The following is a 72,089-nucleotide window of genomic DNA, read 5'->3' as shown; positions in this document are numbered from 1 at the left end:
AATTGACTGCTTAGTGGTTATGCTCTGTTATCTGGTTTCTTGCTGGGCCTTGGCTCAAGGGTGCTACGTGGTGTAGGTAAAGGCAAGAGTAGGGTGGACCAGTCCTGAGTTGGAGAGCTTTGGGGTTGAATGTACATAGTGAGCTGATTGGCCGCCACGGTCGAGGAGTGACACAGGACGGGAAAAAACCTAAATGTTTGTTTTGCCCTTAGAGTGGCTAGTAGCTGTACTTTTGTTTTGAATTTTGTAAACTGTCTTTTAAATGTCATTACTTTTGGGATCCCGTGTACTAAAATGTTCAAATATATGAAAAGCAACTTTTGTGGCCAAACTCTTTTAACCCTAGCTCAATTATAGTTTCAGTAACATGTTTTTAACTAAATGACTTGATTAGCAAGTCTTGCACCATTATAAACACACAATGTAACGGTCTTGGCTATCCATAGTGTTACACTTAAAGTGAAAAAAGTGAAAAAAATGAATATAAAGTTGATTTAAAATGAAGTTATGGTCGGAGATGGTCTTAAATCTCTCAAAACCACTCTATCTATTTTCTAATTATTTCACTAAAAATAAAAAACCAATAACTTATCAAATTTAAAATTATAAAATTTAAAATATGACATGAAATTAAACATAATTAACCAACAATAACAACAATTTGATTTTATAAAAAAAAACAACAATAACAACAAAATAATTCTACTACCAACATAAACTTGAAACATCACTTCATAATCTAGAAGATCATTATTAGATCCTCTAATATCATTTTTTTACTTGTTATAAAATTTTTATTACTTGATTATATATGTTAATGTATAAAATTAATATTTATTAATTAGTTAAATTATTTATTAATGGCTAAAAAGAATTAAAAAAAGAATTTTTTTGAAGTAGTGATTAGAGATGAAATAAATAGTAACTTAAAGTGAAAAAAGTGAAAAAAATGAACAGAAAGTTGATTTAAAATGAATTTATGGTTGGAGATGGTCTTAAATCTCTCTAAACCACTCTATTTATTTTCTAATTTTTTCACATTTTTTTATTATAAATTTATCTATTTTATAATTTTCGCTACTGCAAAATACCATTTATGGGTCACCTTTTTAGGACACGTACCTAAATGTAAGTCCTAAAAAATGTCTCTGGATTTTAGGACTCACAATGAGTTTCCTAAAAACATATGTGAGTCCTCAAAAACCTGAATTAAAAATTTAAGTGTATAATATGAGTGGTGACTAGAGTTGTAAATGTGGGCCGCTCGGCCTGGCCCGCATTTTTCGTGCCTCCGGTAAATTCGGGCCGGGCCGGGCCCGACCCATATTCAATTCGTGCCGTGCTCGTGTAGGCCCATTTTTGAAAGAGTAGGCCCAGCACGGCCCATGGGGGTGGGCCCATGTCATGCCGTGTCGGGCCGACCCACTTTCTATATTCGGGCCCAAATTTGGGCCCACTTTTAGGCCCACTTTTTTTTTTGCTAAAAAATGTGAGGATGGAGAATTGAACCCTCCACCTCCTCTTTAACCATCAATGGACTTACCACCAAACCAAATGCATTTCTTTTTTTAAATTATAATTTTAGATATTTTTATATACTTTTTAACAATATTTTACACAAAATTATATCAAAGATAATTATTAGAATTTTAATACATACTAATAAATGCTAAAAATTTAACTAACAAATCTTAAAATAAATTAATATAATTATAAAAATATAAACATTGAAAAAGATAAGACATATATTATCATTTTAATTTATTAATTATTGACAAATAAAAATTTATTATGATTATTAATGTCAAAATATCGGGTTTTTTATCGTGTCGTGCTTTCGGGCTAGTTTGTTCATGCTTTCGTGTCGTGCCTTCAGGCTTGTCGTGTCGTGCCGTGCTAAGCCCGTGTCGTGCCGTGCCTGGCCCAAGCCCATATTTTTTCGTGCCGTGTCGTGCTCGTGCCTCCCGGGCTGGTGCCGGTTTCGTGCCGTGCTCAAAAGCCCGGCCCGTATTTACAGCTCTAGTGGTGACTTTTAAGGACTCACTTTGAGTGTCCTAAAAGAGTATTAATGGCTTCCAAAGCTTCTCCTAAAAAAATTTAAGTAAAAAATGACAAAAATTTCTTATCGTTTTCGAATTGGGGCTATATTAGGGCATCATTTCTCATTAGCACACAAAGGAAGAAGAAAACAAGGAACAACCACCTCTTTCCCTCTCTCTCCCGCCTGCGTCAATACGAGGCCCGACCGCCGCCCTGCTGCCATCCACCGTTGATACGCGCCGGACTAGCAAACGCAGAAGGTTGCCGACCTTCGACCCCCGCAAGCCCAGCCCCACACGCACTGTCCTCCGCCGCCTAGAGTTGTTTGAAGTCGTGGTGGTGCTAAGTTTCCCAAACACTTTGGAGTGTTTTCCGACTGCCTTGAGCCACCTCGACCCAAACGACCACCACCATTGCATTCCTTGTGCTTTGGGCGTCAAAACCCACTAAAGGATCTAACTCAACCACCATCGGAATTGGAATTCGACGTTTGCCGGAATCAATGGAGGTCCGAGAAATCATAGTGCAAATCTGGCCATTTTAGGCCTATCCAAGAAGAACCACCACCACCACCACGACGCTCCCCGAGACATGGGGTTCGAAGGCCAGTCATCATTTTCCCGAACCACCACCGTGGGGTGGTGGCGTTGCCATCATCGTTGGAGCTCCGGCAAGAGCCTTGGCTACCAATTAATTTTTAAAAAATTAAAAATAAAACTTTTTAGGACACGCAATGCGAGCCCTAAAAACATTTTTTAGGGCTTAGAACACGAGTTCTAAAAAACCTCACTTTTTAAGGCTCTCAAATAGATGAATCGTACCCCGCGAGTCCTAAAAACTATTTTAGGACTCGCTTCTAAAAAGTCTTTTTTGTAGTAGTGTTTTTTTTCTTCAGATTTTTTTTTCAATTTATTAATTAATTAAAGAAACAAAATATCTAAAATATTTAAAACATTCTAATAATCTACATAGTTATATATATCTAGGGTTTCATTTTCTCTTTAAGTTCATTTTCATTTGTCTCTTTTCTCACATTTCATCGATCATAAGGATATAGGGTTCGTTTATGGAGCTTCTCACATTCAAATACAAGATTTTGCTTCACTCATTCAAATGCAAAATTTTTGCTTTTTGTTTAACATAACATATTTCCTTATCATTATTCTCTCAATCATTCTCTTTAGGTTCAAGCTCTCTCCTTTGGTTGGGGTCTTCAACAACGACGACGACGGGGCTAGGTTTATGGCCTCTCTTTTCAGTCTGGGAAGGATATGGAGACGTGGCTTGTGTTAGGAAAATATATATTTGCCTCAATGGAAATGGTAAGAAATTACAACTCTATGCAATATATTACAAATAATAATGATTGATCAAAAGGAGTTACAACTCTATAACTGAAAATTACAAATAAACAAAGAAAATGAAGAAGATGATGAAGAAGAAGAGAATAGAAAAATACAACTCTAAGCAAAAGGTTACAAATAAAGTAAATTGTTTAAAATAAAAGAAAAGAAAAGATTACAACTCTTGAACAAGAAATACAAGTAAAAAGAACAAGAGAATAAGAAGAAAACAATACAATAGAATGGAGAACAAAAATATAAGAAAACTCTCACTTACACAACCTAAGTGAAGAGGGTTGGGGATCACCAACTTGAACAAGGTTTAAAACCTTTGTCCAAAAGCTTATTTCCCCTTAACTCAAGCACTAAGGGATCTCTCTCAGATATTGGAAAAGCTTTCTGGAATTATCAAGCCTCAAGGTGTTTCTAGCCAAGTGCTCTAATGGATAGAAATGTTGTGTCTTACAAGTGAGCTATAGGCTCCTATTTATAGAGTTTAGAAACACCCTTTGAATTTCAAATTCCACCAACCCCCATGGCTATTACCAACGTTTAATTGGATTAATATGGAATTAAAAATGAGATTTGGGAGTTATTTGGGTTTTTTGAGCCGTTCAACAAAGTTTGAAAAAACTGAAAAAATGGTCAGTTTTTGGCCTGTGGCCGCGGCCAGAGACATTAGTGGCCGCGGCCACTAGCCTCTATCCCATAGGCCGCGACCACCAACATTCAATGGCCGCGGCCACCGACCATTTTCAGCACTAAAAAATGTGCTATTTTTCCAAACGGTTCCAAACCCTCCCAAATGATTTTGTAACTCCCAAAACATATTATTGGGGTTAAAATCATATCTCTAACAGCCATATCACATATGGCTTTATGAAATTCATCTCAATATTGTGTAACAACAATTTTACACAATATAGGGTAATATTTGGAAGTTACAAATTTGTAACACCAAATATGTTACATTATTTGGATATATCTCATATATCTAAATATTGTAACTCTCTATTATATGTTACAATATGTGACACACTTTGTCACATTTATTTAATCTAAAACATTATATTATAATATAATATAATATTACATTATATTATAAAATAATATAACATGCCCCCACTAGATTAAATAGTTATCTATTGTAACATTTATTTAATCAATCATTATATTTTGAAATATAACATATCCCCCACTTGATTAAATAAGAACTCTCTCTTATAGGAGTCATTGCATTAGTGCATAAAACAAAGTGTTTTTCAACTTGAACTTTACTATAGTGTAATCATCACAAAATTTGTCAAAAATTAGGTTGCACTAGGCATTGAACCATTTTTTCATGATAAAAAATTGGTGATAACACACACACCTTTGCGATGTTCACTTGAGACCTCTATGTCTCGCTTTGCACCGTTAATGGCCATGTGCACTTTCCATTCATGGACGTTCTTGAGAATACTCCCAATTCTCATGAGAGGCGGCACCACCCCTAGGTCCATATAGGTAGAATTCTTACAGTATTTTGTTACAAAAAATACTTGTCTTTACAAGACTAAATTCTATTAAAAAACCTTTCGGTTTTAATCCTCAACTTGGTAACACACAAGTACTCAATATCTCATAGTGACTTGTTTTGAGTACAACTAATATTCACTTGATTGACTTGTTGTTACCTATTGAACCTAACACTAGTTGAATAACTAGTGTTAAGATAGGTTACCATCAATCGTGAATCTCTTTAGGGAGTTTAGGTCCCATCCCTCGAGAAGATGCAGCCACTAAATCCCTCGTTAGTGGCTTAGTGAAAGGATCCGCCAGATTTTCACTTGTTCTCACATAGGATATTGAGATGACTCCTCTTTGAATCAATTCTCTTACATATCCATGTCTTCTACTAATGTGTCTAGACTTCCCATTATACACTCCGCTGTATGCTCTAGCCAATGTCGCTTGGCTATCACAATGTATCGATATAGTAGATACATTTTCTTTGATTAGAGGAATCTCTATCAACAGATCCCTTAACCATTCGGCCTCTTTGTTGGTAGTAGCTAGAGCTATGAACTTTGCTTCCATAGTGGAATGAGATATACATGTTTGTTTCTTGGAAACCCAAGAAATTGCACCTCCACCAAGTGTAAATACCCAACCAGTTGTGGACAAGTTGTCCCCAAGATTGGATATCCAACTTGCATCTGTATATCCTTCTAATATCGAAGGAAATTTGGAGTAGTGAAGGCTTAGTCCTTTGGTTTTCTTGAGATAACCTAGGACTCTTCCAATTGCCTTCCAGTGATCCACACTTAGATTACTTGTAAACCTACTAAGTTTACTTACACAAATGCTATATCAGGTCTAATACACTGGGTAGTGTACATTAGACTCCCTATAGCACCATCGTACTCCAATTGAGCCACTGCTCTTCCTTCATTCTTCTCTAGTTTTACAGTATGATCGAATGGAGTATTGGCATCTTTAACCTTGAGATGGTTAAATTTGTTCAATACTTTCTCAACATAGTGGGCTTGCCCTAACGCAAAACCCCCACTATGTTTCTTTACTTTGATACCGAGTATGGTATCAACTTCTCCAAGATCTTTCATCTTGAAGGTTGATGATAGAAATCTCTTCGTTTCTTCTATCCCTTTCATGCTATTACTTAGAATAAGCATGTCATCCACATATAAGCAAACAATGATCACATATCCCTTACAAGTTTTGGAATACAAACACTTGTCTCCATTGTTATGTCTAAACCCATTAGACATGATGGCTTGATCAAATTTCTCAAGCCATTGCTTAGGAGCTTGTTTCAATCCATATAAGGATTTTACAAGTCTACAAACTTTATGTTCATATTTTGGTAGGACAAACCCTTCGGGTTGTTCCATATAGACCTCCTCATTGAGGTCACCATTAAGGAATGCCGTTTTGACATCCATTTGATGAACATACAAGTTGTGTATAGAAGCTAAAGTGAACAAAATTCTTATAGAAGTTGTTCTTGCAACAAGCGCATAGGTATCAAAATAATCGATACCCTCTTTTTGCCTAAACCCTTTAGCTACTAATCTAGCTTTAAAGGTTTGGATAGTGCCATCAGTGTGGTATTTTCTCCTAAATACCCACTTACACCCAGTTGGCTTAGACCCCGGTGGGAGGTCTACCAATTCCCAAGTGTTTTTGGAAAGAATGGAATCCATCTCATCATTGATGGCTTCTTTCCAAAATGCACTATCTCTCGATTGCATAGCTTCTCTATAAGTCTTAGGATCATCCTCAACGAGAAGTACAATAGGAATTTTCTTAATGACTTCCTCTCTATTTCCTTCTACCATGTAGAATGAAATTCGTTGAGAATCTATCTCATCCACTACTAGACTTTTATGATTTTTAAGCCTTTGACTTTTTCTAGGTTCAAAGGGTTGCTTTACATCCTTTTGAGAATTCTCCTCTTGAGAATCAACTTTGGATGTAGAAGCTTGAGAATTGTTCTCATATAACAACTTCTCCTTTAGAGATGTTGAAGCTTGAGAATTGTTGTCACATAACATATTCTTAAAGAATTCAACTTCTCTAGATTCAATCATAATATTAGACTCTAAGTCTAATAGCCTATAAGCTTTGCTGTTGTTGGCATAACAAACAAAAGCACACTTTATGGCTCTTGAACCTAACTTTGTTCTATTAGGTTCGTTTTTCTTGCAATATGCAAGACACCCCCACACTTTGAAGTACTCTATGTTGGGTTTTCTTTCTTTCCATAACTCATATGGAGATATCTCATTTTTCTTCATCGGTATACGATTAAGAATGTGACAAGCGGTTAAAAGGGCTTCACCCCATAAGTTGAAGTTCAACTTAGAAAACACCAACATAGAATTTATCATCTCTAGATAAGTCCTATTTTTCCTTTCGGCAACACCATTGTGTTGTGGTGTATAAGGTGCAGTGCACTCATGAACTATACCATTTTCTTCACAAAATGTATTAAATTCATTAGAGAAGTACTCTCCTCCTCTATCACTTCTTAGCACCTTAATCTTTTTATTTAGTTGATTTTCAACTTCTAATTTATACAATTTAAAAGCATCAAAAGTTCCATCTTTATGCTTTAAAAGAAACACATAGGTATATCTACTAAAATCATCTATAAAAGTAAGAAAATACCTTTTACGACCTCTAGTTAAAACACCATTTAATTCACAAAGATCACTATGGATTAAATCTAGTAAATTAGATGATCTTTCTACACTAAGAAATGGTTTCTTAATCATTTTAGCCTTAACACATGTTTCACATTTACCATAGTTTTTAATATTGGATGCAATCATACCACATTTTACTACTCTTTTCATGGTTGAAAAACCTATATGTGATAGTCTAAGATGCCACAAAAATAAAGAATCATACTCAACGATATAGGCGGAATTAGCATTTTTATTGATAACATTGAAAGTTACATCATTGGTGCACAATTTAACGATACCCTCACAAGAGTACCCCTTTCCCAAAAATACATTTGATTTGGTAAGTATAAGTTTACCGAACTCAAAGATGGCTTTAATGCCGGGCTTGCCAAGCAAATCACCACTTACCAAGTTTCTACTCATTTCGGGAACATAAAGTACATTCACTAATGTAACTTTCTTGCCGGAGGTGAAAAAGACTTCAATGGTACCTTTGCCAAGTACATTGGATTTGCCCTCATTGCCCATTTGTATCTCATGGTTGCCCTTTGACTCTTCAAAGGTCTTGAACAATGATTTGTCATAGGTGACATGGACGGTGGCACATGTATCATACCACCACCCTTTCACCTTGCCTTGGACCGCATTCACCTCACTAAGGGTAGCAACTATGTTTTCCTCTTGAGTTGCGTTCACCTTAGGTCCTTGTTGGTCTTTTCTATGCCTACACTCTCTAGCATAGTGACCCTTTTTCCCACACACAAAGCAATGACCTTTCTCGCCCTTAAACTTGTTTAGGTTGGTTTTTGGACCCAAAGGTTTCTCATTACCCTTTTTCCCTTTGTTTTCGGGATGTTTCGGTTATGACACCATATTTTCTTTGGAAGTCTCTCCATTAGACCCCTCCACAAGTTTATCTCTATGTATCGATTCCTCTTCGATTCGAATATGTTTTTGGATTTCCTCCAAAGAATAATCCTCCTTTTTATGAAGGATTCTTTTCCTATAGCTCTTCCAAGTTGGTGGCAATTTAGCCACTATAACACCAACTTGAAAGGCCTCGGGAAGGTCAATCTTTAGTACTTTGAATTTGTTAACAATTATTTGCAATTCATGAATTTGAGGAAGAATAGGTGTATCACCAAAAAATTTGAAATCGAAGTATTGAGATATCAAAAACTTTTTGGTACCTTCCTCTTCCGCCTTAAACTTTTTCTCAAGTGCATCCCATATCTCCTTGGCCGATTTGGTCTCGATGTAGAGGTCATAGAGCCTATCGGATAGGGCATTGAGGATATGGCCCCTACAAAGGAGATTGTCCTCCTCCCTCTTCCTTCTCTTCTCCACCTCCTCGGGAGTGTCTTTGTCGGATGGCTCAGCTAGAGGTGCCAAGGAAGACTCAAGGATGTAGGCCATTTTGAGAGTGGTTAAAAGAAACCTCACCTTGTCTTGCCACCTAGTAAAATTGGATCCATCAAACCTATCCAATCTCACTAGGTCTTGGTTCATGATCTTGATTGTCTCCCCTTCCATTGAAACAAAAAGGGAGTAAGCTTTTGAATGTTAGGAAAATATATATTTGTCTCAATGGAAATGGTAAGAAATTACAACTCTAAAGGAGTTACAACTCTATAACTGAAAATTACAAATAAATAAAGAAAATGAAGAAGAAGAGAATAGAAAAATACAACTCTAAGCAAAATGTTACAAATAAAGTAAAGTGTTTGAAATAAAAGAAAAGAAAAGATTACAACTCTTGAACAAGAAATACAAGTAAAAAGAACAAGAGAATAAGAAGAAAACAATACAATAGAATGGAGAACAGAAATATAAGAAAACTCTCACTTACACAACCTAAGTGAAGAGGGTTGAGGATCACCAACTTGAACAAGGTTTAAAACCTTTGTCCAAAAGCTTATTTCCCCCTAACTCAAACACTAAGGGATCTCTCTCAGATATTGGAAAAGCTTTCTGGAATTATCAAGCCTCAAGGTGTTTCTAGCCAAGTGCTCTAATGGATAGAAATGTTGTGTCTTACAAGTGAGCTATAGGCTCATATTTATAGAGTTTAGAGACACCCTTTGAATTTCAAATTCCACCAACCCCCATGGCTGTTACTAACGTTTAATTGGATTAATATGGAATTAAAAATGAGATTTATGAGTTATTTGGGTTTTTTGAGCCATTCAACAAAGATTGAAAAAACTGAAAAAATGGTCAGTTTTTGGCCTGTGGCCGTGGCCACTAGCCTCTGTCCCACAGGCCACAGCCACTGACAATTTTCAGTACTAAAAAATGTGCTGTTTTTCCAAACGGTTCCAAACCCTCCCAAATGATTTTGTAACTCCCAAAACATATTATTGGGGTTAAAATCATATCTCTAACAGCCATATCACATATGGCTTTATGAAATTCATCTCAATATTGTGTAACAACAATTTTACACAATATAGGGTAATATTTGGAAGTTACAAATTTGTAACACCAAATATGTTACATTATTTGGATATATCTCATATATCTAAATATTGTAACTCTCTATTATATGTTACAATATGTGACACACTTTGTCATATTTATTTAATCTAAAACATTATATTATAATATAATATAATATTACATTATATTATAAAATAATATAACAGCTTGGTTTATGGCCTCTCTCTGGGCCAACAAAGATAGGTTCAAGCTCTTTCACTCTTAATGTGTTATGTCTTGTATTTCTGATCAGGATTTGTAATTAGTTTTTCAATCTTTAATAAATTCCAATCCATGATTATCTTTTTATTGTTTTCATATTTCATATTTCAAAATTTGAAATATCTTGATTTATTTATAAATAATATATTTATTAATAACTAATTTTATTAATAATTATAATATTAAATCAGTCATATATAATTATCATTTATCTTCAATTTTCCATTCTTTATTTATCTTTTTGTTTTTTATATTTTAAATTTAAAATAAAATATCTTTATTTATATTTAAATAAGATATTTAAGAATAACCAATTTTCTAATTATTATAATAATAAATTAATCATATATAGATTAACATTTATCTTCAAGATTTATTAGTTTGATATTTAAAATTCAAAACCAAAACATCTATAACGCCCAGGCTACCCCAAGACAGTTACGGTGAACATTGAACCGTGATTTAACTTGCTAACCGAGTTCTTTGGTTAAAAACATGCTTCTAGGTGTTATTAATAGGTTAAGGTGGAAAATATATCAAAAGGAAAGGTTACATTTTATTTAAAACATAAAACTGTTCATGGGCCTATAAAAAATATTTACAAGTTATTTACAATCCAAAATGGTCATTACAGTTTGAAATATACAACCCGCCGATCTAAGCGGCAAAAATAGGGTAAACCCCTTGTTCCTCTGAGAACTCCTTGGCCGTGGTGGTCAAGCGGCCGCATATTTACACATCGCTACCTAAGCTCTCCACTCAAGGCTGGTGAGCTTTTCTTTCCCTTCACCTACACCACATAGCACCCATGAGCCAAAGCCCAGCAAGAAAACTCAATACTGCATGTATATAATATCAAACGATGATCATGATAATCATCCAAGACTTATAGTTCTAAACTAATGAGTGATAGATGTATAAGCCACTAACATGGGATTCCGTACCCTTTACAAATAAGTGATCAAGTGTAATGCCCCAAATTTCCTAATAAGGTTTAGGACCTTGATTAGGAGGCCAGGAGGGCCATAATTGATTTATTATGATATTTAATGATTATATGCATGCTTATGTGAATTATATTATAATATGATGTTATATGAATGCATGTGGGTCCACATTTGATTATTAGGGTGTTTTGGTAATTTGGCCCATTGAGGGCATATTTGTATATTTGGGTGCATAGTGTAATTTGTGAATGAGATTCCATTAATATGGAGATATATTCGAGCTATTCGGCATGCAACGATCTTATATTATGAGTTAGCGATTTTGTCATAACGGGGTCAATTACTGGGTAATAAGAATGTTTATTTGATGATAAATTGTGAGTATTTAAGGTCAGGAGGAAATTCTGGAAGTTTTGACTATAGTGTCCTAAGGGGTGTTTTCGGGACCCCGAGCACTAGGTTTTATTTGAGGTTACTTAAGCTTGAAGTAGCTTGTCAGATAGAACGTATGTTAGAAAACATTTCCTCTCTCCTTCGTTAGCTCATTTTACCGTTCGAAGCCTTTTTGAAGAAATCTCGAGTTCTAGGAGTCGGAATCAAGCGAGGATCGAGGCATAGCGATCCTAGGAAAGATTAGAAGCTTCTTAACCGAAGGATTTGACAGAAAACAACTCAATCGAAGGTAATCTAAGTTTAAGTTTTGAGTTTTTAGAGTTTCTAAGCTTTGAATTGGATTTTATGAATCGTTGAGTTTTTGGTTCGATTGTGCCTTGTGTTTTGATGGTTTCGGATCATTGGGAAGCTTGGGAACTTTAATTTTATGATTTGGAAGTGTTTAGGTAAGTTTTGGAGGGTTTGGAATGAACAAAAATGAGTTTGGGCATGTTCTGGGTTGGGGGTCGCGGCCCTGTTCTTGGAGTGCCGCGACCCTAGCTCGAAAAAGCAGGTGTCTGAGATTGTGCTTGCCGGGCGCCGCGGCCCTTGCTTCAGGAATGGCTGGGGCTGCGGCACAAGGTGCCAGGGCCGCAGGCCTTGGTCAGGTTTGAGCCCGTTTGAGTGTTTTGGCCCCGGGAACTTGGTTTTAGGCCTCGGGATTGTTCCTATTACCCAGATTAGTGGGGATTGATGTCCCGGAGGCTAGATCTTGGTTTGAGAACCTATGTTGATCATTTTTATTGATGATGTCCCATATTTGGTTATGACTAGGTGACCGCTAAAGGACTAAAAGTTGATCGTTCTCAAGGGTCGTTCTTTTATTCATTCTAGCTCGAATCTGAGGTAAGAAAACTGCACCCTGTGTATATGTGACATGCATGGTTATTCTTGATGCATGTTGGATGATTAAATGTGATATGCATGGTTATGATTGAGGCATGTCAAGTGATTAAATGTGATGCATGTGTTGCACGAGAAACATGTGATTAGGGCATGCTATGAGTATTGAGTATGAGATTGTTCAGATCTTGAGCCTCTGTGTTTATGCATGGTCCTAATTATGCTACCAGTTGTTAAGTAAGCATGCTGAATGCCCTATATTTGGATCTTTGACATATGATATATGTTTGGTAGCATTGCTTGCTTGTGTGTGGCACCAACTGTTCAGGATCGGCACTGGCCGCGTATCACTGACCTGAGAGTTAGAAACGGCATAAGCATCGAGGACGCAGGGCCGAATGAAGATTAGATCTAATAAATATCAGCGTTGAATGACTCATATGGGGTACTAATGCTGGACCGACCCGAAAGTCGATGAAAATTATAAGCGCTTGGCTAGTCTAGGACTAGTTACTCAGACCCAGGGCCTCAGGTCTAGGTGACTACTTGTCACATAGCTAGGGAACAATGTTCCATAGTTATGACTCTAGGGTCATGAGGAAGGTTATGTTGGTGACTAATCATCATGCACCTATCTTGTTTAAGCTAGTGAAAGGATCACTTATTTATAAAGGGAACGGAACCCACCTTAGTGACTTATACCACTGTCACTCTTTTATTCAGGGCTATCAGCCCGGTATGGTTACCGGAACCACCAGTGTTAAATCACTTATCTAATTAAGATTGAATTGATAGTCATCCACTCAGGAGGCAGGATTTCTTATCCTGGATACCCATCATTACATGGATTTGTTTGCCTGCTTGACTAGGGCTATATCTGCTAGGCGTGTGCCTTATGATTTGATGACATGTTATTACTGTTCATGAGCATATTGAGTTTTCTTGCTGGGCTTCGGCTCACGTGTTCTATGTGGTGCAGGTAAAGGCAAAAGAAAGCTAGACCATCCTTGAGTTGGAGAGCTTAGGTGGCGATGTGTACATATGCAGCTGCTCGACCACCACAGCCGAGGTTTGAAGGAGAAAACCTAGGGTTAAACCCTGTTTTGCCGCTTAGATTGGCTGGTTGTAAATATTTTTCTTATAATAGACCTTTAAATTATATTTTTGGGATCCCAATGTATATAATAAAAGTTCTAATGAAATGTTATATCTTAACCAAAATTTTTAATCCCTAAACCACCAATCATACTTAGTACACGATTTTGGCCAAATGACTGGATTAGCGAGTTTAGCACTGTTTACAAGGCACACCGTAACGGTCCCTGGAGTTTAGGGCGTTACATCAAGTCACTAGCGTAAACAGGATATGTGACTGATGAACGAGTCACCAATGTAAACTAAGGAAGTGACCATGGAGTCACTACTGTGGAATCCGTACCCTTAGCCATGTGACGATAGGGTCACCTGGGCCTTCTGACCCTAGCTCTGAGTATCTAGTCATAGAACTAGGCAAGCTTTTAGTTTTCATCAAACTTGGGGTCAGTCCGACATTAATGTTCATGATGAGTCATTCAATGTAGATGTCGATTAGATCTAATCTTTCATCGACTCTGCGTTCATGATGCTTATGCCGCTCCTGACTCTTAGGTCAATAACATACGGCCAGTGCTCAAAACTACTGTCGAAGTTGACTAGTAAGTCACAACTTCACAGCTAGTTCTGACACCATTGTCGATTCTGACTAGTAAGTCAGTGCCATTCACAAGTAGGCAAGATTTGCAAAGCATTTGATATGCAATCCACGTCCACATTTAAACACTCAACATGCCTCAATAATAACCATGCATGTCACATATAGGGTACAGTTTTCTTACCTCGGGTTCGAGTGAGAAACAGTAAAAGAACGACCCTTGAGAATGATCTGCATTTAAGTTCCTTAGCAGTCACCTAGTCATAACCAATTGGAATCCATCAATAAATGAGTAATAAAAGGTTCTAGGACCAAGACCTAGCCTCCGGGACATTGAATCCTACTAAACCGGGCAGTAGGAACGATCCTGAGGCCTAAGATTTGAGTTCCCATGATCAAAACATTATTTTGGCCACAAAAGCCTTCAAGCACCGCGGCTCGCCTCCCCAAGCGTCGCGGCCCTCAGGCCCTCCAGCACCATATTTCCTCTTCAATGAACTTGGGTCATGGCGCTCTAAAACAGAGTCGTGGCCCCACCTGAAACTCAGCCAAAACCCCTATTTTTTTCCCTTCGAACTCATTCTAAAACCTCATTAAAACTCCCCCAACATCACTAAGCAAAGCCACCAATTGTTACTACAACTTACCCACCATACAAGCATCAAAACCCAAGTAAATTTCCTCAAAAACTTCCATTGATTCTCAGCTAAACCCTTCAAATTTCTCAATTGAAAACTAATAGAAAAACAAAGTATAGCTAAAGTTTCATAAATGAATTCTTACCTCAAGCTGGATTTAAGTCCTCTTCAATGGATGAACTACAGTCCTAAGCTCCATACTTTGATTTCCTAGCTTGGTTCAAAAATTGAGGTTCAAAAATTGAAAAGAAGAAGGAGGAGGAATGATGATCGGTTGAAGGAGAAGAGTGCTCTGTTTTGGTAAGCTTCTACAGTCTACATGCTTGATATATATATATATATCTTAGGGGTGAAAAGACTATTTTGCCCCTAGGTCAAATAAAGGTTCCTAAAGACTCCCAAGGGTAAAACCGTCATTTTCCACCTATTTCGTTAATCATAATTAACACCCTCCAATTCGTGTTATTCTCAATATTCTCAAATACCAATAATTCATATCTCATTACCCTTTAATTCCCAACAACGCTCTAATCACCAAATTACCCCGAGACACACCCCGAGCCTCGAACTTAATCCCGTTATGACTAAACCGCCAATCCGCACTCAAAGATCGTCTCATGCCGAATAGCTCGAAAAAATCCACATTATAATGTGGCCTTAACAATATATCACCAACATGCATACAAATATACAATTATGCCCTCAACGGGCCAAATTACCAAAATACCCCTGTGATGAAATGTGGACCCACATGCATGCATTTAACATCATATTATAATATAATTCACTCAAACATGCATATAAAAGTTTAATGGCATAATAAAACAATTATGGCCCACCTGGTCTACTAATCCAACCATTAAACCACATTAGGGATTTTGGGGCATTACAATTATCCCTTCCTTACAGAAATTTCGTTCTCTAAATTTACCTGAACAGCTCAGGATGCTGACTTCGCATATCTGACTCCAGCTCCCAGGTCACTTCCTTGACCTTGTTGCTCCTCCACAATACCTTACCAAAGGTATCGTCATATTTCTGAGGACCTTGTCCTTCCTGTCAAATATTTGGACTGGTTGTTCCTCATAGGAGAGATCTGCCTCAAGCTCCAGATCCTCATAGCTCAAAACATGAGTCACATCAGATACCTACCTCCAAAGAGCTGAAACATGAAATACGTTATGCACGGTTGACAATGCCAAAGGTAAGGCCAACCTATAAGCCACTTGACCAATCCTCTCTAGGATCTCAAATGGACTTACAAATCTAGGGCTCATCTTGCCCTTATTCCCAAACCTTCTCACCCCTTTCCATGGTGAGACTCTAAGGAAGACATAGTCTCCCACTTGGAACTCCACGCTCCTGCGCTTGGGATTTGCATAACTTTTCTATCTACTCTAAGAAGCGAGCATCCGAGTTCTAATCTTCTCAATGGCCTCACTGGTTCTTTGAACTAGTTCAGGACCCAAGTATCTCCTTTCACCTATCTCATCCCAATGAATGGGAGATCTGCACTTTATGCCATACAACATCTCATAAGGTGCAACCCCAATGGTAGACTGATAACTGTTGTTGTAGGAAAACTCTATCAAAGGTAGATACTTACTCCAGGATCCACCAAAGTATAACACACATGCTCGCAGCATGTCTTCCAATATCTGGATCATCCTCTCAGATTGGCCATCTGTTTGAGGATGATAAGCAGTACTGAACTTCAACTGTGTTCCCATGGCCTTCTGTAGACTCCCCCATAACTTGGAAGTAAAAGTAGGGTCCCGATCTGACTCAATTGACCTCGACGCTCCATGGAGGCACACGATCTCTCTCACATAGAGATCTGCATACTGGTCAACTGTATATGTAGTCTTCACTGGTAAGAAGTGAGCTGACTTGGTATAGTGATCCACTATAACCCAAATTGAATCATGCTGACCAACAGTCCTGGGTAACCCCACCACGAAATCCATCATGATGTCCTCCCATTTCCACTCTGGGATATCCAGAGGCTGCAATAACCCTGTCGGTCTCTGATGCTCAACCTTGACCTGTTGACATGATAAGCACTTAGCTACATATTCTACTACATCTCTCTTCATCCCTGACCACCAATACAACAATCTCACATCCTGATACATCTTCGTGGTTCTTGGATGCAAAGAGTAAGGTGTAGTATGAGATTCATCCAGAATCTCTCACCTCATAGCAGTGTCTAACGAAACACATATTCGACATTTGTATCTCAACAAGCCCATCTTAGACACTGTATAATCTCTGGATGCTCTAGCCAAAACATCCTCTCTGATCTTGATCAGTTGTGGATCACCCAACTGTCCCTCTTTAATTCTTTCCAACAGCGTAGACTATAGCATAATATTGGCCAACTGGCCCACCAGCAACTCTATACGAGCTCTGATCGTATCATCAGCTAACTCTCTGGCTGTAACGACCCAAATTTACTAATAAGGCTTAAGGGCCTTGATTAGTGTGCCGGGAGGGCATAATTGGAATATATATGATTTAATGATTAAAATTATGCACTATGACTATGTGAATATCTAAGATGCATGACTATGTGTATTAGTATGCATGTAGGCCTTGATTAAGTTAGAAAGGGCATAATTGTAATTTTGGCCCGTTGAGGGCATAACTGTATATATGTGATAATTGTTGAGACCAAATTATTATGTGGATATATTTGTGATCTGTGATTCGAGACAATCCTAGTGAGCGGGTTAGCGAAAAAGTCACAGCGGGGATTTATACCCGGCTCGGGGCTAGCCTGAGGGAATAAATGGGAATTTAGAGAATATATTGGGGTTAATTTTTACATTGAAGAGTATAATTGGTGATTAGCTAAGTGTCTAGAAGTAAGCGGTAAATATTAGAGACACTCGAGGAATTAGTGAGAATTGGGTGAAATGACCAAAATGCCCCAAGGTGGATTAAAAGATTTAGAATTAAAGGGGAGGGTATTGTGGTCATTTGGCTTATAAAGGACAGGTATAACTGAGACTTTACACTTAGTGGAACTTGTAGAAAGAAATAGAAGTTTGAAGGAAAGAAAAGAAAGAAAAAGAAGGGAAAGAAAGGGGAAGGAAAAGCAGGGCATTTCCAAGGTCGGTTTGGGACATCTTCATCATTTTCATTTGGGGGTTTGAGGCTAAAATCAAAGGAATTTGATAACTCTAAAAAATAGAGTTATTTTACCACTTTTATGTGCTAATTGTTGCTTAATTCTTGAGATTTTAATTGATTTATTAAGTTTTAAAGTAATTTTGAATTTATTGGGTTTATTTTGATTTTATATATTTTGATGTGTTTTTATAGTTATTTTGTTGTAAAATGTTGTAGTTAATTAATTGAATTATTGTTGTTTAATTTGAGGTAAAAAAATGTTGTATTATTGAAATTAAATGTTAAATATAAATTAATATTTTCAAAGAATTAAATTGATTTATTTTATAGTTAAAATATTTTATTATAATTTATTTATATTTATTTTGTAGGGAATTTATGGCACTTTTACTCTTGAAAAGAAGAGAAAAGAAAAGAAAAGTGGTAGTTTTGAAAGAAAATAACAAGAAAAGCAAAGTGACATTTTTTTAAAAGAAAAGGCCCAAAAGTGGCCCAACATCACCAACCAGTCCAGCCAAGTTCCCTTACTCCAGCCGTGCCTCACCGAAGCCTCCCTTCAGCCAAGTGCACCTCCAGCCAGCATCCAATCAACCCAAGGCTCCCATCAACTCAGCACTAAACCACCAGCTGACGCCACAAGGCCCACGCCTCCAGCACCCCCCACGACCCACCACACCTCCCAGACCTAGCTGCTCCACCTTCGGCCCAACACCCTTCCACAGTTGCTAACAGCCACTTTTTCCTATTTTTTGAGCCCAACAAAAGCATATATGTTCCCTTGTCTCCTTTGCTCAAAAATGCCCACTTTTTACCCCACTTTCTACACATTTTACCCCAAAACATCATTATTACACCCTATAATTTACCCTTATTTTCCATACTATAATTAATTAAATTAATTTAATTAATTTAATTATTTTAAATTGATTATTTTAATGCCTATTTTTTGGCTATAAATAAGGGAGTTTAGGGGCATATTTGAGAGGAGGAGGTTACCATACGACAAGTTCTACACTTTCAAAACTTCTCAATTCTCTTCATCTTTTTCTTCTTTTTGGTAAATTTTCTATGTGTTTTTAGAGGAAAAATTTGGGGGTTCATCCTCCCAATTTTCCTATTTATGTTTGTAATTTTTAGTTTGTATTTGCTATTTTAGTTATGAGTTTCTAATCTTTTTAAGATTAGGGATTTTTACACAATTCATTACAATATTTTTTTTATTTACTATATTAATACGTTTCAACATATTTTCATTTTTATATACATATCCTAACTGGTTTTGGATTTTAATTACTATGATTGTATATTGTATTTCTAATACTAATTTTGTATTATTTATTACTTTCCGTGATAATAGTTTATATATTTATTACTTACCTTTTAAATTTTGGTTGTCTTTTTGTTTTTATTCAATTAAATTTTTGAACACTTTCTAAAAAGCTTCTGTCATTTTGTTTCTCCAAAAAAAGCTTTTTTCCCATTTCAAAAACAAAACCCCAAACTTCATTCTCTTTCTATTCCTTACCGTGATCCTTTACCCCCAAACCCATTTTTGTTCTTCTGCCATTTCGTTTACCCAGAAAATGCTTGTTTTCCCATTTTAAAAATAAAACCCCATACTTCCTTCTCTTTCCATTCCTTACCGTGAACCCTTACACCCAAACCCATTTTTTATTTTTCATCATCCATTGCCATGGTCTCAACTCGGAGTGCCACTGAGTCGCCGAAGAAGGATGAACCCTTCAATGATGACTTTGAATCTGACGAGTTCGAAGATGAAAGAGTTTTCCCCCCGAGTGTGAAGATGCATGCACCTGTTAGGAAGATGAAAAGTAGATTGCCCCCCTCTGTTAAACCTAGAACTAACAAGAAGTTGAAAATTGTTGATGAGACAGAGTTTGTTCAAGATTCGGTTTCAGATTCCGACCCAATCCCCGAATCTCCATTGATATAGGTTTGTTTTTTTTATGTAGCTTTTTTTTTTTCGAAAGTAAACATCATAATCTTTTCTTCAGATTTTTCATTATGTATATTTTTTTTAGTTCTTCAACTAGCAATTATTGTTTTTCTTTGTTTTCTTTATTTAAGAATTTGTTTATAATTGAAAGTGATAGTGTTTAAAAAGAAAAATGCTTTAATGACATTGATACATTTTTTGGTCATAATCTAGGTTTTATTTTTGTGTAGTTATAACAGACGGTTTTTATTTATTATTTTTTTGCAATTGCCTATTATTTCATTTGCTTTCCGAAATTTTATAATTTTGTTTATTATTTTATTTTTTTGCATTTGTTTCTTTTTTACATTTTTTTTCAATTGTTTATTGTTTCACATGTTAAAATTTTTTGTCTATTTTTTAATTTTTAATTTTTGATTTATTTTTATTTTTATGATTTTAAATTGTTGTTCATAGCAACCTGTTTTATTTAATAATATTTTTATTTTTATTTCTTTCGTTCCTGAAATGTTTTTTTTTCTTATATGTTCATTTGTATATTTTTTTACAGGATGGTGAACTTGTTTTCAAACCCGAGAATAGACTGGGTGGGAGGTTAGTCTACACATCCCATTATGATGTAATAAAGCTTATTAACGAGACCTTGACTTTACCGTGTCATCATCATCTATTACCATCGGTGGTAATGATGGATTTGGTTGGAACTTAATTTCTACAGCTATGTTTTTACTTTGTACCTTCATTTTTTTAGTGATCATTGTACTCAATTGAAGAAAAGTACAGTCACTAAGAGGTATGAGGCCAGTTACCTCAAAATCTTTATAAGTAAATTGATTTTCCCAAATACCATTGTAGTAAATGTACACAGTTGTCATATTTGTGTATCCTGTTTTCATATAATAAACAGTAAGACATATGTTAGATAATAAACCTTGTATTACTTTACTCATTTCATTTTTTTTCACACGAAATTGAAAAATAAACAAATGTATTTAATTTTCACAGATGTGTTATAATTTTACATATTTTTTTTATACAAAAATTGCTAAAGAAATATATAAAATGTAATACATAACAATAGCAGTTTATAGATGTATATTTTTTTTAAAAAAAATTTGTTCAAAGTTTTCTTTTATATAAATTTTTTTTTTTTAAAGATTTACAAAAGCATTGTTTATTTTTTTTCTTTATAAGATTTATATAAATTGTTGTAATGTTTATGTATAATTTTTTCAAAAAAAAAAAAAAAACAGTTACCTATATGTTATTTAATAACCCTTGAATTATTGACCATTTTTATTTTTTTCCTCGTGACATTGAGAATAAACAAAATTTTTTAATTTAAACAAATCTGTTTTAATTTCACATATTCTGTTTTTAAAAAAAAAAACACATCTAAATAAATAATTAAAAAAAAAACATTACACTATTAGGTTATGTTTAGATTTTCAATAGTATTGTTTATTTCCTTCTACATCATAGTGTATTTTCTTTTTTGTTTTGTTTATTTCGTTATTTAAGTTCATCTAATTATTCCTTACAATGCAACATAACATAATTAGTTGTTCAATTGAACACCTTACAAAATAAACGTATCAGTTTATTTTTTTGAACTAATGAAATTGATAATTATATCTAAATGTGCTGATTGTACCCATTATTATTCAAGCTTTTCATTTTTAAACTTAGTCGATTATAATATAAAACTACTTAAACATATGTTATGCACATCACAATGTTAAATCAAACATATATATATATATATACTTTAAAATAAAATTGAGATATAATTCATTCAAAATGCTTACTTTGCTGGAAACAATGATGTCTCAAAATGGCAGCTTCAAAATTGGATATTGCATAATTTTTCTAAGTAGTTTACTTTAGATCAATACCCCTAATTCCTATATCAAAATATAAACATATTTGTCTTTCTTTCAACCAACGTTTTTTCTTAATGTTGCTCATCAAATTGTGAACAAATGCAGATTTGTTGAAGATATATATTGAAATTTTTTGAAAATAGCGCCTACTAATATTTTATGATTATGTATCTTCTATTTTATTTGTGTAAATCAGATTTTAAATGTTTGATATTATTTGTGTATATTTATTCCCCTATCATTATCACCCATATTATATATTAATTGATAGATATCCTTATTTATATCAATTATTACTGTTTTTTGTATGTATTTTATTTATGGGAAGTTACAACTTTTGAAACTAAAACATATATGGAAAGTGACTGAAATTAAGGGATTGCATTTTCATAATTTTATATATTAAAATGGTATATATTATATATATTTTTGTAATTACTTTATTTGGTGTTATTACAGTAATTTTTTTACATTTGTTGTATATAAGTGAAAATTGCCCTTAAGATTATTAAGGTGATAATGAAACAATATGTAACTAGATAATATTTATTTTGTATGTTGATTTCTCATTTTGTGCAACAAAGTTTATGGAATTTTCTTCTTCAAATATCTTCTTTCATCTTAAATATCATATATTTTGGATTGTTAGCACATATTTACACTTTGTTCTTCATTAGTGCAAAAACATAATATTCTTTGTGTAAGATGTGTCATTAAATTGTACACATCCATGCTTAGAACAAAAATATTATGTTTTGCCTTATAAATAATGTTCATTGATTTATTTGTTATTTCATTAGATTGATTTACATTAAATACTTTGAAATTATAACTTTTTGAAAAGTGAAAAAAAATCTTATCTTTTTATAAGTAATTTGTGCTTAAAATTATAAATTTATTTGGAAAATGATAGTTTAATTTATTTTAACTATCACTAAATCTTGAGAATCAATGTACTTTTAAATATTATTGAACTTATATTTTGTGGATTCTATTATCTTAATAATCTTTCTTTTACTACCTTGTTTAAAATTATTAATTTAGTTATATATATTGTCTTTAATATCTTTATTATTATCTTTTATTTTATTTTTATTATACAAAAATTTCATCAATCTTTGGGGCTAGGTTAGAATTTATTAATTTTGATTTAAAATAGTTTTGTTTTCGATTTTAGACAACTTCTTTGGGTTCGATCTCGTGCTTACACGAACACTATATTTCATATACGATTCGTGCGCTTGCAAGTTATAAATATTTAAAACATACCCGTTTTGGGTCCATCAGAATTCAAGCTAATGGTTTGAGGAGGAGTAAGCCAAGGAGGTGTAGAGGCTAACTTAAGGTCAAATCCTCATTTAAGTATGAAATTCTAGCTCTAAATTATGAGGTTTTGGTTGTTTTGCTGAAGTTTCTGAGTTTGAGGTTCAACCATGGTGAATTTTGAGATTGGGAGTGCATGTGATAAAATTTTATGTGGTTGGGATGCTTGGGATGAGTTAGACATGTTAGTAAGCTTGATTCTAAGATTGGTTGAAGTTTGGAGAAGTTTTGGTAAGGTTTGGCTCGGGGAAAATCGAAGGAGGGAAAACATCATTTGATGTTCTATGACTAGCGCTACAGTGCTAGCCTTTGGGCGCTGTAGCGCTAGGCCATATACCCTGGGATGATTTTGGGCTCTGTTGTAGCGCTATAGCACCCTCCTTAGAGCGTTGTAGCGCTACCTTGTTTCCAGAAAAAAGGTTTTTGGGTTATTTTCAAGGGTTTTTGCCCGGGGGTTTGGGGTTTGATTCCACCACCCCGTTTGGTGGAATTAGAGCTTCCCGGGGGCTCGAGATTGGTCCCGAGGCTAGGTTTTGGACTTGAGGTTTGGTGATGATTTTGACCTATGGTTGTGACTGGGTGTGTGCTAGGGCTCAAGAGGGATTGTGCTTAAGGATCAAAGTAAACGAAGCTAGCGAATTTAAAGGTAAGAAAACTGCGCCCGGTTATGTGTTTGTGATGGGACTAAGTGCTCCCGATGTCTGTGTGATGTCATAGATGGTATTTTTCCATAAGACATGAGATAAACGGCCTAAGGGTGCCGTATACAATATTTGCGCACAGGGCGCGGCTTGGCCACTGGTAGCCGAGGATAGCTTAATATTCACTGAGCTCGGTTTAAGCGGGCCGGAGTCAGTGGGATAAATAGAGGGTGCGGCCTTAGGGCGCTAACCCTAGTTATCATTTGTGAATTGATTATTGATATGTAATGATATGCTTGGTATGCTGAGTACTTGATTGTCATGGATGCTTAGTCTGATGAGAACATGCTTATGTAATATGAGATATTTGACTGTCTGTTAATTGATTGTGTTCTGTTATTGTGTTCTTGCTGGGCCTTGGCTCATGGGTGCTACGTGGTGCAGGTAAAGGCAAATGCAAGTTGGACTAATCCTAAGATGGAGAGCTGCGGGACTGAATGTACATAGCCAGCTGTTCGGCCGCCATGGGCGAGGAGTAGATCAGGACAAGGAATGCTTAACAGTCTGTTTTGCCTTAGAGTTGCTAGTATTTAAATCTTGAATCTTTGTAAATGGTTTTAATCTTATTATTTTTGGGATCCTGTGTAAACAGAAAATGTTATTTATAAGAAATGCGGCTTTTGAGACCAAAATCTTTTAACCCTAGTTCCATTATAGTTTCAGTAACACGTTTTCAATTACATGACTTGATTAGAAAGTCTAGCACTTTTATAAACACACAGTGTAAAGGTCTTGGCTATCCAGGGCGTTACACTAGCTATCAGCCTTGCACTATAAATCTTCCCCGGATCCTTCCGGCTTAAAGCATCACCTACCACGTTGGCTTTTCCGGGATGATACAAAATCTCACAGTCATAATCTTTTACTAACTCCAGCTAACACCTTTGTCTCATATTCAAATCTTTCTGCGTGAAGAAGTATTTTAGGCTCTTGTGGTCTGTATAGATCTCACACTTTTCCCCATAAAGGTAATGCCTCCATACCAATAAAGCAAAGACCACAGCCGCCAACTCTAAATCATGAGTGAGATATCTCTTTTCATACTTCTTCAGCTGACGTGAGGCATAAGCAATTACTTTCTTTGAATGCATCAGCACACAGCCCAAACCTTGATGTGAAGCATCGCAATAAATCACAAACTTCTCTTGATCTATTGGAAGACTCAGAATCAGAGCTGTAATCAACCTCTGCTTCAGTTCTTGGAAGCTGTTCTCACACTTTTCTGACCACACAAATTTCTGATTCTTGCGGGTTAGCTCGATCAATGAAGTAGAAATATTTGAGAACCCTTCCATGAAACGCCTATAATAACCTGCCAATCCAAGGAAACTTCTAACCTCAAAAGCATTCTTTGGCCTTGGCCAATCTCTGACTGCCTCGATCTTTGCTGGATCTACCTTAATCCCCTCCTTATTGAAAATGTGCCCAAGAAAGGATACCTGAGATAACCAGAATTCACATTTCTTGAATTTTGCAAACAATCTATGTTCCCTCAGTCTCTGTAGAACCAACCTAAGATGTTTCTCATGCTCTAGCTCAGAGTGAGAATAAACTAGAATATCATCGATGAAGACGATCACAAACTGGTCCAGATAGTCCTTGAACACTCTGTTCATCATATCCATAAAAGCAGTTGGGGGCATTAGTCAACCCAAAAGACATGACTAAGAACTCATAATGTCCATACCTGGTGCGAAAAACAGTATTCGGTATATCTCCCTCCTTGACCCTCAACTGATGATAACCAGAACGAAGGTCCATTTTTTAGAATACCTTTTTACCTTGCAACTGATCAAACAAATCATCTATCCTTGGAAAAGGATACTTGTTCTTAATTGTTAACTTATTCAGTTCTCTGTAATCAATTCACATCCTCAAAGAACCATCATTCTTCTTCACAAACAGAACTGGCGCTCCCTAAGGTGAGAAACTAGGTCTGATAAAACCCAGATCCAACAACTCTTGCAACTATACCTTTAATTATTTCAACTCAGCTAGGGCCATTCTGTAAGGTGCTCTAGACACTGGCTCCGTCCCTGGTGCCAGTTCTATCACGAACTCTATCTCTGTGTGTGGTGGCAACCCTGGTAAATCTTCTGGAAATACATCCAGGAATTCACAAACTAATCTGATATCTTCTGGTCTCACTGGCACGACCTGAGTGGTGTCAACTACACTGGCTAAGAATCCAATGCAACCTCCTTGCAGAAGATCTCTAGCCCTTAATACAGAAATCATAGGTATGCGAGGTCCATGCACAGTACCAACAAACACAAAAGAATCCTCACCTTCAGGCTCAAAGGTGACCATCTTCCTTCTGCAATCAATGGTTGCCCCATACTTCACTAACCATTCCATACCCAGAATCATGTCGAAGTCAGTCATAACCAACTCTATCAAGTCCACTGACAACTCTCTGCCCTCCACTGTCACTGGCAAAGATCTGACCCACCTCCTAGAAACTACCAACTCCCCAGTGGGTAATAAGGTTTCAAACTCCACAGCATAAAAATCACTGGGTCTACACAGTCTATCAATAATTCTACTAGCAACAAAAGAATGTGTAGCACCAGAATCAATCAAAATATTATAAGGGGTTCCGACATAAAGAAGCTGACCCGTAACTACTGAGGGAGAGGCCTCAGCTTCTGCTTGTGTCAATGCGAACACTCGAGCTGGGGCCAAGCTGTCCGCCTTCCTGGGTTCTTCTTTTCTTGCCTTAGGGCAATCTTTCTTGAAATGACCCACCACTCCACACAAAAAGTAGGCCCTTGCCCTACATTCTCCCAAATGATGCCTCTTGCATCTAGGGAATTCAGGATAAGTCTTCCAGGCTTCACTACCACTCTGGCAACCCATTGAAATACCACGGGGTCGCCTATCTGGACCTGGAGCTGGGAAGGTGTCAGGAACCTTCCTCTTCTGTTCACTGGGGCCTCCACCCCTACCGAAACCCATAAATGGAGAACCTGTTCTCCTGAACTCTTTCCTGGCTGCATTCTCTCGCTAGATCTTGTTCTCTGCACTCTCAGTTGTGAGTGCCTTCTCGACCACCTGTGCATAGGTAGTAACCCCTGCCACAGCGGTAATGTGAACATCTCGGGCTAATCTAGGCTGTAGCCCATGGATAAATCTCTCCCTCCTGGTCCCATCAGTGGGCACCAACTCCATGGAAAACTTTGCCAATCGATCAAACTTCACTGATAAACTCCCCTGAAGTAATCTAATGAATTCCTCAGCTTTTGCCGCCCTGATGGCATCATTGTAGTATTTCTCATTGAACAGAGTCTGAAACTCTTCCCAACTCAGGGCATTAACGTTTCTGGTATGGGATATAACCTCCCACCAAATTCGGGCATCCTCCCGAAACATATATGTGGCACAGGCCACCCTCTCATTATCAGTCACCCTCATGAAATCCAGGATGGTGGTAATCATGATCATCCACTGCTTAGCTCTAGCAGGATCTTCACTGCCTTCAAAAACTAGAGGTTGTTGTTTTCTGAACCTTTCATAGAGAGGCTCCCATTTGTTACCAACCTCTGGCAGCTTGTCAACTACTGGCACCGATATAGGAGGTGCCTCAGATACACTGGCTATTGCAGGAATTTGCAGTTGTCTCAGGAGGCGGAGCTCTTCTCCCTACCTCAGTATTGTAGCCTGCAGGTCATTAAATAACTGCTGCCAGTTCTCAGGAGCTGGCTGTGGAATCTAACCCTGGTCATTCTCTTTACCCTGATTATAATTATGGCCTTGATCACTCTTGCCAGCTGATGAATCTGTCTGTCCTGGATTCATTCTTATTAACTTATACTGTGCTGCAATAGTCAATACGACCAGTCAAGCAGTGACAACTAAACCTCTTGCCTCCTCACAGTCCAAGAACAAACAGATAATTATCATATTCCACAGTCATACAATTATACAAATGGATACATGATCATAGCATTTAGCATTTAACATGTATCAAATAATAGTTCACAATGAACAATACTAATAAGCATGCTCTGGCAATATTAGTACTAATAAGCACGTTCTTGCTAATGATGCAGTATTCAAGGCACAACCTTAACATGGTATCTCATGTATACAGGTAAAGCATTTATAATATATTTAAGCAGTTAAATATATAACCACATAAATAGTTACCAAACCATGAGTCGAGCTTTACTTCAATGACGAGTGTACATGCCCAGCCAGTTTACAGGAACCCTAAACCTTGGCACACTCTGATACCAAGTTGTAACACCCTGGTTACCCCAAGACAGTTACGGTGAACTTTGAACCGTGATTTAACTCACTAACCGAGTTCTTTGGTTAAAAACGTGCTTTTAGGTGTTATGAATAGGTTAAGGTGGAAAATCAATCAAAAGGAAATGATACATTTTATTTAAAACATAAAACTGTTCATGGGCCCATAAAAACATTTACAAGTTATTTACAATCCAAAATGGTCATTACAGTTTGAAATATACAACCTGCCGATCTAAGCGGTAAAAATAGGGTAAACCCTCTAGTTCCTCTGAGAACTCCTTGGCTGTGGTGGTCAAGCAGCCGCATATGTACACATCGCCACCTAAGCTCTCCACTCAAGGCTGGGTGAGCTTTTCTTTCCCTTTACCTGCACCACATAACACCCACGAGCCAAAGCCCAGCAAGAAAACTCAATACTGCATGTATATAATATCAAACGATGATCATGATAATCATCCAGGACTTATAGTCCTAAACTAATTAGTGACAGATGTATAAGTCACTGACATGAGATTCCGTACCCTTTACAAATAAGTGATCAAGTCACTAGCGTAAACAGGATATGTGACTGATGAGCGAGTCACCAATGTAAATCAAGGAAGTGACCATGGAGTCACTACTGTGGGCTCCATACCCTTAGCCATGTGACGATAGGGTCACCTGGTCCTTCTGGCCCTAGCTCTGAGTATCTAGTCATAGAACTAGGCAAGCGCTTTTAGTTTTCATCGAACTTGGGGTCGGTCCGGCATTAATGCTCATGATGAGTCATTCAATGTAGATGTCGATTAGATCTAATCTTTCATCGGCTCTGCATTTATGACGCTTATGCCGCTTCTGGCTCTTAGGTCAATAACATATGACCAATGCTTAAAACTACTGTCGAACTTGACTAGTAAGTCACAACTTCACAACTAGTTCTGACACCATTGCCGATTCTGACTAGTAAGTCAGTGCCATTCACAAGTAGGCAAGATTTGCAAAGCATTTGATATGCAATCCACGTCCACATTTAAACACTCAACATGCCTCAATAATAACCATGCATGTCACATATAGGGTGCAGTTTTCTTACCTCGGGTTCGAGCGAGAAACAGTAAAAGAACGACCCTTGAGAACGATCTGCCTTTTAGTTCCTTAGCAATCAACTAGTCATAACCAATTGGAATCCATCAATAAATGAGTAATAAAAGGTTCCCAGACCAAGACCTAGCCTCCGGGACATCGAATCCTACTAAACTGGGTAGTAGGAACGATCCCAAGGCCTAAGATTTGAGTTCCCGTGATCAAAACATTATTTTCGCCACAAATTCCCTTAAGCGTCGCGGCCCGCCTCCCCAAGCGCCGCGACCCTCAGCCAAAACAGAGGCATCCGCCTCAAGCACCTGCCCTAAGCGCCACGGCACTCTAGAATAGAGCCGCGGTCCCACCTGAAACTCAACCAAACTCCCCCAACATCACCAAGCAAAGCCACCAATTGTTACTACAACTTACCCACCATACAAGCATCAAAACCCAAGTAAATTTCCTCAAAAACTTCCATTGATTCTCAGCTAAACCCTTCAAATTTCTCAATTGAAAACCAATAGAAAAATAGAGTATAGCTAAAGTTTCATGAATGAATTCTTACCTCAAGCTGGATTTAAGTCCTCTTTAATGGATGAACTACAGTCCTAAACTCCAAAGTTTGATTTCCTAGCTTGGTTCTTCAAATTGAGGTTCAAAAATTGAAAAGAAGAAGGAGGAGGAATGATGATCAGTTGAAGGAGAAGAGTGCTCTGTTTTGGTAAGCTTCTACAGTCTACATGCTTGATATATATATATATATCTTAGGGGTGAAAAGACTATTTTGCCCCTAGGTCAAATAAAGGTTCCTAAAGACTCCCAAGGGTAAAACCGTCATTTTCCACCTATTTCGTTAATCATAATTAACACCCTCCAATTCGTGTTATTCTCAATATTCTCGAATACCAATAATTCATATTCCGTTATTCTTTAATTTTCGGCAACGCTCTAATCACCAAATTACCCCGAGACTCACCTTGAGCCTCGAACTTTATCATGTTATGACTCAACCGCTAATCCGCACTCAAAGATCGTCTCATGCCGAATAGCTCAAAAAAATGCAAATTATAATGTGGCCTCAACAATATATCACCGACATGTATACAAATATATAATTACGCCCTCAACGGGCCAAATTACCAAAATACCCCTGTAATAAAATATGGACCCACATGCATGCATTTAACATTATATTATAATATAATTCACGTAAACATGCATATAATAGTTTAATGGCATAATAAAACAATTATGGCCCTCCCGGCCTACTAATCCAACCATTAAACCACATTAAGGATTTTGGGGTATTACAATATCTTAACAATTGAAAATATCCACATATTTAATTTGATTAAAAAAATTATTAATTAAATTAATAAAAATATTTATTTTTAAAAAATTAATAATTTTCAAAGTGCAAAAGGTCTCCACCCTAAATATATAAAAAAAAATTAAAAATTTATATAATAAAAAAAGATGCTTTTTTAAAAATATATATAATATATAATTCAAATTTATGATAAAAAAATCGTAAAGAGAAATTTTTTTATTTAAAATTTTATGATTATTAATTAATAATTATAGGAAAAAAACAAAATATCAATCTAATTTGAATTCCAATTTTATTAGATATTTACCTAAATAATTAGTTAATTAAATAGATTTTCTCATTTTTGTTATTCTACTTTTTAAAAATATTTTTTGATTTCACTTTATTTTCATAGGTTCGCAATTTTATTTTTTTATTCTACTTTTTTCTTAAAAAAATTATGCTACTTTATTTTCATTAACGTTTTCAATTGTTTTATTTAAAAAATAATTAATATTTTTCGCCACTAAATTAGGAATATGAAAGGATAATACATTATTTTCATAACAAATAAAATACCATTTATTTATTATTTATAAAGAAAATGTCCAATAAGTAGGAATATGAAAGTATAAAAAATTATTTTCTTAACTAAAACATCATTTATTATATTTATAACCAAGTAAAGATATCAACAAAATTTATAAAAAAAAAATAATTTATTATATTTTCTAATTTATGGTTATTAATTAATTAATTAAGGAGAAACTCTATCTATTTTTATATTTTCTTTATTCTTATAATAATTATAATATTTATCAATTAAATATATATAATAATAAATAATATATCTCTTCATATTTTTAACCTTTTGAAAGAAAAAAATTATGGGATATCCAAACTCCAAATAGGTAATCAACCAAAATATATTATTCAAATATTCTATCTATATATTCATATTTTTAAACTTTTGACAAAACATGAAGTCCAAAAGTTAATTTTTAAAATTAAACGGCCCAAATGCATAATCGGCTAAAATACAAGGCTCAAAATAGTGTGAGTCCTTACACAAAACATAAATTTCTATGTACATAATTTAGAATTTTAATAAATATATTTTAACCTTTTCATAAAATAAGAAATCTAAAAGTTAATTTTTAAAAAGAATGGGTCAAAACACGTGATCGGCAAAAAAACAAGGTTTTAATATTCTACCTATCTATTCCTATTTTTAACATTTTAACAAAACACATGGTCCCTATGTTTGGTTGTAGGGATTTTTAGAATGGATTGGAAATGGTAGGAGGGAAAGAAGTGGGTGGAGAACAAAAAGTATTTGTTGGGCAAGAGAGAAAGTGGAAGGGAAGAAGTCTCCCTCCAAATCTTTCAAAGTCAAATTTAAAAAAAATAAATGAAAGATTCTAGAATAAGACAAAAAAATAGAAAAAAATACATACATGTCCTTCAATAAAAATTAAATATATATTATATAATAATAAATAATTTACTAATTTTGCATTTAAAATTTAAATCTACCCCTTCAATACCAAACAATATTGAGGAAACTAATTATCCTCTCCATCATTTTTAAATTCTCCATCCTTCAAACATTCTTTCACCTCCATCCCATTTCTCTATCCAAAACCTCCATCTTGAATACAAGTTAATTTTGATAATAAAGAATCCAAATGGGTAATCTATTAAAAATAACACTTATACAAAATAGAAATTTATTTAAACATAATTTAGAATTTTTATAAAGAGCCACACAAAGTGTATTTTAAAAAAATATGTGTGTAACAAGTTGTTTGAACTTTGTCTTTAGCACTGTAAATTATTCAAATTGAAAACTTGTAGGAGGTTTGTTATACAATGAACACTGTCATGAAAAAATAGGGTCAAGACGCCCCAACGTGTCCATATGAGGAGCATGTTATATTGCTAGGGTGAAAAGTACTCCCTACCACAAAATCTCCAAAAAAAATCATAATTTTTATATTTTTACAAAAAACTGTGCGAAGTGCAAAAATGTTTTCTAAATAAAACTAAGCAAGCGTGCATTGCACGTTGCTTGCACCTAGTATATATATTTATGTTTTATATTGTTGTTTTTCTGCTTTTGCTGCTGTTTTTATGTTTCTGTTGTTGCTTTTTTTTTATCAAATAAGCCAGGGGAATTGACATAAATATTTGTAATTTATCAGGTTAAAACATTATGTGACAATTCCTAACTGACGCAAAAAATCACATTTTCAACATTTGTAGCAGTTTTCCACTGACGCAAACCAACCTGACATTTGCGTCAGTGCCCAAATGTCACAAATCTGACATTTGTGGAAGTTCTCCACTGATGCAAACGCCTGACATTCATGTCAATTGATGGACCCAAAATGAGTACGTTGTTTATATTTATAACTCGCAAGTGCACGAATCGTATATGGAGTATAGTGTTCGTGTAAGCACGAGGTCGAACCCAAAGGAATTAACTAAAATAAAAAAGAAACTATTTTAAACCAAAATTAAATAAATTCTAACCTCGCTCCAAAGATTGATAATATTTAATGTCAAGAAAATAAAATAAAAGATTGAAAATAAAGTTATTTAAGAGAAGAAATATAAACCAATTATGATTTGTAAAAATAAGTTGTAAAAGAAAGATTAGTAAGATACTAGAATCCACAAATTGTAAGTTTAATAATATTTATTAGTATATTGATTCTCAAGATTTAGTGATAGTTGAAATAAATCAAACTACCATTTTCCAAATAGATTTATAATTTAAGCACAAATTATTTCTAAGAAGATATGATTTTTCTTCACTTTTCAAAAAATTATAATTTCAAAGTATTTAATGTGAATCAACCTAATGAAACAACAAAAAATCAAATAAAATTATTTATAAAACAAAACATGATATTTTTGTTCTAAGCATTGGATGTGTACAATTCAATGACACATCTTAATAAAAGAATATTATGTTTTGCAAAAATGAAGAATAAAGTGTAATATTATCTAACAATCCAAAACACAAGATATTAAAGATGAAAGACATATAAGATGAAGAAAAATCTATAAACTTTGTTGCATTACAAGAGAAATCAACACACAACAATAAATACTATCTAGTTACAAGTTGCTTCATCATAATCTTAATAATCTTATGAAAAAAATTAGAAGCACATAATTAGAATCCAAAAGATATTACAAAATACATACATACTTGGTACAAAATGGTCTTTCAAAAGGAAGAGAGAAAATGTAGAGAGAAGGTGTAGAAAAGATGATAGTAACCCAAAAAATTAAGCACCCCTAAAATGGTCTTGAAGTCTCATATTTATAGCCAAAATGAGAGTATTAAAATAGTCAATTTAAATTAATTAAATAATTTAAATAAAATAAATATGACATGTAGATGTAAATTTTAGGGTGTAATAATAAATTTTGTGGTAAAATATGTAGAAAAGTTGGGTAAAAATGTGACATTTTTGAAAAAGGGGACAATGAGACTTGGGTTGAGGGGTGCAGGTGGCTGGGCCTTGGGTTGGGCAGGGTTGAATGCGTGGTGGGCCGAAGGAAGGCAGCTGGCCTGACTCGTAGGCTGACGTCTAGGCCAAGTGGAGGCTGGGCTGTGTTGCAACTGGAGGTAGGGCGGACTAGTGAGGTCAGATGGGCCCAGGTGGAAGGTAGGCGCGAGCCTGGGCTAGAAACTTGGGTCTGGGAGGCTTTTCCTTTAGTCTTTCCAATAATGCAATTTTTTCCTTTCTTCTTTCCAGATTATTTATTTTCTTTTTTTATGAATTTTCAGCTTGAAAATGCATTATAATTCCTACAAAATAAACATAGACTAAATTAAAACTAAATATTTCCAATAATAAAATATACAACATAAGTTCCATGAAAATACTAATTAAAACTTAATTTACTTTGACATTTAAGCTCAATGAAATCATCTTTCTAACTTTTAATCTAACAACACTAATTTCAAATAATTAAACTACAGCATATTACAATAGAATATCTATAAAAACATATAAAAATATAAAAAAATTACAATAAGACTAATAAATTCAAAATTACTTAAAAACTTAATATATTACTTAAAAACTCAAAGACTAAGCAACAATTAGTATAAAAATTGTGGTAAAATAACTCTATTTTGTAGAGTTATCATCAGTGTTCAACTGACGCAAACGTGACATTTGTGGCAATGGAGCACTGACGCAATAGCTAGGCGTTTGCGTCAGTGGAGAACTGCCACAAATGGCAGGTTTACGTCATGTGATTCTGCGTCACTTCAAAACTGATGCAAAAAATCAATTGTCGTAGTTGAGAACTGACACAGATGACCATTTTTGTAGTATTGATAACTTAAATAAAATTTAATTAAACTTAAACTTCACGTATTAGAATAATATCATATTAAATATATAATATAATATAATTTACTATCAACTAGCAACAAACTTCTTTTTTGCAAAAAAAAAAAAACTAGCAACAAACTACGTACAATATTAATATTATATTAAACATATAATATATAATTTCTTGTTGTCATTACCAAATTAAAAAACTAGAACAAACATAAACTCAAACAAAAATAAATAAATCAATTAACTAAAATTGGATATTTTAAAGATATTTTATAATAATTTAAAGGGGTATTTACGACATAAATATCAAATGTTGCATATACTTGTTACAGTTAAATACCTAATATTTTTTTTATGGCAAAAATACCCAATGTTCAATATATGTTAAAGATAATAATACCTAATCTTTTTTCTTTGCGGAAAAAATACCCTAAGTTGCTAAAATATTACATTTATGAGTACCTCCTCTGTTGGAACTGTTAAACATATTGACTAAACATACATTTATCACTTTACAATCGGTCTATTTCATAACATTTTTTTTTAAAATTAAGTATTTATCTTAACATTTATTGAACATGGGATATTTTTGCCGTAAAAATAAAAGATTCGGTATTTAACAGTAACAAGTGTAAAATGTTGGGGTATTTATGCCGCAAATATCCCTAATTTAAATAATTAAATCATATTTATTAAAAAATAATAAAGTCATGCGTATCATTTTTTTTATCTTAATTTGTGTGATGTTTGTTTTTATCAAGATTGAAAATTAAAAATAATTGATGCATATATATTACTCTACACTATGGTTTTTTCTATTATTAATTTTTTTTTAAATATTATTGTAATTTATATTTGTTTACATGATAATAAAAATAAATACATATTTGAATAAACATGTTTACCATACATATTTGAATAAGCATGTTTACAACTTCAAAACAAAACAAATGTATGTTTCTTTCTAGTAAATATAAATATTTATGTTAGTGTGTTACACTTAACACTAATTATATTTATATTTCTTATTAATTTATAATTTTATATTTTGAATTTAAATATGATATTTTGTAACCTCCCTAGAATTGCTGGAGGAGAATCTGAAGACCTAACCGTCTATAAATATGGCTTGTTATTAGATGTATTTTTTCTTCACGCTCAGTACTCCTTGGTAGTCAAAAGCTTTCACTCCCGGTAGTCAAAATATTACTTTAAATAAATAAGATCTTTTGAATAAATTATTATATATATTATTCGAGCCCTAATCAAAGAACCACTCATTACTTGTTCTCAAAGGAAAAAAAATGAAGAGAGGCAACGGCGATGGCGATGGAGTTGATATTGTTAACTTGTCAGATTTGCCTGAGCACATGATCCACAGCATCATGTCCCTCCTCTCCGGCAAGGACGCAATCCACACCAGCGTCCTCTCCAAACACTTCCTCTCCATCTGGCGCTCTTTTCCCATCCTTGATTTCGATTACCAACTATTCTCCGCCAACCTCTTAGATGATCCCCCTCACCTCATGATCAGATTTTTTAATAGCATCGCCGCTTCTATACGGCGGCGCCCCCCACCTGGTTCGCCGACCTTCTATGGTTTGGAGAGCCTCAGGCTTCGGTTTCCACGCAGTGAAGTTTTCAGTTGCCGCAACAATAGCGGCAATAGATTTCTCAGTGAGTTACTAAGTTATGCTATGGAGAATTTCGTCAAACACTTAACTGTCAATTGCACTCATATTGAAGAGAATTATTATAGTATGCCGCAAAGGGTATACGGAGTGCGGGTGCAGCCCGACTTACCGGTCGACGTTTTCTCAGCCAAAGCCAAATCGATCAAAACAATGAATCTGTGCGGTCTTGTTTTGGTTTGTGATCAAGAGGATTTGATCACCATAAACTGTCCTTCCTTGGAGGATTTGACTCTTGAGCGGTGCAATAGCACTGCTACGGCTACGAGAATGGTGATCTCGTGTCCTAAACTCAAAACCATCAAGTTTGAAGATTGCAAATATTTTAAAACAATTCAGGTGCTTGATGATAATCTCGAATCGTTTTCGTTCGAATTAAGCAGTGAACAAGATAGGAGGTACGACTGTCAGATCGATCTTCGTTCTTGTAAGTACTCACTCAAAGCCCTAAAACTGAAAAACATACAAGTTAGAGACGAGTGGTTTAGCGACCAAGTTTCAGGGTTAGTCTCTCTTGAGGCTTTGGAACTCAAACATTGCCGAGGACTACACACTATCATATCTACATGTAACAACAATCTAGAGCGCGTGGAATTGATTAACTGTGAGGCAGTGGAGTACATCGAAGTTGTTTCTCGAAAGCTCAAATATTTTCATTACCTTTCTCGTGATGGTGAGTCTAAAAATCACATACCATTATTAAAGCTCCATCTTTACAAATGTCCAAACTTGAAAGATGTACTACTAGAGGGTGCCAACATAACAGATGAATGGTTCAGAGACCATTTTAATCCTGTGTGTGGTCTTTGGAATTTAGAGAAAATTTTCTTGAAAAGTTGCAATTCTCTTCAATTTGTTGAGATTGATGGTAGCAGTAGTGGTAGTAATCATGAACGTTTGAAATCTGTGGACATGATTGATTGCAACAAATTGTTTGGTGTGAAGATTGATACCCCAAATCTAGAATGGTTTCATTACAATGGACCTATATTATCGAAGGTTATGGTCACGTCGACTAAGCTCGAGGCTCAGATTTATGTCTATGGTGGTCTTAGTTTTTATTATCACCAAAAGATGAGGAACTTTCTAAGCTACTTTGGTATTTGCAAAACATTGACTCTCCTTTGCTTTCATGAAGAGGTATATATAGAATTTATTTTGATTCTAGCTAATTATATTTGATTTTGTGACACATATTCATTATAATATGCAGTGTTTGTTATTTTCAAAGGAAGCAAGAGAGGTTTTATTTTCTCCCTTATGTGACCTCAAGCATCTGAACATAAAGTTAATGTGGGAAACTGAATTGGTAAAAATTGTGCCACTGATTGAGTGGTTGCTTTGGCTTGCTCCCTGTCTAGACACTATATGTATCGCCACTAACGCAGTTGAACCAGTGTTTCTATTAAAGGTACAACAAACCTCTTCCTTATTTACATTTTTTATTTAATTTATATCTCTTCTAAATATAATAAGTGTGTAGATTTTTTAATGTTAATTTTAAGGGAATATTCTTATATTTAATATAATATTTTTATATTTAATGGTAGTTTGTAAACCCTTAAACTTAAATAAAATAAAATAAAAAATTAAAATATGATATTTTTGAGATATTTTACAATAATAATTATTTATAAATAGTAAATAATTAAATAAATGAAAAGAAGATATTTTTAAGATATTTTACAATAATAATTATTTAAAAATAATAAATAATTAAACAAATTAAAATATGATATTTTTGAGATATTTTACGATGATAATTATTTAAAAATAATAAAATTATACGTTTTATAACTTAAATAAAATTTAATTACACTTAAACTTACTTAATAAAATAACATCATCATAAACATATAATATAATCTATTGTGAATTAGCAACAAATTATTTTAAAAAAACTAGTAAGAAATTTAAATTTAAAATCTACCTATAATATTTAATATTACATTAAATATATAATATATAATTTTTTGTTGTCACTCTCAAATTCAAAAACTATAAACTATAGAACAAACACAAATTTAAACAAAAATTAAGGAAATTATTGAAGTAAAATAGGATATTTATTTCAAAATTTATAAGACATTAATATAAATTTAATAAAAATAATTAATAAATTCTAAAAATAAAAACTAAACAAACTTGCAACGTGCTGGTATCTAGTATATATATACATATACCATATTTTAGATTGCAGACTAAATAGATTATCAACTAATAATTCCTCTTTTAGTTTTCACTATCAAGTACTTGAAAATTTTAGGGCATACTCATATTACCCCCATAGTATGTTATTAGACTAGATTGACACATGTTTTTATTAATTACCCTCTCGATTATGGATTTAATTTTATTGTTTTCAACCACAAAAATGGCCTTTAAAAAAAAACCACAAAAATGGTGTTAGATAGATAAATTTGCCAACATGCTTGTGGGTCCAAAATCACTTTGCTCACAAAAGTGTTTTTATTTAATAAGAAAGCTAAAACAAACCAATTAAGCTTTGTTCGTTCTTTGAAAAAATTAAGATTATTTTGTTTGCTCTCTTAACTATTCTTCGTATAATATAGTACTAATAGTGATTGTAAACTAATCCATTCTTTACTTAATCCATGAGTATTTCTCTATAAATATATACATATAGCCATTACTAATGAGAGTTTTATTTAATTGAATTAATTTACAGTTGTATCGCATTGATGAAATGGAAGAAGATGATAAAGCAATTGTGAGTCCCCAGTGCTGTGTTAAATATCCCTTCAGATGCTGGCGACATAGTTTGACAAGAGTTGAAGTTGCAGATAATTTTAAAGGTAACGAGGAAAGGGCAAGATTATTAAAGAGTTATTTTTTGGAAAATGCTAATGTTACGATAACCACAATCTCCACTCCTAGGCACTTTCTATAAATTATATAAGGTTATACAATAATATATACAGTGTAGTGTTAGCTGTAGCTCAAACTATATATTGGGAAATTAAGAGAACTGGTTTGCATTTGAATATTGTCATCTATATTTTTTTAACACCGCCTTGATTGGTACAACTAATAATATGTGGTACTGATATTAAATTTGACCAATATAAATTTGTTGTGGAGCATCACCAATGCCTTTTACCAATTCTTATATATTTTTTTTTGAAAAAAATAATTGTGTAATTTTTTTTATTTTTTATTTTAAAAATAAATCGAACCGTGATGGATTACTTTACGAATGCTCACACTATTGATGGCATACTTACAAAATAAAAGAGAATTGGTAGCATAAATATCTATATTTACAAAAATATTGATTGGGTAAACTTTTTAGTGCTTAAAGAAAACTGACTGGTATTTTTTTTATTTTTGAGTTATAAGCACAAAAATACTATTACAAAAAGATATTTTATCTCATTCTTGACGTCCCAAAGGATATTATGTCATGCCCTACTTGACATAATATCTGGGGAGATATTATATTGAGTACAAATCATATCTTTCACCATCAATAATCTGTAGACATAATATACAAGCATATTTAATTAAGCAAAATTACTAAACCATCAATGATCAAATTGTAAAAGTTAAATAAAAATTGTAAGAGAAAGAACAAGGAGAATCTTATTATTTTACCGTTAATATGAAAATCTTCATTTATGAATAACAATGTCTTAACATTATCATATTTCCGTCACTCATTTGCACCAAATATGCAAATAGGTACCAAAACGTTTTAAAAAAATTAAATTCAAGAACCCCTCACCTCAGGTGAAACCAGACACCTCCACGAGCCTAGCCACCTTTGCAAGAGAAAACCACGTTGAAGATAGTCGAGACACACTTTTAAGAAAATGATTTTTTTGTGAATACAAAAAATAATTATTGAAAGAGAAATAAATAAACTCAAGATCAAACAAGGATTTTATGTTGCTCAGTCCAAGGAAATGACCTACATGTATGAGTCTCTCTTATTAGTTATGATCTATGAGCTTTAAAAATCAAGAAGACCTAATTCACTTGAGTTATCTTAAAGCCCTTGACTAGTCTAATTACACTTTTGCAGCCTTTCGGTATCAAAAGAATGATTAGTTTGTACATGGATGGACACCTATTTATATGGTAAATTTAAAATGAATTCCTATATTTATGTGCGCTTAACTTATGCCACAAAATATGAGTAGTTTACCAAAAAAAACAAAGTTTAAAATATCGAACATTCATATAAATTATAAAAACTGAATTACCATAAAAAAAATTAGGGACATCTACAAAAATGCACTAAAAGTTAAAAAAATATGAAAAATATAGTGCATTACAAAAATACAGATATTTTGGATAAAAACACGGAGTGACAAAAATGTAAATACGGAGTGACTTTTAATCATAAATAAAAGTGGTAAATATAATTTTTTGTGATCAACGTTTACAAACTTGTAAATATCTGTTACAAAATTATAAATATCTGTTACATGTTTGTAAATAATATTTACAAAAATTAGTTCTTGTACATAAAACTTACGAACAAATTCGTAACTAATTTTTTATTTTTGTAACAATAGTTTACAAATCTAGTTTCATAACTAGGAAATATATTTTTGTAATTAACATTTACAAAAATAATTTATAGTTAAGAAATTGTAACCAAAATTTACATAAAAATATTAAACTTTTCCATATGTTATAGTATTGTTCCCAAAAATTACAGGAACCATCAAATTTATATTATACAACTTAAAAATATAAATGTAAGATATTTATTATTTATAAAACACTTTGTTATATATATTTATATAAAAATACAGTTACAGAGTAGTGAATTACAATAATTTTGAAAACAAGTTTTACATTTTTGTAACAACAGTTTGCAAAACTAATTTCACAATCAAGAAGTTTATTTTTATAACTAACATTTATATAAATATTTATAAATTTATTTAACATGATTGTTACAAAAATTTACAAAACTAATTTTTTAACTTTAAAATATATTTTTGTAACAATGCTTAAACTTTGACTAGCTATGATTTTCAAAACAATATAATATTTTTTATAAAAAAATTATGAATATATATAATAAAATTGAAAGATCATTTATATCAATTTAAATAAAAATACGACTGTAAACAAATTAATTATAAACAGTAATATTAATGGAGAGCAAAAAAAAAAGTGAAAACCCCAATATTTAATTAGAATTTTTGTGTATGATACTAAGACAATAAAATAAGAAAAGTAGAAGAACAAATTTATAGTTGATAGTAGAGGAGATATATCAAGGTGTTGTAAATTCACCATATTTTGGTAATGAGTTTATATTACTGTATAAATCAATTTTTTTTAATTGACATATAAGATGTAATTTTCCCAAAAAATTATAATTTCATCCAAATCAGGAAACTACCAGAAAAATGAATGGAGTCCCTCACCGCACAACCAGTCGCTTTGCCACACCAGTCAGAGTTCACCAAGCCTCCCACAGTTGCTGGCTCCATTTCTGGCAGCACCAAGCCTCCATTTTTCGTCGGCTCCTCTCTCAGTCACGAAAGAGCACCGACTGTTTTTCTTCTTCTACAGTGGTTGTTTTCAAATATGTATACTTCAAATCTATTTTTTATTATTTTTTTAAAAATATTTGGCTAAGTGACTAGTTACCATCACAATCTAAAACTTGAATATTTTAGACGTATTTTTTTTTTATTCAAGTTTAACTAAAGTAACATATTTTTTATTTAGATTTCAAATCTAATTATTATTAGCATAATGAGTTAGTTTGATAATGGTAAACGATTACCACCACCACAACATTAAAAATATATTTTGATAGTCGTAACCATTAACCACCACATCACTAAAACACTAAAAATATTTTGATAGTATAACCTACATTACTAAAATCATAAAAGCTAATTTTATAGTATATATATAATTATAGTAGTAATCGTGTAGTGCCTCAGATTTTTACTTAGTTAGATAGTATTAGCTTAGGCTATAGTATTTTAATTTTTGTAGATATTGGTTCAAGCCGGTAATTATTTGGAAACTTGTAAAGCTAGTTATGAATTTTATAAGTTTAGCCTATATTAGAAATATTAATTTTATCATAAGGTTTGATTAATGTAGTTGGTCCTAAATATATTATTTATTATAACCTACGACTTAAATAAAATAACTAAGAATGTGACATTTGTCAAATGTATGTTTATCAAGGATTTAAGGATTTTACACTACTACAAAAAGGCTTTTTACACTACACCAAACACCCATTACCATAACACATCATTATAATAGTATTTAAAAAGAGTTATTGTATATGTGAAAAATTTGGGGCGGCAAAGTAAAATAAAATACCGCCAACCAAAATGACTAAGTTTTTTCTAGTTTCCCGTGTACCCATTTCCCCTTACCCATTTCTTCTTCTTCAATCTTTCTCTTCACGAAGGCTAGTAGCTCTCTCGGTCTCTCTCGGTCTACCTCTCTCGGTCATTCTCGTAGGCTAGTAGCTCTCTCGGTCTCTCACTCCCCTTCACGAAAGACAAATCTGAGAAGAGCTTCACCACATTCGAGTCAAGGGTTTCTCTGATTCAAGACGAAATTACTACAGTTGAAATTTCTTGTTTCAATCCGCGAAGAACAACGAAGGAGCTTTACGGTAAAGTCTCTGATTCTAATTGTTCATCACTCTAAGTTTTTACTGTAATTTCGTTTTTGGTTGTTTCATCATTGATTTAATTATTCATCAATCATATTTTCTCTTTGTTAATCAATTTATATAAGTTAAACTCATATATATATATATTCATTTTTTGGTGTGTTTTCGGATAAGAAAAAATGTTTACATATAAGTTAAACTCATATATATATATATATAGAAAGAGAGAGAAAGAGTGAATATAGGACTATCTGGACTTGCTTACTGTTTTAAAGTATATATTACTAAGCTTTAAATAATGCATTAAAGGTGTTTGACAGAATGCTTCAATGAGATATATGAGTAATTGCTTGTAAATGAGTAAATGGGATTCTTGGCCTTGAATCCTTTCTTAATTTGACTTTGTATGCTTCTTAATTTGGCATTGAATTGTGAGATATACGACACTTGTTTTTGTTAAAAATGATGTTTAAATACATGGTTGAGGACACTTGTTTCTTCCATGAAGGGTCTTCTAGTACTGTTATAGCCAACAAAACCCATGAAAATAACTAGTAGCTGCTCTGTCCATAAGTATAATGTCTCTGAATAACCCAACACTATATTTACAACACTGCTCTGTTTACTATTCCCTATGTCTTGTTTGGTCAGTAGATAAAAGGACCCCATATATTTCTTGTTTTGCGATGAAGAGAAGAAAAGTAATTTGTGTGCTGCGGTATGAGAAACTAGTACACAGATAATTACACATACACACACACATACACGCTTTAAGCAGGCATGTAAGTGAGTTTATTCCCCACAATAATTCTGGTGGATGAGTTGGCGCATTGATTATAGTATTTTCATTAACCTATAAACTATTTTTCTTTCAAGATAACAAATGAAAGTGGTGGCAAGAACTTTTACTCTGTTCTGGGATAGATTTAGTACCAAAACCAATATAAATGTCTGCTTCTATGTTGGTTTTCTGCTAGCATGAACTGAAGTCTTTATAATGCATATGCAGGGATTTGACTATTTATTTAATGACTTGGTGCAGGATCTAAATAGATTTATTGATGAGAAGAGTGAAAGCAAAGGAGAAAAAATTTAGCGGGTATCCCTCTATTTTTCTCTTATTTTTCTTTTCTCTTTATTTTTTCATTTTATCAAACAACTCATTATCTTTCTCTTTATTTTTATGCATCGATTTCTTCAGTAATTTATCAACAAACAATGAGTACATTGACATAATAGATTTTGAACTTGTAGTAACATATTCTTGAGAAATTTCTCTTGCCAAATTCCTATTTAAATAAAAATAAACCATTATGATTGATAATCTGAAATGATTGCTATTGAAACTGAAAGTTGAAACAACCTTAAATCATGTTGTCAACAGTAAAAACATAGGAGAAACTGTAATTGAAACCAGCTTTAAGCATGTTGCCAACAGTAAAATCATAAAAGAAATCATATTAAACAGATTTAAAACTTGTTACACAACAGCGAACACTTTTTGTGAAGCTGTAGGTCCTGGATTTACTTTTGAAAGAGCAAGTCTTACATTTAAATCATTTCTGTAGAGAAGTTTGTTTGCACTTCTCTTGTGAACTTCTGAAGCAGGGATGAAACATATTAGGTTCTAAATTGATTGGAACTTGTATTTCTTTTCTTTGATTGCTTTTTTTATTTTTTATAATCCAATAAAAGTCAAGGAATTCTTTGTATTGTAGCTTTACAAGATACTGAAAGAGCACAAGAATCCCAAGGTTGTTAGCGAGGGGCTACTGTGGATGGTTTCAGCAGTGGAAGATTTTGGCATCTCACATTTGAAACTTAAGGTTTGGAGTTATATTTGGGCCCTTTTTTTTTTTTTGCTTTGTCTAATTGTTAGTTAATAATTACCATATTCAGCTATTAAAGGAATTGATATATTTTGTTTTACAGGATTTAATTGATTTTTGTAAAGATACTGGACTACAGTCAAGTGCAGCAGCTACTAGAAATTTTTCTGTCAAGCTTTTGGGTGTTTTGCATAAATTTGTCGGCCCAGGTTGATACTCATTTTATTTGAATTGTCCACACACCTCAATTTCCTTTTAAATATTTAGTTGAACTGCTCCCAAACATTGATTTTTTTTTTTATAATTAATTTGTAACACCCTCCCACCCCTTTTCTTTTGTAGATATTAAAGGGTTTCTTTCTGATGTTAAACATGCACTTCTTAGTGCACTGGATACGGAGTATGAGAAGAATCCATTTGAGGTGCTCCAACTTAATCATTCAAGATGCATGTATTGTTCATTTTTGTTTATTTGTTACTGATGTATTCCTATATCTTATCTAGGGTGCAGCAGCAGCTCCAAAGAGAACTTTTAAATCAGCAGAACCTACATCTGCATCTTCTGGTGGACTAGATGGCCTGCCATGGGAAGATATTAGTGGGAAGATTACACCTACCCTGCTTAAAGGCTTAGAAAGTACTGATTGGAAGGTAATATTTTGATCATAATTAATGTTTTTAGGGATGGAGCCTGACACCTGCATGCTGCTGGAAGGTCCAAAGGGGAGATATTTAGCAGCCATTGTAGTGTTTTGATGTTTTGTATTTTCTGCTTTCTAGGCTCGCTTGGAGTCAATTGAAGCTGTGAATAAAGATTTGGAAGAGGCTAACAAGCGCGTCCAACCCAATGGAACTGGTACATTCTATCATGTGTTTAAATTCTCTCTCCCTCTATTGTTATTATTTATTATTGTACATGCTATTCAACCTCCTTTATATCCTCCCATTTGTTAATTATTGTTTAATGTTTATTTTCAGCTGAATTGTTTGGTGCTCTAAGGGGTCGTCTAGGTGACAGCAACCAAAATTTAGTCATGGCAACATTGACATGCATTGGCAATGTTGCATGTGCAATGGGTCCAGCTGTTGAGAAAGCAAGCAAGGTTGATTTCTAATTCATGATCGCTAATTTTATGTAGTGTACTCTTTAAATTTGAATGTGAGTGTATGGATTTCTTTCAGGGCATTTTAGCAGATGTTTTGAAATGTTTGGGTGACAATAAAAAGCATATGAGGGAATGCACATTGAATACTTTAGATTCTTGGCTCTCTGCTGTTCATCTTGATAAAATGGTAAGTTTTTTTTTTTTTGCTCTACGCTGTGGAAGCTGTTTAGTTTTTTTGTCTCAGGTGGCATGATTGTATACTTCTTGCAGGTTCCTTACATTGCAGCAGCTTGGACAGATGCAAAACTTGGTGTGGAAGGGTGCAAAGATCTTTTTGAGTGGTTGTCAAAACAACTATCTGGGTTAACTGAATTTCCTGATGCTGTACAGCTACTAAAGCCAGCTTCCTCTGCTCTGACGGTAGTTCTGACTTGTCAAAAACAGTGAAATATTCTTTTTACTTGTTTGCATTGCTAGAATATTTCCATGCTAACAATAATATGCATAGAGATGTAAGAATCATGATGCCAGTTCCCTTTCCATTGTTTCTGGTTATGAGTTTATGAAATTTTAATCCAGGATAAATCATCAGATGTTCTATTTGAGAGCCTTAAATACTTAGTTTTTTAGGGCACACGAATAGAATGTCTGCGAGCCCTAAAAGAATGTTTTTAGGGCTCGCGGTGCATGCCCTAAAAGAATGTCCGCGTGTCCTAAAAGATCCTGTTGAGTGCCTTTAAGTAAGGTTTTTAGGGCCCTCTTCACGTGCCCTTAAAAGTTATATTTTTTAATTTTTAAAAAAATTATTTATTTTTATTTTAAATTAAAAATTATGATTTAAATGAAACATTTATATAAAAATATGAAAAATTATTGATTAAAACACTACTACAAAAATGGGCTTTCCCGACAGTTTTTAACTGTCGCTATTGAGCAACGACGACAGTCGAATAACTGTTGTATTTGCCTATGCCGGCATAGGGTAGCTACGCCGATAGTTATTAGGTGTCTTCGTTGCTGGCAACGCCGACAATTATTTGGTGTCGTTGTTGCTGGCTACGCCGATAGTTATTAGGTGTCGCCGTTGCTGGCTATGCCGACAGTTGTTAGGTGTCACCGTTGCTGGCTACGCCGACAGTTATTAGGTGTCGCCGTTGCTGGCTATGCCGACAGTTATTAGGTGTCGCTGTTGCTGGCAACGCCGACAGTTAATAGGTGTCGCCGTTGCTGGCTACGCCGACAGTTAATAGGTGTCGCCGTTGCTGGAAACGCCGACAGTTATTATGTGTTGGGATTGGTTGTCTATGGTGACAGTTTTTAACTATCGCAAAGTTTCCACACCAGAGGACATTGCAAATATGTTGTCAATGCCCCCTGGTTTCAAAATCAACGTAGCAATTGCAGTAAAAGAATGCACATCAAAGATTAAATTAAATTAACATTAGTAACATTAACTTTACATTTGATTAGTTATAACACTTTCTAAGTTAAAGAAATACATAGTTCCAAAAAAGTTTGTCATAAAATGAATATTTAGCGCAATATACACCTCCAAAAGCTAAATTAACTACATATAATTTGTTAGATTGATTCTGTATTTGATTAGTTCTAACAATTTCTAATAAAAGAAATAAAAATTTCAAAAAATGATTAAATCCCCTCACATAGGTACTATGCAAGCATGCCATCATTTAGCGAGTTGCGGTAGAATATATTTTGCCCACTCTTCTTGAACTTCATTAAGTTCTGCGTCAGTATATGGTAAATCTGAATTGAACTGCAAATAAATTATAAGTTACATGTCAAATATATATGAAATTAAAATATAACTTTATTAAAGTTAAAAGGTAAACACATTTAATTATTACATTATTCGATAGATATGCTTTGGTTCTTCGTTGTGAAATGAGATCCCTAGCATACTTCATGCAGTAGATACCGCACTCTGTGGTTTTTGGTTGTTGTTGGAACTGTTAACATAGACAAATGTAAAAATATATTACATATACTTGTTAGTATACTTATAATTTAAATCTTATGTTTTATAAAGTTGAATGTTACTTACTTTTGGACTATAATACTTTAGACTTACAACTCTTTTTCCTTTTTCTGTATCATATAGCGTGAAAGCACTATACATAATAAAAGTTTTTTAATTAGCAAACAAGTACTATTAAAAAGATAATATACTTTAAGGAATGAAACTTATATAAACTTACAGCCTAACTATATTTTTAATCTCAATGCGTAATTGAAGGTTAATGGGATCCAAGAACGCCACTGAATGTGAGTGAGGTTGAAATAGCAATAACATCCAATGTTCACTAGAAAACAAACAATCAAATATTTAGAAGATGACTATGAACTTAACATTTCAAAACTCAATATAAACTTACTTGTTATTCCAGGGACAAATAAGGAACTGCTTCTCGCCCATTTGAATGAATCGGTCTTTAAGTTCTTGGGCACGCTTATTCTCATGACCTACACTAACTTCACCTGGATGCTGAAATGCGTACAAATGATCCAACCCATTGGTATGTAGTATATCATCCAACAACCTAGAAATTAATCATATTTAATTATAAAAGACATGTATATAATTCAAACTTTAAATTATAAAAGACATGAACATATACCTCAAATACAATATCATTGGAGTTTGCCCAATCTTGTCCATATTGCAAAATTGCGTCACATCATCCTTGAAAAGCGTAGCAATCGTGTTGTATCCAAAAACATGCGATGGGATATTAATCTTCTTGTGGTAGTCATTATCCCATGGTGATACAAACTTCAATAAAGAGGTCAAATTACTTGACATAGATGCCGAATCATTGTGAGAGATTGACACTACCTCCTGTGTCAATGGCTCTACACGCGGAGGCTTTGGGGGCTGTGGATGTTGAGTGGAAGGTATCATTGCCTCAATATCTTCTTGCTTTCTCTTCTGCTTATGACCCAAGGAAAAGTTAAAATAAAATAAATTTCAAAATAAAAGAAGTTAGGCGATAAAAACTTATAGACATTACCTGTCCCTGCTCACTTTCGTCGATAATAAGATGTTTATGCCATGCTACTGGTACCCCAACTGCTTGACCTACCAAAGTGATCCCTACATTCAAATTAGGAAATTGTAGCCTAGCCATCTCATCGTGGGCTACCTCAACGACTACACGAGCAACTTCTTTAGGCATCTTTTTTCCATGGATATCTGTACTATCAGTCTTAAGGATGTATCTCGATGCAACTATGTTGTCTCTCGTTTTGATAGCAAGCTTGCATTTAATATGTTGCGTTAGAAAGAAATAATTAATATAGTACAATAGTGAAATTATTAAGCATTAACATTTGCTAAGTTGATTATGGTAATAAGAATACCTCATGCATAGTTGGTGGAACTTGTGGTTCTGGTGGAGTAATCATTGGTTGAACATGTGGTGGTGGTGGTGGTGGTGCTAGTATTGGTGGAACAAGCACTTGTTGAACATGTGGTGCTAGTGGTGGTGGTGGTGGTGCTAGTACTGGTGGAACAACCTCTTGTTCAACATATGGTGCTAGTGGTGGTGGTGGTGGTGATACATTAGAGGCTGCTCTTCCCACACAAGAACCAGATGCATGCGATGACTCACCGATATTGCTATGTGTCGATCTAAATTGCTCCATCAATTGATTTAATTTCTCCTCAGTTCGACAGTTCATCTCATCCGATTGTCGAAGTTGCTCTTCCACCCTATTAATGCGGTTATCTTCAGAAGTAGATACTTCGAGCTGACTTTTTCTCTTAGGCTTTGGTGTCTTAAAAAATTGTGTAGGGGTGACACCTTTAGGCATCCCCCTAACACGTCCAGAATGCTCAGGGGTGCCCAAAGCCAATGTTAGGACATCTTTGGATCCTTCCACCACCAAAGTTCCTTCTGCTACCTTTTGTTTGTAGTCAACCTATATACAAAATCAAATTAGTTAATAATTAATACGAACATCCATTTAAAAATGTTAATTAGTAAAGAAGTAAAATTATACTCACAATCTTCTCCTTAATTGATGCTACATCCTCAGTTGACTCTCCTTTTTTATCCTTTCTTATCCTTAACCACATATCAGCTCTATCAAAATCTGTTAGTTCGTGGCCTAATTCTGCTTGAAGTTGTTGCTCTATCTGTTTGTAACCACCCCGTCCTGTGCGGTGATTGTATTTGTTCTGTGCCCGTGCACCTTGTTTCTTTTTTCTTAGCTTAGCCCATTGAGGAGATAATCTCTTAGCAACGAATCCTTCCCAATCATCTTGTTTGATCCAGTTACTCCATGCATCTGGTGGATGGGCAAGGAGTTCAGGAGCTTTTTCTTTGTACTTTTCAACTTTATTTTTTGTTAGCCAACTCTTCCAATCTCTCCATCGGTCCCCGACTTCACTCAAAACTTTAGCTTTAGATGTGGCCTGTACATCGAATGACTCCTACATAAATAAAAATAATAATTAATCAATTAATAAACAACTATATATGTTCATTCATATACAAGTTAATAAAATTTAAAAACTTACATTAATTTCCTTCCAAATTAGCGCTTTAGTTTCATTTGGGACCAACCTCCAGTCATCGATATTCAAAGGAATGTGACAACGTGCCAACACTCCAATACGACTTGCCATCTTTGTTGCCCCCTTTCCAATTGATATTCCCAATTGATTATACTCTACCACTAATTTTCGACCCTCACTTATAGCCTTTATGACGCCAGCACAAACTGTTTTGCCCCTATATATCTTCGAAATTTTAACTTCTTGTGGGATTTCACTCATCTCATCATTGTCATCGCCAAATGGGTCAACATCATCATCAGATAAAGGGGGATCCATACTTGTGTGCCTACATTTGAAGAATAATAAAAGTTAGCTCACAAAGTATTGCATTGGTTTCCCACCAAAGGTTTATAAAACAAAATGCAAAGTACCTTGTTCTAAGAGTGTTTTCATGTAAAACCCACTTAATTTGTCAAGTAACACTTAATTTTCAAACCATAAACCTTCACCATCCTCACGTAAACCAATGTTTGCATCCTCAATGGTGACATCAGGAAGTGGTGCGTCAAGCACAAAAGTTTCTTGTTCGAGTAAAACTTCGCTGTTGTGAGATTCTTTTAGGTGATAGTCTTTTGGTTGGCTTGTTAACACAACTGACCAACGAGAATCTAAAGGATCAGTGACATAGAAAACTTGCTTGGCTTGAGACGCCATTATAAATCGGTCAGATTTGTGCCCCATTCGATTCAAGTCAACCAATGTAAATTCGAAGTTCTCTTGTTTAACCCCGCTATCACTCTTCACCCAATCACATAAAAAAAGAGGAATTCGAACATTTATATAATCTAAATCCCAAATTTCTTTGATAACTCCATAGAATGTCATATCACATTCTATGGGATTTTTATCTTTGGAACTAGATACTTGAAAATTTTTGGCAACAATGCTAACACCATAATTTTGTGTCTTTCTACTATTATCACGATCCATTGTGTTAAATTTAGTACCATTTATATAATAAGATTGATATTTAATCACATTAAATGTAGGGCCTCGTGATATCCATTTTAATGATTCTGACACTGTATTAGGTGTTTTACGTAATTCAATTAGGACTTACAAACAAAAATTAAAAACAAATCAGATATATAAAATATAAAAATATCATCCTAACTTAAAACTAGGCCCACGAAACACAAAAAAATAATTTTTTACCTGATTTTCTAACCATGTGCTAAATTTCGATAATGTTCATCTTGTAGCCATTTTTGATTCTTCGACTTAGTTGGATAGGAGCTTTTGATCCAATTGAAATGCTCCCTTGAAAATAGAGTGATCCAAACTTCATTATTGTTTTCAAAGTTAACTACTTATATCTTTAAATTGTTCAAAAGAATTAGAATTAAAAGTATCTTACTCGATGTAAGGTTGAACGTCGTTAATATTTTGTAAGACTAAGCGATGAGCTTCATCTCGATCAACTTGATTTATTTCTGAAACTACACCACCTCTTCCACCTTTACTAATTTCAATCTCAATTCGAGATGGATATGCCCCAACACTTGAAACACTTGACAAGTAATCTGAACAAAACTCCATTGCTTCTTCAACGATATAAGACTCAACAATGCAACCCTCAGGCCTGCTTCTATTTATAACATAACCTTTTAAAATCTTCATATACCTTTCAAAAGGGTACATCCATCTTAAATACACTGGTCCACACAATCTCACTTCTCTCACCAAATGAACTGTTAGGTGAACCATAATATCAAAAAAAGAAGGTGGAAAGAATTGCTCCAACAAGCACAAAGTGTATATGATTTCTGATTCAAGTTTGTCCAACTTAGAAACATCTACCACTTTACAACAAAGAGATTTACAAAACAAGCAAAATCTTGTGATGGCATTCCGAACCTTTTTGGGTAAAACAGAACGAATACCAATTGGTAGAATATGTTGTAAAAGTGTATGATGATCGTGAGATTGCAACCCAACTAAATTCAAGTTTTTCATATCTATCAATGTCGAAATATTGGAGGAATAACCTTCTGGAACTTTCACATTGGCCAAACAATGACAAATTCCTCGTTTCTCTTCATTATTCAAGGTATAACAAGTTGGTGGTAAAAATGTTCGTTTCTCACCAACCTTTGGTGCTAAATTTGTACGCACACCCATATCTTTTAAATCTAGTCGAGCATTAATTCCATCCTTACTCCGTCCAGGAATATTCAACAATGTACTAATAAGGCTATCAGACACATTTTTCTCAATATGCATGACATCCAAGTTATGACGTAGGACCAAATGCTCCCAGTATTCAAGCTCAAAGAATATAGACTTCTTCTTCCAACAAACCTTAGGATCAATTTGAACCTCCTCACCATTTTCACATCCTCTCTTTCTTTTCATGCTCTGTTTGTGCTTTCCTTGTTTGAATTGGACTTTATTCAGCTTTTCAACCAATTGTCTTCCAAATAATGGTTGTGGAGCCATTGCAAACTCTTGTGAACAATTGAATGGGTTTTCCCATGTTCGGAAGACATGATCGCGGGGTAAGAACTTTCTGTGTCCCATGTAACAAATCTTTCTAGAGTGCTTCAAATATTGAGAACATGTGTTCTCTTCACAGATAGGACATGCCTTGTACCCTTTCACACTAAACCCGGATAGATTGCCTAACGCAGGAAAATCATTAATGGTCCATAACAACACAGCTCTAAGTTTGAACTCTTCCTTCCTATATGCATCATAAGCATCAACACCTTCATACCATAGAGTGCTTAAATCATCAATAAGAGGAGCTAGATATACATCAATATCATTTCTGGGTTGTTTAGGACCTGATATCAACAATGTCAACATAGTAAACTTCCTCTTCATACACAACCATGGTGGTAGATTGTAAATGGCAAGCATAACAGGCCAACAACTATATTTACTACTTAGGGAAGTATGTGGATTAATTCCATCAGCAGAAAGGCCTAAACGAATATTTCTAGGTTCGTTACCAAACTCGGGCCATTTCCAATCTAGTTTTAAAAGATTTTAATAATTTTTATAAATATATATTTACATAATTTAGTTATATTTGTAAAATTATACTTTTCATTAATTATAATTTTTTATTTGAATTTTGGCGACATTTTATGACTGTCGACATTGGAATTTTATTAACTGTCGGCGTTGGGGTCAATAGCGACACCTATTAACTGTCGGCATTGGTCTCGAATTAACTGTCAGCGTTGAGCTCAATAGCGACATATTTTAACTGTCGGCATTGGTCTAGAATTAACTGTCGGCGTTGGGGTCAATAGCGACACATTTTAACTGTCGGCATTGGTCTGGAATTAACTGTCGGCGTTGGGGTCAATAGCGACAGTCAAAAGCAACGGTGACAGTTATTAGTTGTCGGCGTTGGTCTCTATGCCTACAGTTTTTAATTGTCGGTGTAGAGTCCCACTAAGCAACCACGACAGTCAACAGAGTTGATTGTCGTGGTTGGGTGTCGGGAAAGCCCAATTTTGTAGTAGTGAAATAACAAAACTTACACAAAGTATTTACAAATCTAATAAAACAAAATTTGGAACAAATATAACACTACTACTTGACTCAAAAATCATATAGTCTTGTCTATAAACATAATCGTTTTGACCTTAAAAATATATAACTAGATTGACAAAGCAAATAATTACCACTAGAAAAAGAATCCTTTACTCCAATAAAAATTACAAATAAAATAAAACACTAAATTCATTGTCAAACAACATATCTTTCTTTTTCTTGTGTTCGTACTCACCCTCGTCACCAATAGTCTTTCTAAAGTAAGGATTGGCTGCCATGAATTTCTTTATAAAATCATCCCAGAAACATGAAAAATCACATTATAATACACCAAACATGAAAAATTATAACTAGATTTTTATTGTTGTTTATATATAAGTTTACTCACAATTGTTACACAACTCTCTTACTACCAATGTCTCAGTCCAAGTGAGACAACATATTTATTGCGATATCATTTATAAGAGAATTGTCATTAAAATTTTGAAGATAAAATATTGAAGTATAAAAGTAAATCAAACAGAAATCGGACAACATATCCCCTAATTTACTAGCATTGCCATCTGTCACAATCAACACAAACAATTCAAACAAATCAAACAACACACAAGTTTCCATCCATTTATCACCGCAGCATACAAAATTCTCAGAACTTACTTCACTAATACATGCAAGTTTTCAACATTCCGTTATCACTGCAACACACAAAATTCTCATAACCTACTTCACTATGGATGAATATCTAAGATATCTAAACTCCACTAAAGTTATATAATTTATATTAAAAAGAAAAAAAATCAAATACAACATACCTCTCGCAAGTCAACTACTAATCCAATGCTTTAAGACCAATCGAAATATTAACCTACACATTAACATCAACATTATATTTAATTTTGTAAAATTTCACATAAATATAATTTAAATAATAAATCATGTATTTACTTTTTGACACCTTCTCATTAACCCAACAATAAAATATCTACAAATATTGTTTTGATGACAACTTTTCAAAACCTAAATAACACTTTTATTTTTTTTTGTTAATTAGTGTCATGATTTAATGAGAAAATAAAACTAATAACAAGTATTTTTTTCAAGAATAATCATCTATATATATATATCATACATTATTAGAATTAAACTAATAATAATAACTCATAGTATAACAAAAAAGATTATAATTAGTTGAAAAATAAATAAATAAAAATAAATTATTATTTATTATAAAAATAAAAATTTAAAGAATGTGTTACATATATATAAATATCTATATTATATATATAATTACTATAATTTTCAGATTTTTAGAAATAAAAAAGTCAAACATCATCCCCACATAATATCTCAAAACCATATGAAATTGGTAATCTATACCCTAAAAATATAAAACATAAAACAAAATATACCCAAAATAAAATTCAATACAATATACATAATTTAAATAGAAAATTTAAATATAAATAATTATTAATAAAAAAAAATACCTGCCCAACGCCACCACCTGAGCCCAGCTCTTGCCGCCATCGCCCACCACCTGAGTCGTCGTCCTTGCTGTTGTCACCCACCACCCGACCTCAGCCAGCCCCGCCCCAGCCCAGTCGCCGCCAACCCACACCCTGTGTCGTCGACCACCACCCGACCCCCAGCCCAGCCTAGCCCCGAGCCCCCTAGTCGTCGACCCAACCCAGCCCTCCTTGCCCGAGCCCATGCGCCGTCGACCTCGCCCCTGCGTCGTCGACCACCACCCGACTCCCGAGCCTCTCCTTGCACCGTCCTAGCCCAGCCCTGTGCCGTCGACCGAGCCCCCTGTCGCCATTGATCCAGACCCAGCCCCTAGCCCTTTGTCGTTGTCGACCCAGACCCAGCCCCCTTCTCCTCTTCTTTTTCTTTGTGTTTTTTAAATTTGAAAAATTAATAAACCCTAAACTACTTAATTATAACTTAAAACCCCAATTAATTAAGTGTGTATATTATGATAGAAATATTTTTATAGTCATTTATCAATAAGATGTGTTGGTGAAATGGTAAAGGCTTAACTTGACTTATATGGCGAGGGTTTGAAACTTGGTAACTCCATATATATTATTTAAAAAAAAAATCAAAATTGTAAAGATGAGATTCGAACCCTAGACCTACAGTAAGCAAAATAGGTAGTAAAACACCACACCAAACTCTATTTCATGACATATATGTACTAGTTAAAATTTTATTATTACTAAAAATTCTGCAATTACTCGCAACGCGAGCCCTAAAAAATCCAAGAAGTGTTTATTAAAAAAATAAATCAAACTTTTAGGACACGCATTAGTTTTTAGGGTTAAAGAATTCTTTAAGGGCTAGCAATGCGAGCCCTAAAAAGTCCAGGAGGTATTTGTTAAAAAACAAATCAAACTTTTAGGGCACGCATCAGTTGTTAAGGCTCGTGGAGGATACTGTAGACGCTCAGTATTCCGCGCCCATAAAAGAACCAAGCACCGCGAGACGGCCCCGAGTGCCCAAGCTCACAGCCCAACAGCATCGGCCTCGCGTGGCCTCGCGTCCGAGCGAGGCCCCACCTCCTCCTGGTGCACGCCCCGCCTCGCGTCAGAGCGAGGCCCCTGCTGCGCGCCCCGCCTCACATCCGAGCGAGGCCCCTGATGTGCGCGCGCCCTGCCTCACGTCCAAGCGAGGCCCTTGGTTCGCTCCGCCTCGCGTCCGAGCGAGGCCCCTGCTGCGCGCCCCGCCTCGCGTCCGAGCGAGGCCCCCTGATGTGCGCAATCCCCGCCTCGCATCCGAGCGAGGACCTTGGTGCGCTCCACCTCGCGTCCGAGCGAGCTCCCGCCTCGCGTCCGAGCGAGGCCCCCTGATGTGTGTGCGCCCCGCCTCGCGTCCGAGCGAGGTTCTTGGTGCGCTTCGCCTTGCGTCCGAGCGAGACCCCTAATGTGCGCACACCCCGCCTCGCGTCCGAGCGAGGCCCCCTGATGTGCGCGCTCCCCGCCTCGCATCCGAGCGAGGCCCTTGGTGCGCTCCGCCTCGCGTCCGAGCGAGGCCCCTGATGTGTGTTCCGCCTCGCGTCCGAGCGAGGCCCCTGATGCGCGCGTGGCCTCGCTGAAGCTCCCTTGGAGTCGCGCCTCGGCACCGTAGCCTCGCACCTCAGCAGATATTCAGCCTCACGCCCGTAGTGAACCACGCTTTCGCATGGCCACGTGAGAGGAAGAAGGCTTTGTGAGCAGCAAGGGAGCCGCGTCGTCAGTAGGCCCTCCAAGGGGGCCTCGCAAAGGAGTAAGAGACACGCCACCTGGTAGCCACACGAGCGGAACCATGCACCAAGTGAGTCGCACCACCAAGGGGGTCACAAGGAGGGCGTTTCGCCACGCCTCCTTAGACATCCATCAAGGCCACATGCCTATCGCCTAGGCTTGTGGGTGACGTCGGGGTGCCTCAGGCATCTCGTGCCAAGGGCCCGAGATCTCCACCTCACGCCAGGGCCATAACACACACCAAGGGTCCCATCCCTTACACCTGGAGACCCCTATGCTTAGGAGATCCAGTACGAGTCGAATGGGACATACTTGTACGACCTAGTACTAAGTACGGATACCAGTGCCAGTGAGACTGCTGGGGTAAGAATCATGGTTCGTACGTCTACGACCATGGGTCAGAGCCGACACCACTACCTCCTGCGCCACTACGCCTGCCGCCACTCATCAGACAGGGGTACAGACAAGTAGTGGAGGCATTCTCCTGACACCTGCTCCTGTGCTGGATGTACGACCACAACCTCTGGAGTCACCCCCCTGACATAGTACTTATGTACCCTATGGTCTCCTGGACCACTATGTACCTAAGGCCATTAGAGCCTACTATAAAATGAACTCTAAGACCACCTGAAAGGGGGTTGGAAATTTGACTGTAGCAGAGGTTTGAGTGTGAATGAAAGACAGAATTCTCCATTATTGTTCTATCCCAGTTCTTGAGTTATTGTTCAAGTTTTTACAGTTTTCCGATTAGTGATCTCAATTTGATAATTTTTCCATCTTAACTTCGTTGACGAGTTCTCACCGTCAACAGATACACATCAATTTTTAGGGCTCGTGAATTCTTTGCGAGCCCTAAAAAGATCAGGAGCTGGTTTTAGGTCTCACATCTAGGCGAGTGCCCTAAAAAATTAACCTAAAAGGGTGTTTTTGTAGTAGTGTTAGATGAATAAAAATAATCAAGGATAAGCCTAGGAAGTCTAGAACCTTCCCTCAGATGCTAGGATCTCGTATTACTCAATCAAAGTGGTTTAAACAACTTTAAGTGTGCTTAAAATGTGCAAAAATGTGGTTTAGTACATCAGCGTAAGTAGATATATTGCCTATGCTTTTACGGAAAAATACGTCGACTTTGCATGAACGAAACCATGGACCCTTGAGAATATAGTGCATGTGATATATCGGCTCCAATGGTCACTTTTGAAGCTCCGTGGAATCCGAAGCTAGAAATAGCCCTCAACACCTTGGACTTGTTCTTGAACGATTTTTCAGGGCATTTTTTGAGCGGAAAATCCCATTTTTATTCATTTATTTATTCAATTTAATGGGAGTTAGTTTCACTCCTTGAACTCTATAAATAAAACCCTTCACTCAACCATTTTCATCATCTTTCAAACACTTTTCAGAGCCTCCATGCTGCTATTTTCGTTCTGGAGAGAAGCACTAGAGTTTTGAGGTTAAAGCTTTCAAATCTAAGATTTTCTAAACACTTAGGAAGTAAGCTATAGTGTGATTTTGGTGTTTGAGGTATAGATCGAAGCCCTAAGCTATTTAAGGTACTCTTAATCTTCAGGTTTAGTCCATTTCTATTCTTCTTATTTTTTTTCTTTTAGTTCAATCCTAACTCATTATAATGACTTTTGGTTAGGTGCTCAATTTCTTTGAAACTTAATATTTTCGGTAAGTCTTTGTTTCGATGATTTTAGATCTTCTCTTCATCTTCTTTTCTCTAGGAAACTTATGGTTTTCAATGTTTAGTTTTAGAAGTTTTCGATCCCGCACTTGTCTCCAATATCCCAAATTTGGTAAGGAAAATTAGGTAGTTGAGTTTATGACCTAGTTTTGTGATGTGTATGACCCTAACATTTCAGATACATTAAGAAGATAAGAGTGGCTAGACCTAAGGTGTTCAGAAATGTATGACGGACCTAAGTGATGTCCGGTAGGCTTGGATGCCAAAATTGTATGACAGACTTATGTCTGGGGCTTAATTGCCACCCCTGTATAAGCACTTATCTTTTTATTATACTTGTAATGTTATTATGACCCTATATGACCTATGATTATGACCCATGATTATGACCTAGTATGAATTATGATTATGATCTATGTTATGACCTTTAATATGTTATGATCTTGTATGATTATTAAGTTAGCATTGTTATGAATACTTGTATGAACTTATGATATGTTTATAATGACTATATGAATATATGTTTGCTTGTTTGTATTTTCCTTACTGGGCTTAGAAGCCCACTCGTTATGGTGTTGTTGTGTAGAAAATTGAGGATAGAAGGTCGGTGGCGAGTGGGACCCAAGAGCTTAGTGATGTATTCGTGGGGACCATATAGCCGAAAAATGATCAACGGGCTGATGATTTTATTTTCCAAAGATTTTTCTTTAAAGTGTTCTTTTATTTAATGTTGCTCATTTTATTATGATAAAGACAATTATTTTACTTTTGTAAAACCATGGATCCATTTACTTATTTTAATTTTCATTCAATAAAAGAGCAATGTTATGTTTATGATCCAACGTTGTGTTCTCGATAATTTATAAGAAATTAGGGCATTACAAGTGGTATAAGAGCTAGGTTATATTGGTCCTCAACGTTCTCACAAAATACACACGACAACTACAAAGGACCAACTTCCTTCCAAGTAAGTATACACAATTTTTTAAATATGTTTGTAATGTTTTTCTTGTGTTATTTTCATAATTTAGCTCAATGGACTCAAGTGTGGTTAGAAAAGTTAAAGCGATAAGAAGAATACCAGACCCCGAGTATGAGAATGAGTTTGAGAGAGTGTTTCTTAGAATCAACCGAATTCACAAGGAAATAGAAAAGATTATCGATAGTCATACAACCCTTTTAAAATCACATGAGAAGTTCATTGTTCTCATGCACTCAGCCAAACTACCGTTAGCAGAACCAAGCTTAAGGATAGCATGGAATGAAGTTTTATTTGATAATGATGTACCTATTGAGGATAAATATGACATATTTATGGATAAGTTTGCATGAAATTTTAGAATATTCAAGGATATTATATTACCAAATGGAGAAATAGGAGAAAGGGTTCATTAGTTATCAAACAACCTTAGGGAAGGATTTCTTCATCAAGTTCCTTTTACTTCAAGGTTTATCTACACTCAAGAGGATTATGAGGATTTCACTCAGGATATGCTAGAAGAAGAATCCGATGTGGAGGATTAGATGAACGTAAGAACACATCGTTAAGTTTTATTTTATGTTATTTGTAGAAATTTTTCACTAGTTTGTAATTAATTTCTTATTTTTAATAAAACATGTTATTTTCTTTTATTTTGTTTCATTATTTAGTAAAAGAATTTTGGATTCAATAGAAAGTGTAAGGTTTAAATTCCTCTCTTATGGGTTAGCCCATTTGCTTTGCATTATTAGATTGGATCTAATTAAAATGAATAACAATTAATAAAGCAAGAGTTCAAATTTCTATCTTTTGGGTTCAAGTGGAAGTTAGGGGGCCTTAGTAGTGGGTATGATATACTGAACCTAGCCCTCCTCCATGGAAGATTCAATTGTTAAATCCCATTTACCCGAGTTGGTCTTAATTTTAATAGGGTAGTATTTAATAGATAGATGGACCTAATAGACAGTGATACAATAGACTGAGTTATAAACTCTACTTGTTTTGTTTGTCTTTTACAATTTTTTCTCTTTTGGGGAAACATAAGAGAAACATGGAGCAGGAACAAAGAAGGTCTAAAAGACTAAATGGTCAGGGAAGAGGCCGAGGCAGAGGCTGAGGAAGGGTAAGGGGCGAGGAAGAGGAGTAGCCACCACCCTCGTATATGAAGAATTTCCAGCAGCCCTGGGAGTGACAGAAGCACCCAATATAGCAGAAGAACCAGCAGCTGCTGCTGCCCAAGAAAACTTGGAAAGAGAAAATACTCGTCTTAGGGCAGAGCTGGAGAAGGGAAGAAAAGTTCCAAATAAACCAAGGACAACACCCCTAGCACAATTACTACAATAGGCAGAACCTCATTACGAGGCAGTATATGAATCCTTCAGGAAGCAGCAACCACCAAACTTTGATGGCAGATCTGATCCAGTAGAAGCGAAAGAATGGTTTCGATAGGCATAGTCCATTTTAGAACACATGCGACTAGGAAACGAAGATCTAGTCTCGTGCGCTTCAAGCTTGCTTAAGAAGATGCCCGCATCTGGTGGGACATGGTAAAACAAACTAGGGATATAAACACAAGGACTTAGGATGAGTTCATCCAAGTGTTTAATAAGAAGTATTATAGTCCTGCGATTCTAGCCACTAGGGTGGATGAATTCGTCATGCTAACTCAAGGGAATTCGACTGTAACTGAGTATGTCAGAAAATTTGATCGATTGGCTAAGTTTTCAGCGGACACAGTACCCACTGAGACGCTGAGAATTCAGAGATTTGTGAAGGGAGTAAAACCTATTATAGGTCATGATGTGAAACTAATACGGGGACACTACTGCAAAAAAAGTTTTTTAGGACTAGCATTGCGAGTCCTCTATTTGAGAGCCTTAAAAACTGAGGTTTTGCGAGTCCTAAAAAATCTGGTTGAGTGCCTTTAATTAAGTTTTTAGGACTCACAATGCAAGTCCTAAAAAATCTGGTTGAGTGCCTTTAAGTAATTTTTTAGGACTCGCAACGCTAGTCCTAAAAAATCGGGTTGAGTGCCTTTAAGTAATTTGTGAGTCCTAAAAAATCTCGTTGAGTGTCTTTAAGTAATTTTTTAGGACTCGCTTTGCATGCCCTTAAAAGTAATTTTTTTATAAAAAAAATGCAGCTACAATTTTCATTTTGATTTAAAAATATATATCCCTTTGAGTGTCGAAAATGTATTAAAAGAAATTTGAAAAGAAAATACTAAAAAAATGGCAAAAAAATTTTACGAAAGAAATTTAAAATTTCTGAACATGTATTGTAATTAGCTAGCTATAACATCATTCATTTTGCTCTGACCAATTGTAAAAATGACATTGCCCATTCTTCTCGAACTTCGTCAATTTCTTGAGTAGTATATGGTTTGTCGAAGGTGAATTGAAAAAAAAAAAGAAAACAAAACTTTAATTAGAATTATATTAGTGGTAATAAATTCAAAGCATATATAAAAATTATACTAGATTAATACTATGTAGTTGTATATTTTTTATTACCTGTTTCGACAAGAAATGTTTGATATGAGGGGTATTGATAAGTACATTCTTCATCATCCTCATAACGTAATATCTGCAGTCGATATTGTTTGGTTGTTTACGACACTATATAAAGATTGGTAATACATGTACAATTCTTAGTATTAAATATCTTAAACATCTTTACGTATACATAAACTATACAAATAGAAATATACCGTAGGTTGGAAATACATTACTCCCGATGAGCGTTTGTTGATCTTTTGACGTGCTTTCATTCTTTCTGTGAAATACATCTCAAATGAATCATGGATGGTCTCCTTGATGGCTGTCCTGTTATCTAATGGTGCATTGAGAGGATCGAGAAAACAACAATAATGCCAATTGGGATATAATAAAAATAACATACAATGCTCCCTGTTGAAAGAACAAGTATTACAAAGTTGTTAACTTTAAATTCTATTTGTTTGTATCAACGAAAAGCATAATAATTAAACTTACCCATGGTTATAAGGCATAACTATCCAATCATGCTTTTTAGACGTGCATTATAACATCCTATCACATAAAGCTTGAGCATGACTATCTGCACGAGTCATGGAAGTAGAAACCTTATTCAGATTCATAAACAACAATGATCCTCTCTTTTCCTCGTCTAATAATAGTGTCTGATACAAAATCCTACCAACAAATATAATTAATTAAAAAGAAATCTAAATAGTTGATGAAAGAAAATCCTTACAATAAATATTATTAACTTCATATAGAGCATACCTCATGTAGAAGACAATACATGATTGTCCAATCATCTCATTTCTACAAAATTCAAGTATTTCATCCCGAAATAGAGCAAAGTATTCACAAGAATGGCCAAACACATCAAAGTCAATGGACAATTCAACGACATAATCATATTTAGGTCAATCATTGACAATTTCATATACTTGTCTCAACTTAGGCGACAATGGAGATGGTTGTTGCACCTCTTGTGACAATGAATCCTTAGGCGCCGTTTTGGAACTAGTTTGTGGTGCTAATGGTAGAGAAGTTTTTTTCCCAGCTTGCTTTCCTTTTATTTTCACGACCTCCTAATAAACCCATAACATATAATTAATAATGAAATAAGTAAATAAAAATTTAATAGTCTTAAAAGAATTACCCGTGTCGCTCCATTGAAGATGACTAGCGACTTGGGCCAACGTATCAAACTCCCAATTGCTTGTTTGACTGTATAAATCTCACTGTTAGGGATCGGGTTAACAAGTAGAGCATCAGGTTGGTCAGCAAACTCAATTGCACCGCGATAGTTTTATCCTATGTTTTCTCCATGTATGTCTGAGCTACTAGTAACTAGAATGTATCCCCTACCAACGATGTTGGTGATAGAGCCTAATGCAAATTTGCATTCAATCATTTTATCCTACACATATTTAGATATGTATAAATATGTTATACAAGTTCAAAAATTTAGATTTTAAAAAGATAAAGCTATACCTGATTTGAGCTAGGAGTGGGGATAAACACAGGTGCCTCTTCTGGTTATGGGGGCGGGGGTGCTAGAGGTTGATGCTGTGATTTCGGTGATGCCTGATGAGATGGTGTCACCTGATCTATGGGTGATCCATAGTTTGGCACTGATGCATGAGAAGATCCTCTAAAGCCACTATGTTGTCCTTCCATCTGTTCCATAAATTGTCGCATCATTTCCTCTTGTCTTTTGATCATTTCTTGTTGTTGTTTCATTATTTCTTCTTGTTGACAGTATTTTTCTTCCATCATTGCAAATCGAGCCTCAACTGAGGAAGCCTCAAATTCTTTTCCCTTTTTCTTACTAGATAGTGGGGTTTTCCAGAATTGGCTAGGTGTTACATCGAGCCCAATACCCCTCACTCGCCCTCTGCTCTCAGGGGTGCCTAATGCCATAGTAAGCACATCCTTAGACCCATCAGGTTCAAAATTTCCTTCACTCATGAGCTTAGTATAGTGCTCCTGCAAACAAAACAGAGAAATTTAGTTATTCTCATTAAAAATAAGTAATCCAATCATATAAAATGTAGTACACTTACTATGTTGCGAGCTATGCTTGTTGCCTCGGTACCAACCGGCTCACCTTTTTTGTTAGAATGTCCCACCAATCACAACTGTGACCTGTCGATTTCAGACACCTTGAGTCCAATATTTTTGCTGTTGCAGCCTTTCCAGTGCCAACAAATACCCACCTCGTGACATATGATGGTCGTGTTTATTTTTTTTTCGACGATCTTGATGTATTCTTCTTTTTTTCTTCCAATCATCAGTCATGCGCAAAACATAGAACTCATCCCATTCTGTTTTAGTGATCAACTGTGAGTAACCTCTTGGCATTTTGAACGTCTTGATGGTCAGATTTGCATCAAGTACATCATAGATGCATACCTTAGTCAGATAGGATTTGAATGATCTCCATCGTTTTGCCGCCCTAGACATAATTTTTCTTTTTGCTTTATAGTCTATGTCAAATGTAGCCTACAATTGAAAATAGTATATATCATTAGTCTACATTAAAAATACAAACAACATATATTATAGTGATAGAGAAAATACCTTAATGATTTCCCAAAAATTTTCTTTGTCTGATTTAGGGACTTTATCCCAGCTCGCGTGTGTGATTGAAGCACACCTCTTTATAGTTGATCCGATCATTGATCCCAATTTTGATCTCATTGTATCGATCACTTGTCCATATTCATTGAACTTGATCAGTACCTTAACACCTTCACTTCACATCTTGCCTATGTCGGGCATGGTACATAGTCCCCTAACAGATCTCACATGCACTATAGCATTGTCATCATTCTCCTCCTGAACAACATTATTTTCAAGTCCAGGAAGTGGACAATCATCATCAAAACCTCCTGGATCAACCATGGAAATATCTGAAAAGGAAACGATTATAAACAATGTTAATAGACAATCGTCAACATGATAGGAAAATTAAATATAAAATGAACAAATCCAACCTTTAGAAGAAAAAAAAAAAAGTCAACATTTATCACAGTATATGATCAACCCATACACCGTCACCATCAAAACGCAAAAAAATATCATCGTCATCTACACCATCATCAATAGGGTATTCAGTAAGCTGTGGTTCGGGAATTGTGACAGGTTGTTGAAGGAGTGGTAAGTCATGTACATCATTCTCTTTGTCTCTCCAATCTATCGGTTGAGTAGGAACCACGACTGACCATTGCTTGTCTGATGGATCATTCACATAAAAAACTAGTTTGGCTTGTGTTTCCATTATGAAACGATCATTTTTGTGCCCAATTCTATTTGAATCAACTGAAGTAAAACCTAAATCATCAACCTTTACTCCCTTGTCAGTTTTCACCCAATCACATAAGAAGACTGGCACTCTAGTTGTAGTATAATCTAATTCCCAAATTTCTTGGATTACTCCATAAAATGTTATATTACACTCTACAGGATTTTTGTCCTTTGAACTAGAGATTTGCACAGTTTTTGCTACAATACAAACTCCATTATTCTGTGTGGTTCTTACATTATCTCGTTCCAAAGTATTGAATTGAGTACCGTTGAAGATGTATGATGGGTACTTAAACACATTCAGAGAAGGACCACGAGAAATCCACTTAACTATGTCCAACACATGACACGATGTTTGGGTCACTTCAATTGCAACCTTTGTTAAAAACAAAAAAAATGAAATAATAATTAATAACATGTCATGCAATCAAAACAAAAGATTTAAAATTATTTACTCAAATCAATACCTTGTTCTCTAACCAAGTACTAAACGTACGATAGTGTTCATCTTGGATCCATTTTTGGTTCTTTGACTTAGATGGATATTTTTTCCAAAGCCAAACAAAATGATTCCTTTATAAATGTATACAAAATTAGTATGAATCAATACAAATATCAAAAAAAATGTTTTATGATATCATACTGTCTAAGATAGCCTACTCGATGTAAGGTTGAATCTCATCAATGAATACAAGACAGTGTTCTTCATGTCTTTCATCTTGAGTTATTGAGCATATAACACCACCTTTTCCACCATAACCACCATTAATTTTATTTAATGTAGATTGATCGCCCACGCTTGTCACACCATGCAAGTATTCTGAACAAAATTCAATGGCTTCTTCTGCAATATAGCATTCAACAATACATCCTTCTGGTCTACTTCTATTTCTAACATAACTCTTAAGAATCTTCATGTATCGCTCAAAGGGATACATCCATCTTAAATAAACAGGTCCGCATAGTTTAATCTCTCTAACCAAATGGACTATAAGATGCACCATTATGTCAAAAAAAGGTGGGAAGAATCGCTGTAAGTAACACAAGATTATAGTAATCTCCACTTGTAAATTGTCCAACGTTGAAACATCAATCGTCTTACAACATAAATACTTGAAAAACAAATATATCCGTGTGATTATTTCTCGAACCTTTCTAGGTAGCACACCACGAATAGCCACAGGTAGAATGTGTTGGAATAGGACATGACAATCATGCGATTTCATGCCGACCAAATTCAAATTCTTCATATCCACCAATGTTCTTATGTTTGAAGAATACCCTTCTGGAACTTTAATATTGTATAAACAACTACAAAGTTCTTTTTTCTCATCCTTAGTGAGTGTGTAACAAGCTGTCGGTAAAAATGTTCAGTTAGGGCCAACTTTTGGATGTAGGTATTTTCGCAAGCCCAATGCAGCCAAGTCTTTCCGAGCTTTAATACGTCCTTACTTTTACTAGGAATATTTAACAAAGTTCCTATTAGACTATCACACACATTTTTCTCAATGTGCATAACATCTAAATTATGTCGCAAAAGTAAGTTTTCCCAATATTCAAGCTCAAAGAAAATTGATTTTTTCTTCCAAGGACTTGTAGACTCATCCGCACTAGTCAAACTAACTTCAGTCTTATCCTTGCCAACACTCTTTCCACGACCCTTCTTCTTCTTAATTGGAAAAACAATAGGTTTTCCTACCTTAAACTGAATTACAGATACTTTATTAAGTACTTGATTCCCAGTCAAAGGAACTGGAGCCAAACCAAACTCTTGTTCACCAATGAATGCATTTTTCCAAGTTCTAAAATAATGTCTCTGGGGCAAGAATTTTCTATGTCCCATATAGCACACCTTGTGGGAATGTTTCAAATATTGAGAGAAAGTCTTCTCCTCAAAAATAGGACAAGCTTTGTATCCTTTTACACTGTAACCAGATAAATTTCCATAAGCGGGGAAGTTGTTGATTGTCCATAACAACACCGCTCGAAGGGTAAATTCTTATTTTTCGGTATGTGTCATAAGCCCTAACTCCTTCATTCCATAAAGTTTTCAAGTCATCAATTAGGGGAGCTAAGTAGACATCAATATCGTTACCAGGTTGTTTAGGTCCAGATATCAGCAAGGTCAGTAAGGTAAACTTCCTTTCCATACAAAGCCATGGCAGTAAATTATATATGACTAGCATAACAGGCCAACAATTATACTTACTACTGAGAGAAGTATGAGGATTAATTCCATCTGTAGAAAGAGCTAGAAGAATATTTATAGGTTCATTGGCAAATGAAGGCCATTCAAAATCCACTGTCTTCCACGCTGGTGAGTCAGCAGGATGTCTAAGTCTACCGTCCTTTATTCTCTCATTTGCATGCCAAGTCAATTTCTTATCATGATCAACATTTCGATAAAATCGAATCAAACGAGGAATTAGAGGAATCTACCACAAAAATTTTGCTGGTACTCCTTCCTTAACTTCCTCTAAATTCCTTTTCTTTTTCCATCTGGACACACCACAAGTAGGACACAAATTCGCATCTACAAGGCTATTCTGATATAATACGCAATCATTAGGACAATCATGTATTTTTTCATATTGCAAGCCTAATGAGCACATAGTTTTCTTAGCCTCGTAAAATGATAGGGGCATCTCGTTTTCTTCAGGCAGTAAATCTTTCTAAAATCTAACAATTCCGTGAAACTCTTATCACTCCATCCATTTTTGGCTATTATATTGTACAATCTAAGAAGGGCTGACAACTTTGAAAATTTAGTGCAACCAAAGTAAATCGGCTTTTCAGCGTCATTAAGAAGATTTTCAAACTTAAAAGGATCTAGTTCTGATTCATAATATGCATCGTCAATCATTTCATCTAAATTATCCTCACGATCCAATTGCCTATAATTTCGAACTTCATTCATCATAGGAGGGTCCAGAGTAACATGAAGCTCTTCACCATGCCAATACCATATTTTATAACTTTTTTCTATCCCGTGGAAATATAAGTGCTCTTTTATTATTGTGGAAGTCATCTTGTTCATATTTTCACACTTACTACAAGGAAAACAAATATAGTTTGGATCTTTGGTATGATCCAAACTAAATTTAAGAAACTCATTGACCCATTTTATATATTCTACTGACAACCTATCAGCTGACATCCATTCTTTTTCCATATTGCGCCTATTTGTTTTAATAAACAATTAAAATTAAGAAAATAAAATAAAATAAAACATACAAAACAAAACTAAGTACAATAAAATCTATAGAAAATCAGACAACATATCCCTTAATTTACTAGCCTAGCCATCTGTCATAATCAACCCCAACATGTCAAACAAATCAAACAACACACAGATTTTCATCCATATATCACCGCAGCACACAAAATTCTCAGAACCTACTTCACTAAGACATGCAAGTTCTCAATCTTCCGTTATCACCGCAGCACACAGAATTCCCATAACCTACTTCACTACGGATGAATATCTAGGATATTCAAACTCCACTAAAGTAGTACAGTTATCATTCAAAATTGTGAAATATTGAAATTTTTTAAAACTAAATCAAATGCAACATACCTCTTGCAATTAGCTACCAATCCAATGCTTTAAAACCAATCAAAATATTAACCTATTCATTTTAATCAACATTATAAAAAAAGAAAAATGTCAGATGTTGACATGCTCTTTTAAAAAGGTTCAAACCAACACAACAAATATATGCATACATACTTGTATATTCTTTTACATGTTACACTTGTATCAACAATTATTATTTATCTAATGAACACTTTAAGAGCTTTTTTTTATTTAGACATATTTTCTGTGTGTGTGTCTAATTATATTATATATTTAAGGCATGCAAAAAGTTGCTCGTTTGTTAATAACAATGGTTTGTGTTTATATGCATTGTTTTCAACAATACTAGAAAGATGAATAAATGTAAGCCACAGGTTACATTAGCTTCATCATTATTCCACTTAAACTAAACAAAGCAAACACTTAAAGAAATTTCCTTGATGTGATCAAATATAGATCCTTGATATCTCTTCTCTTGGTATATATACTAATAATGAATGATCTCATAATATTACCTAATCAAATCCAAATCCAATTTTTTTTATTATGTTTTTACCATGCAATGCATGAAAATCATCCAAATTTTGTGATAAATAGGATCCAAATCACAATGAGTGATTTGGATTTTAAGATCCAATCAATCACATATATACCAACTAGAATGTGATTACCAAATTTAATGTAATAGCAAAATCATAACATAATTCTCAATTTTTAATAGGACAAAGATATAAATTTTTGGTATCATATAATTTCACTCACATATATACTTAGTATCTTATTATCAAATTTTGTGCAAAAAATAAAACAATAATTAATATATAAGTATGCAAACATATATAATCCAAGCACTCACATCACTCACATCACTTACTCTTTTGGGAGAGAAAAGATGAGGATTTTGATTTAAATTCTAGAAATACCTATCCTGCACTTATAATCTCGAAAGCACAAATCTGTGATCACATAGTTACTCTAAATGGACTCTTTTGAGGCTCGGATTAAGCAAATTTTGTGATTAGTAGCAAAATTGAAATTCAACTTAATTATTAATTAGACGGTCAAATGTTAAATATCCGAATCACAAATTTATCATTGTGGCAGTTATCATTTTCATATTTCCATACAAAACTAAGTACAAATTTTTTTATAGAAAATCGGATAGCATATCCCCTAATTTACTAGCCTAGCCATCAGTCACAATCAACACCAACATGCACTACAACAATTTTTGGTATATATTACATTAAAAAATAACATATATTTACAAGTGTTATTGATAGATGATTAAAAAAAAAACACGGAACAAATATTTTGGCGCCATATGAAATATACCAGGCGCCAAATGAAAAAATTGGGTCTAATTTCTCTTAGCCAAAATTTAATCCCTAAACCTAAGATACCCAAACAATTTCTCTCAGCCTCCATTGCCGCCTCTTTGCCTCTCTTTCTTACACTCTGTATTCTCCTCCATTCACACTCTCTCACACACTTATCCTCTCTCACTCTCATCTCGTCTCATCTATCTCTACCTCACGACGTCAGTACGAGCTTCCGGAGCACACAACGGCTGTATCGCAGGTTGTACATCACGCCGACTATCTGAAGTTCTTCAACTTACCACGACTCATATTCTCCTCTGCTTACGTCTTTTTAAGATACGATACCATTACTTTCTTTTTCATCATATTTTACTGTATTTTAGTAATGTATTATTAATACAACAGCTGATATTGATTTCTCTCCGGGCAAGAGAACAACTGAGAAAGTTCCTGTTTGCAACTTCCATGAGGTACTTTCATTTGATTTGCTGGGTTTTCATTTCTTCTGGATTTGGCTCTGTTGTATTGCTAAAAATGAAAGCTTTGGGACTTTATTTATCTTTGGGGGAGATTGAAAATTTGAAACTGTTTGCTCAGACAGTTATTTCAGAGTGTTTATTACATAATTTGATGTTGGGTATTGGGTTATTAGGATTGGTAACTCTGTTTCTTTCATTGTTAGTTTGGTTGTGATTTAGTTGAGAAGATTATATTTCAAACAATTTGGTCCCGAGTTCTGATGATGGGAGTTTTGTCTTTTCTTGACTGAATTTGCTTCAGGCATATATGATATTACTATAGCCATATCTGTTTCAAGCATTCCTTTTCAAGGTTCTGTTAGGTCTCTCTCTCAGTCCTTTTCAACGGTATTTCTTTTAGGAGAATAAAAGATTGATTGAATTTCTTAACTTGACATTGCTTTTGGTAGAATGTCATTATCTTCCTTGTGGCTGCTGTATTGATAATTGGTGTTTTTAAGAACTTCAATATTCATGTCCTAATGTGGAAAATACAGTCTTGTTTTTTTTTCTTTTTGGTTGCTAGGTTTTGGGATTCTTTGTCATATGCTTAGTAGTTACTTTAGTAAGTTGTTGTTTTGTGAAAATGATGTGTTTTGGTACTCTTGGTTGCAAATTGATGCGAATATGAAATGTTGAACCAATCTGTCCATGAACTGTCTTGTATCTAAATACAAGCTTCACACAAATAGTTGTGTGCCTAAGCCTTTCTTGACAGTTTTTATTAATCAATAATCATCATCGGTGTAAGCTGATGAGGGCATCAGGAACTATATTCTGAAACTTGTTGACTT

General features: G+C 34.7%; 4 protein-coding genes across 6 annotated transcripts; 1 reads left to right on the top strand and 3 right to left on the bottom strand.

Moving 5' to 3' along the window:
* The first annotated feature begins 44,680 nt into the window (after positions 1-44,680).
* Positions 44,681-46,707, top strand: LOC133814166 (protein MOR1-like). The gene is made up of 5 exons (XM_062247161.1): positions 44,681-45,622; positions 45,752-45,827; positions 45,950-46,264; positions 46,348-46,497; positions 46,657-46,707. Exons 3-5 carry the CDS (start codon positions 46,139-46,141, stop codon positions 46,705-46,707), a joined length of 327 nt encoding a protein of 108 aa, XP_062103145.1. The 5' UTR covers positions 44,681-45,622; positions 45,752-45,827; positions 45,950-46,138.
* A 1,359-nt stretch (positions 46,708-48,066) lies between these two features.
* LOC133815978 (uncharacterized) lies at positions 48,067-49,350 on the bottom strand. Of its 3 annotated transcripts, XM_062248721.1 has the most exons (4): positions 49,124-49,346; positions 48,717-49,027; positions 48,474-48,638; positions 48,216-48,401 (listed from the first exon to the last, which is right to left on the bottom strand). In XM_062248721.1, exons 2-4 carry the CDS (start codon positions 48,998-49,000, stop codon positions 48,293-48,295), a joined length of 558 nt encoding a protein of 185 aa, XP_062104705.1. In that variant the 5' UTR covers positions 49,001-49,027; positions 49,124-49,346; the 3' UTR covers positions 48,216-48,292. The 3 variants fall into 3 exon arrangements, with proteins under 3 accessions (XP_062104706.1, XP_062104705.1, XP_062104704.1); XM_062248722.1 differs by lacking the exon at positions 48,216-48,401 and adding an exon at positions 48,067-48,209 and having other exon boundaries at positions 48,717-49,350; XM_062248720.1 differs by having other exon boundaries at positions 48,717-49,346.
* On the bottom strand, positions 49,005-49,743 carry LOC133814165 (uncharacterized). The gene is made up of 3 exons (XM_062247160.1): positions 49,459-49,743; positions 49,124-49,355; positions 49,005-49,027 (listed from the first exon to the last, which is right to left on the bottom strand). Exons 1-3 carry the CDS (start codon positions 49,741-49,743, stop codon positions 49,005-49,007), a joined length of 540 nt encoding a protein of 179 aa, XP_062103144.1.
* Positions 49,744-52,012: 2,269 nt separating this feature from the next.
* Positions 52,013-53,467, bottom strand: LOC133814164 (uncharacterized). The gene has a single exon (XM_062247159.1). The coding sequence runs from the start codon at positions 53,465-53,467 to the stop codon at positions 52,013-52,015; it is 1,455 nt and encodes a 484-aa protein (XP_062103143.1).
* Between the last annotated feature and the right edge of the window lie 18,622 nt (positions 53,468-72,089).

Source organism: Humulus lupulus, chromosome 2 (assembly GCF_963169125.1).
Source record: "Humulus lupulus chromosome 2, drHumLupu1.1, whole genome shotgun sequence".
NCBI lineage: Eukaryota > Viridiplantae > Streptophyta > Magnoliopsida > Rosales > Cannabaceae > Humulus > Humulus lupulus.
This window is presented reverse-complemented; position numbering and strand designations above follow the sequence as displayed.

Bases quoted from the DNA above. Each gene is read 5' to 3' on its own strand.
- LOC133814166 (XM_062247161.1), top strand. From the start codon at position 46,139: ATGGATTTCTTTCAGGGCATTTTAGCAGATGTTTTGAAATGTTTGGGT. The intron at 46,265-46,347 runs GTAAGTTTTTTT...TACTTCTTGCAG, and splicing joins CTGTTCATCTTGATAAAATG to GTTCCTTACATTGCAGCAGC. The intron at 46,498-46,656 runs GTAGTTCTGACT...ATTTTAATCCAG, and splicing joins CAGCTTCCTCTGCTCTGACG to GATAAATCATCAGATGTTCT.
- LOC133815978 (XM_062248720.1), bottom strand. From the start codon at position 49,000: ATGATACCTTCCACTCAACATCCACAGCCCCCAAAGCCTCCGCGTGTA. The intron at 48,639-48,716 runs GTATATGTTCAT...ATTAATTTCTAG, and splicing joins CCAATGATATTGTATTTGAG to GTTGTTGGATGATATACTAC. The intron at 48,402-48,473 runs GTAAGTTTATAT...TTTGTTTTCTAG, and splicing joins ATTTGTCCCTGGAATAACAA to TGAACATTGGATGTTATTGC.
- LOC133814165 (XM_062247160.1), bottom strand. From the start codon at position 49,743: ATGGAGCAATTTAGATCGACACATAGCAATATCGGTGAGTCATCGCAT. The intron at 49,356-49,458 runs GTATTCTTATTA...ATTAAATGCAAG, and splicing joins TTCCACCAACTATGCATGAG to CTTGCTATCAAAACGAGAGA. The intron at 49,028-49,123 runs GTGAGCAGGGAC...GGTCATAAGCAG, and splicing joins ACATCTTATTATCGACGAAA to AAGAGAAAGCAAGAAGATAT.
- LOC133814164 (XM_062247159.1), bottom strand. From the start codon at position 53,467: ATGTTGACATTGTTGATATCAGGTCCTAAACAACCCAGAAATGATATT.